Below are 69,087 nucleotides of genomic sequence, written 5' to 3'. Positions count from 1 at the left end.
GTTCCTTCATTATCACAAATACACACACACACACTGTTGACTTGGCCACACACTCGATACCCAAAACACTCACCAGAGGACCAAATTTCTAAAAGTAGTTCCTCACAAATCTATTATAAACTCCCATTATAATAACATTCAGTAAAACGAGCTTGTTTAGGAGGTCACTGAGCCTTTTTCTAATGAAACCTCAGCACTTTGAGAGGCTCCAGATTGGAGGGATTTACATCTTGGAGCTAAAAGCCACAGACCAGACTGCGAAGTCGGAAGCTAGTGAGAGATGAAATTATTTTTAGGAGGCACATTGATGGTGAGATGATTCAGGCACTCACTGTCTTTTAAACAAAGTTTTGTTCTCTGCTCAGCCACACAGTTTGCTCACATAAGCTATTTCTTATTAACTAATACTACAGTAATAATGAAGCACTTCCTCAGTCCTGTGTGTGTGTGTGTGTGTGACATGACAGTGAGGACATGACTTCCTTACAGGTACCAAAAAAGCAAGTCCTCATAACTTAAATTGCTAAGGATTAAGCATGGTTTAAGGTTATGATAAGACTAGGGTAAGGTATGCTGTAGCTTATAGTTATTGTATCGTAAAGAATGTCCTCTGAACCGACGCAAACACCAGTATCTGTGTTTATATGTACGTAAACAGGGGTATGAGGAACCAAATGTCCGCTTGCCAACATAAGTACTCACTGTTACACTTCACATTCATATGTCACAACAATGAACAGTCGCCGTCCTTCTGCTGTGTCTTTATGTAATCGAGCTAATGTTCACTGCCTGTGTTGCACAATTCTGTCCTCGGTGCGCAGACGGCAGAGGTCAATGACTTTGTTTTGATGTCACTCAAGACTCGCTGAGTAATGTATATGGGTGCAAACTGATCATGGGAACCTACCAGAACCAGTTTTTTCTCACACTAAAGTGATATTTCCTGCAGCTTTGAAAGGTGACTAAAGAATTTGCAATTTGCTCCAGGGATTCCAGTAGTGGTGAGTTTTATGGTGGAGAAAGGGTATCAAAATATTTATAGAAACTTTTTAAAAAATCCTGACTCATGAGTCTGTTGAATGACTATGTCAAATGACAGTAATGACATAAACTAGCTACCAAAGAAAATAATAAACTGTGATGTCAAATTTGTAATTTGTGCTGTCAAAATATGAAATAGTGCTTTAATTACACATTGAGGTACAATGATTCAGATTCTTTGCTTATGGGTAAAAATTTCAATAAGACTTAAATCACAAAAAAATACAAGTGAAGGTTTTACTTACTGCAAAGCATTAGAGTGACTAAGTGGGTAATTAAGACTTTACTGCTTAAAGAGTAATATTAGCCTACTGGTATATTATTATTTTCTGCAGTTGTCAATATCTGTTAAAAGTGTTGCAAGGAAGGAACACAGAGACATCTAATTCTATGTGCCATGATCCAACATATGAACTACTGTAGATCAAACTGCTGAAAACGTTAATGGTGGTTCTGATAGAAAGGTGTCAGAATACACAGTTAATCACATTTTGCTGTGTACTTGGCTGCACAGCTGCAGACCAGTCAGGGTCCCCATGCTGACCCTTGTCCACCGCTGAAATGACCAACAGTGGGCATCAGAACTGGACCATGAAGCAATGGAAATAGGTGGCCTGGTCAGATGAATCATGTTTTCTTTTACTTCACATGGATGCCTGGGTGTGTGTGTTTGTGTGTGTGTGTTGCTTACCTGGGGAACACCTGGCACCAGGATGCACTATGGGAAGAAGGCCGGCCGGTGGAGGCAGTGTGATGCTATGGGCAACGTTCTGTTGGGAAACCTTGCATGATCCTGCCATCCATGTGGATGTTACTTCGACATGTACCTAATCACTGTTGCAGACCATGTACACCCTTTCATGGAAATGGGATTCCCTGATGGCTGTGGCCTTTTCAGCAGGATAATGCAACCTGCTATAAAGCAAAAATGCAGGAGGGTTTGAGGAGCATAACAACGAGTGTGAGATGTTAACTTGGCCTCCAAATTCCCCAGATCTCAATCCAGTCGAGCATCTGTGGGATGTGCTGGACAAACAAGTCTCATCCATGGAGGCCCCACCTCACAATTTACAGGACTTAAAGGATCTGTTGCTAACATCTTGGTGCCAGATACCACAGCACAGCTTCAGGTGTCTGTGGAGTCTGTGCCTCGATGGGTCAGGGCTGTGTGGGCAGGCAAACACATTATTAGTCAGGTGGTCATAATATTTATGCCCGATTGGTCCATGTTTGCATATTAATGTGTGATATTTGTGCATTTACATGCATACGCATGTATAGTTTATGTACATGAAGATATTGTTTAGGATATGAATATTCTTCATAAGAATATTCTTATGAATGTTCTTTTTTTTTATGTTAACACCAAGGGTGCAGCAGGGTTTTGTCCATTTTTGTTTTCTTTATTGTATTTTCAGAATTGAAACCACGAGGAAGTTCTCAATATCTGTACTGGTCACAGGACTAATGACCAGTTGTATATGAGTTTATAAGAAAATGAGTCACCTAATTTCTTGATCTGTGACGTCAGTAAACCCTTTTCTGATTGGTTTATGGTCTAAGTTGCTAGTTTCCAGTGCTATTCAGTACAGCATTTATGGTCCCCATTTAGAGTCCGGGTATGTTTCAGAGCAGGACACTTTGCGATTGACTAGATGGTGCCATATGTCATTGATTTCTCAGTCAGATACACCCCTTGCTTGTTACATAAGCTTCCAAAAGTCAAGATGGCAACAATGCTCAGGTCAAGACTTCAAACCAGTAGGTGATGTCACCATGGCTACGCCCATCTTTTATATACAGTGTTTTAAATCTGCAACACCCAGAGAAGTAAACACGCTCTGTCAGCCTGTTTTCAGTATCATCTCCACGTGTTGACCGTTGCCACAGTGACAAGCAATCTGTCAGGGCTCAGCGGTTGATTTGCCCTTTCAAGCTTCATGATGTGAACATGCAGAGAGGAATGTGGGCTAGCTGGGAGCAGCTCATTGACCTCTGAGGCGTAAGAGGTCACGGCTTTACAGTCAGCGACGATCAGTGATAACATGTAAAATATCTTATCAAAAAATGTTAAGCCAGACATAATATTTCTTTTTCCTGGTTTAAAAAGTGGAGGGTTTGAGTTCTTGTATAGATGCAAAAAAAACCCCTTCTGATCAGTTTTATTTTATACAAATCGCACAAAACAACAACAGTCAGATTACAATTAATATATCACCACATTAATAAAATAAACAATAAAACATAATGAAGTGAGTCATTTGTCAGGGGTTACATTTAGTTAAAGAGCCTGTGTTATGGAGAACGTACATAGAATTTATTTGTCCCCAAAACAGGGCAGTTAAGCAACACCTTTGTATTTTTGAAGATTGTTATCAGAGATGTTATAGTGTACCTTACAGTGGTCACAGTGGGAAAAGCGGAATATAGCTGCTTCTGATTTCATATGCCAATACTGATGATGCCCATATAAGCAACAGAAATGTATAAGATTAATTTTCAGAAATGCAACAAAGGTATCTGAACCATCGAGGGTTCATTGAGGCAAACTGTGTGAAAAACACTTTCAGTGCAGACTTTGTGCAACGTATCATAACTGACCACACCAAGTCCTTCTAGAGGGATGCCATCTATACTATACGTGTTGTTTGCATTTGTCTAGGCTGTTATGTTTTTTGTTGGCCCCTGAATTTTAGGGTCAGCTCTGCTTCTGGCCATGTAGAATATACAGTGTTTATCATATAGATAGACGGAGGAGTACACTATGCTGCAGGAGTTGCTTGAGATGCTTCCACTGTGTGTGAAAAGTTTAAATTGACACTAAGTGAAATCATACTCATGCTTGTTATCAACAAGGCAACAAAAAGCCTACAGGAACTGAGAGTGTTGATAGACGGGGTGGAGCATCACTCCAACTTGTTAGAAGCTTTGACATTCAAGCCCACAAACACAAACACGTGTCCACACCCAGAGGAAAAATGCAGTGTTAGAGGTCTGACAAGGGTTTGATGAGCTGTTATCACAAACAGGCAGCAGGCACAGTTGACTTTTTGAAACTAAAGGTTCACTCCTCGGTGTTCATTTGTTTCTTCAGTATAAAAAGATTTAGAAAACTGCTTTAGAATAAAAGTCTGAGGGAAAAGCTGAAAGGTGACATCCTCCTCTTGAATTGCATCAGCTGAGCTGAGCAGTCTGGGAGGCGGGACAAGCTGCTGAGAACCAGCAGGCCATTGGGTCTTAATGCCCTCGCTGTGCTGGCTAGAGCTCCAGTCCTGCTGCTCATAAAGTGAGTTAGTAATAGTGGCAATGTTATAAAAGTTTCCTCTCTGCTTTAGGAAATTGCATGAAGAAGATGAGTCACAGCTTGGGGAAAAAAAAAAGTTTGGCTGCAGGTGAAGAGCTCTGCTGCTGTAAACAATGATACTGTGACTAAATAACTGAAGTGAATGTAAAATAAGTATAATTTTGCATTTTGCAAGGCAGCATTACAGATTATTCACCCCTAAAAAAAATAGTTCAGGAAGAAGCATCCAAATACATCAGGAAACTTATTCACTAAAGTTCACTAAAGTTTAAATTTGCTTAAAGTCTTCCAAGTAATAATGTCTGCACTGCAAGCACTTTTTTGTTTTGCAACTTTTATACTTTTTTGGTAATGACTCATCTTTCATTGGATGTTTCAGGTCTTTCAGACATCAGACACCCCCACTCAGGTGACCCAGCTGTGGTTGATCAAGCCTCAACTTTTAAACATTAATATATTTACATTAATATGTTTACTGACTAATTAGCTCTGAGCTTATTTTAAAATCACTTTAGAGAAGAAGACAAAGAAATGCATTTTTGCACTACTGATGAATGTCTCATTGAATTTCATGTTGAAATTAATACAATTCCCATTATTCCATGTTTCTAAACTTTAGAACTAAGCACAAAAATAAGTACCTCTGTACATAAAATCGATAAATGTAAGTACAGTACTTGGATGAATGTACCTTTCCACCACTGGCTGCTCTGGGATCAGTAGGTAAATTGGTTGCATTCACATGGAGTTTCTAAACAAAAACATTTAATCCCTTTTTAACCATTCGTACACATACAATGAGGACAGGAGACTGTTCACAGCACCAGCCACTGGATGCAGCGTGAACATTCATTGTTTCTTCTCAATAACACTTCAATAAGCTAACAGCAGGAGATTGGGAGTGAACCACCCACCCTGAGATTAGATGACCCACCTACTGTGACACAGCAACCCAAATGGGCAACTCAGAATTTGCATCCAAGTGGCAGTTTCACTATTCTACAGCAGCTTTTAAGAACAGAGTAGGATTTGTCTGTTTTATACCACCACAAACATTTAAATGCGAATAAGAGCCGCAAGCCTTGTTTGTGTCAATAACAGCGGTCAAAGCAACAACAGCACTCCTCCATTTTTTTTCTTACTTCATGTTTAGAAGTAAGAAAAAATTTACATTAAAATGTCATGTAGGATCCTGTTGTACAGACACAGTAATGTGCCAGGTAAGGGTTACCCATCCTGTACTTTGTGCAGCAACAAAGCTGTAATCCTGTTATCGATGTTGACAAAAGTCTCTTGGCTGGAAAGACTGGAATTTAAAAAAATCTAGACAAGCAAGATTTTTCTACCCACATAACCTTTTTTCAGACTGGTTTACTGATGAACCTCTGCAGGGCAGATAAAGGCTGAAGTGAAGCTAAACTGTTGAGTCGCAGAGTCAGTGTTTCTCTCCACAAATGGTCAGTGCAAACAGGGTTACTGAACATGCTGCAGCTCTGCAGAGCAACTGTCAGCAGCTGCTTGGAGAGTGATTAATAACCACTGTAGGTCAACTAGCAATGCTCAAAATAAAAGAAACCAACAGGAGAGCAATGGCAAAGAGACTGACAGGAGGAGGATCTTAATAATAATAATAATAAAATCACACAGATAACTTTTTACACATGAAATGCAAACAGGAGCGCTGCTTGGTTCAACTAGTAATATGGCTCTAGACTAGTAATATGAACACAGATGCTACTTCAATTACTGCTGATCAAACTAGGGCACTGTAAATACTCATAGTGATGTCTTATCAGCTTTATAAAATAACATCTTGACATTTGTGGAAGTATTTTTATTCAAACAAAAGCAGTATATCTCTCATGTCTCTGTTAAACATGAAGCTACAGTCTGCTGTCTTTTACCCTGAGTTTGCATGAGTTCCTTTCTGCAGTCACTGTTTTGTTCTGTTGAATGCTTAAAAGCTTCTCAAGTAAACTTCACAGAATCACAGCTGATGGCTTCAAGTCAAGAAGCTATTTGGATGATTAAGTTTGAAAACATGAATTTATGAACGAGACTAAATATAATCTTATTTTTACATTTCCTGGTTCCCACAGGTATCAGGTTGATAGATAAAATTAAGCATATGTAATGTACACATGCTTATGTAATGGTAAAAAGGAGTTCTAAAGATTTTATTTATTAATAAGCACCTTGTTTCACAAGTAAATAACAAATTCAAGCACATTTTAAACACTTTCAAGGTTCATTTTCAAGATTTTCCAGCTCATTAACACGGAGATACATTTTTATACAAATACATACATACTCAAAATTATTTCACATTTTTTAATCACATTAAAAAAGATATTATGCCACAAGTCACCTGACAGAAAACAATAACTAATGAACTGACTAAGGAACTGATCGTGGACTTCAGCAGGAAGCAGCAGCGGGACTACCATCCACTTGTCATCAGCGGTGCTGAGGTGGAAAGAGTGGACACTTTCAAATACCCGTGAGTGACCATCTCACGGGACCTGTCCTGGACTCATCACATAAACATCACTGTGAAGAAGGCCAGACAGCGTCTCTACCTCCTCAGGCGGCTGAGAGACTTCAAGCTCCCACTCAAGGTGCTCAGGAACTTTTACACCTGCACCATCGAGAGCATCATGCGTGGGAGCATCACCACCTGGATGGGAAACTGCACCAAGCAGGACTTCATGGCCCTAAAAAGGGTGGTTCGTTCAGCTGAACGGACCATCAGAACCACCCTCCCCAACCTGCAGGACATTTACACCAAGCAGTGCAGGCTGAGGGCCATGAAGATCCTAAAACAGCCCAGCCACCCCGGACACTCTCTCTTCTCCCTGCTCCCATCAGGCCGGCGTTACCGCTGCCTGAGGACTAAGACTGAAAGGTTGAAGAAGAGTTTTTACCCACAAGCCATCCGTCTGCTCAACTCTGAGCCCTAACTGGACTATTATAGCACTATGTAAATATTATAATATTCTATGATTCCATGTAAAAGTGTGTATAGTGTATAGTATATAGTGTATGGTGTGAATTACTTATTTTTATTTTTATTCTTCTTATTTATATGTGTGTGTATATATGGTTGCAGGTACAAAATACATTTCACTGTGCATTGTACTGTGTATAACTGCGCATGTGATAAATAAACACACTATCTTATCTTAATTAATTTGGGAAACTTTATTCTCCAGATTGTGAGCAAATCCGGTTTAAAACAGCTCTTATGTTCCTGCTACGGTGTAACTCAGTCTAACTCAGTAACCTTAACGATCCAAGTAACCAATCACATTAGGCTCTATAGGCTCCGCCCAAACGGTGAAAAGTCAGTTTCTTCGGGGTGTAGAATTCAGCTCCGGGCCCTTATCTCAAATACAAAACAAAAAGGCACTTAAGACAATCTCTGTCTATAATACACTCAGTGTGTTTATATGAAAACCCTCTTGTGTTCACCTATTTTTTATTTGATTTATTTCTGTATTTTTTAATTTTTATTCTATTTATTTTTGTTTTGTTCTTTCTACTACACTCTTCTTTCTCTTTATTATCACATCTTGTTGTATAATACATGTGAGTTTATGTTTATGATTGTATTGTCACTATTTTTCTCTAATAAAGACGATAATAAATAACTTGTGTGTGCCATGTTTCTTTGTGTGCGCGAGTTGTTGAATTTCTTTGCCAGGAATGAAAACCAGCTCTGGCAGAATGACATTATTGTTGTTTTTTTTCCTCACACGTGACTTTTGACCTAAATATAATTCCACACTCATCCATAACTGAAATTTGCAGTTTTCCAGTGAACACTCATTAAAACGGTGATTCTCTGTCTTTGGGGGAGGGACGGGGTCACAAACAGACTGACAGGTCACATGCAGACGTTCAGACCAGGCCCAGGCAGAAAGATTTTCATTTTAGACTTTCCGACTCATTTTCTTTCGCCATCTCATAAGCGAACTATTCAATCAGAGAGTTATTTTTTCGTTTTTTAAAAAGCGGTTACAATTTCAAGGAGTTTCAAGTATTATATTCAAAATTCAAACACTTTTCAAACCTTGAAAGGACAATATTAAAATCCAAGCATTTCCAAGGGTTTCCAGCACCCGTACAAACCCTTGGAAATAAACTGAAGATGCTGGTATCCTGACACAAGAGTGGCACTGTGGAGTTAGTCTCAGAAAAACAGTATGCTTTTTTTGATATACAGTGTTGATTTTATTTATATTGATACCTGTGACTGAACAATGTTATTTTGACATATCTCATCCTAGAGAAAACTAATGCCAAACTGAGGTGTAAAGGGTGTTCTTCAGCTTGCAGTTGGATTTTATCTGGTAAAATGTCCTGAAACACTAAAGAAGAAAGCATCCTTAATCCAACTATCATCTTCTATTCAGTATATATTATGTAACAGTGAGTGTCTAATGGCATAATACTGCAGTTTGTACTGTTTAGATCAAACAAGAGCAATGGATGCAGTATTTGTATATGGTGGGGTATTTGTGGCATGTTTTATTGTCCAGATGTCATATCAGTGCTTGACCTAATTCTTCAGCCGATGGAACGACACTCAGATTCCTGCAGCGCCACTGCAACAACATGACTCAAATATTTACACTTTACTGTTAGTCCCACTCTGTCCTTCTACTCCCTCTGTAATCAGTTTAAGTATGATTATGTAAGCTGAGGGGAATTTGCCTGAATTGGCTTCATTAATATATTTTCTTTCCCCTCTCCTCTCCCCGGTGTGCTTGCTGATTGATATTTTGATGATCCTGCTCCCTGATGAAGGTTGCTTGAACAAACTTAGTGGTTGAATAAAACCAGTTAAAGTGCTGAAGGTGTGCAAGAGCAGAATTTTCTTCTTTTGACAGATTGTTTAAATTTGGCAATGTTAAAGTTTTTTGTTGTGCAACAAAGATATAATTTGTTGGATTCTTTATGGTGCTGCAAGTAAAATATTTTCAATCAATATTGGAAAAAAAAAAGACGAGTTTTGAACATAATGAGATGTGCACTTACATACATACATGCAACTGCTTTGGGGAATGATTCATTTGGCAATAAAATGAATCATTCCTAAATAGATAATAATGCAAAGCTTGGAAATGATTAAAGTCCCATGTTATTGTCCCATGTTAGAAGCAAAAAAAATAAAAAATAAAAAAATAAAAAGCCATACAGAGCCACACTGAGTGAAAAATGTTTTATAAACAGAAAATCTCAAGTCCATCATTTAGACTGCCATACAGAACAAAAACACAAATGTCCTTAACTCCTGTCTTTCTTAAATAAATCCAAACAAAAAATCCTCACTTATAAAACATTCAAGTGACAGACACAAGATGGGAAACTCAGAACAAGTTTAAAAAAAAAAAAAAAATCTGTAAAAACTGTGAAAGTGAAACTAAGAGTTAACTGCAAGCCCCAGTTACCTGCAGGTGAAGGTTTGGCCTTATCTCTGCAAATAATAAAAAAAATCTATGTCACTGTGCAGCAACACTAGAGTCTCCTCATGAAAACACAGTGCTGATCCTGAACAACCCTCCCAAAACACCACAAAAAGAATAAGGCCAGTCTGTGAAGTGGGGTTTAAATAAATCACACTGAGTTTTGACAGGAAAAAAAACAAAACAAAACAAAAAAAAACATAAAATCAACCTGTTTGCTTAAACATTAAATGACCCAGTGCCTTCCCTTTGTGCTGACCATCAATACAGCACCAACAGGAAACAAGTTACATAAAGCCAGATCACCACTTAGCAGCAGCAGCAGAAGAAGCAGCTAAGAGTATTTTTCTCTTTGTCCATCATCTTGACAAATGTTGGGTGGATTCCTCTCAGAAGACAATCCCACTGACTTTGGTGATCTCCTTACTTTTACTAATTCTATGTTAACACAATCTTTATTCAATACAGCATTCTGGCACAATGACATTAGCATGCCAACAATATAATCGGACTTTTTGGCTAATGTTAGACACCATCATTGGTATGAGCCAAGCTGCGACCTCCAGTGCTGAAAAATGAAACCCACACAAAGTACCGAAAACTGCAGTTCTTCAATCGGTGACTTTAGGATGGGCTCCAGAAGACTCCCATAAAATACCCAACTTTACAGCACTAATAAACATTATTTTACCATGTTGTACAACAAATGGGTTGAAAACCCAGTAAGGTTTAAGGTTTAGATGCTGACAAATTGAGTTGTAACTGAAGCTTGGAAACACACCTCACTGTGTTCGCAGCCAAATAATCTTAGACCTGAACTCTCCTTTTTCATTTATTTTCCTCTGACAACCATAATAACCAGTAACTAAGCTGGTGTTTCAGTTAGCATTTAATATCAGTATGCTACCATGCTAAATGCAAATATGCTGACCGGATATCTATTGGGCACCAAAGTCCAGCTTACATGGATGACGCTAGACTTCAAACATAAAAATATGACTTTGAAAGCCCGTTTCATTCAAGTAACAAGTCCAGGATACCAACATCATCACATTTCCTTTGGTGCTTCCAGCACCCAAATTAGGACACGTTTGTGCACTCAAACAGCAATTATATTCTGTCACAGATCCAGATGTGGACACTACGTATGAGCAGTAATTCCCATTACGCTTCAGTGCAGTCGGCTTAAAGTCATAGTCAGTGCATTGTAACAAACTATCTGTGGATGCAAACATCAGCAGAGGGCTTCGCACTTTTGCCTGAATTATGCTTCTGCAGTAGCACCTACAACATAACCTCCACAAGTGGCCAACACCATTGAGAGCAATTATACCTGTGTGGGCTGTGTTGACAGTGACATGCTGTTAGATTTCTGGCGAGATGCACATCAGCTTATGGCATAAGATTTCAAATGGTTTTGCAGTTACAACGTACCTATGGCATAGATTTATCACAAACACTGTCAGGGTTTGATGAGGAAATGCTTGGAACCAAGCGGACTCTAAATACTCTGCCTCTTAGTGGCAATGAAATGTGGAAAAGTGTTTTCTGAATCTCAGATTAGATTAGACTGAGATGGGTGGAGGTCACAAGCTGCAGTCTTATGGCTCATATGGACAAAGAGGATTAGGGAGAACTGAATCTTTGCACTTTTTCGTCCCAGAAATTTCTGACCAACAAAGACAATCACTGAGTCTGTGCTGTGACTGAGTGGAATTATGGGCCCATTATACTCGCCGCATTGGTTGTGTTGCGCGCAAACAGTGATGTAACCACAGCTCCATACCATTTATACCGGCACAGAGGGAGTGAGTACTCGAAGCAGTGTTCAACATATCAAAAACATATCATCGTGACTTTATAAAAGAAAAAAAAAAAAGCTTTTTCCACAAAGTCTCATCTTTTAAAACTGTTGCAGCATCTCGTTCTGTATAATCTGTGAATCTGAGCTTCTGTACTCACATATCAGTAAACTGGCACTAAAAACCAATAGATGGTACTTTCGTGATTTAAATCCCGCAGTGTTGGCCGCAGGTCCCACGTGAAGTTACAAAAATTGAGTAGCAAGACCAGCCAAAAACTACACCAAAGCTCAACTTGCGCCAGCAGACGCGACACCACTTTCACTGGACAGCACTGTTCACAAGGGCGAGAATGGTGAGTATAAAGGCCACAGAAACCAGCACCCCAGAAGCTGAACAACTCTGATCACCCACTTTATGACATCTTTATGGAACCAAAAAAAATAAATAAAAAATAAGGCTCCTCTCTCCTTTCATACCCACAGCCAGCAGGGGTTTTAATTATCATACAAATAGCAGATGAACTATGTCAGACATATGAATTTCCCTTCTGGAATCAATAGTTATTCTTATTGCTGTGCTGGGATAGAACTGAATACAGAAACAAATTGGAAATGAGTTCTACTTTTAATAGTCAAAAATGAATCCTGATGTTTACTTTATTTCTGTTTAAAACAGGTATAAATGAGATCATAAATACACACTGGGTGTCTGGATATGCTTATAAATTACATAATAACTGATTTTTAAAAAAATAAGATTTGATATAAAATTGGCACCTTTCTACACCCAAGTTCAAAGAGCTTTATCCTCATAGTTACTTGACATTCAGACATAGAGGTCAGTGCACAGTGTGGACACTCGTCTTGTTTTAAAAAAACATTCTGACAGAAACACAGTTTGCTTGGAAATCCAAAGTTCAACTGATTACACGAGTCAGTATCACAAAGCAAGCTCAACACAGTCTGGGGTGTGCTTTGGCTCTATAGCTTCACTAAGCTTAAAAACTGCTGGCGTGTTCCAGTTAAATTTGATTCTCAACTTTGATGATTTCTGTTTCTAAGTCAAGTATGAAAAAAAAAAAAAATCAATCACATTTTTACTAAGGGTAAAAAAAATTCACTGACATTTAACTGGATAACTCATTAGCATGAGTTTGTGATACAGCCTGATAATAGTTCATCACAGAACCAAAACTTGAGAAGTGTGTTGTACCTGGTGCTGGGATGGAGACATTCAGATTGCTGATCAAGTACCACGCCTGTAAGCAAAAATCTTATGTATGGATGCATGTTCAAGAATACAACAAAGCTGTTGTACTTTGTCCTTTAGTTTCAGTTTAATTTTAGCTGAACTCTTGATAGAAACCTGTCATTGATAAGAAGAGTAAATATTCAGAGGATCACCGAGTCCAGTTTTGTCTCTTTGTGCAATAAAACTGTCCTCACTCACTGCCCTTGGTTCTCCTGACAGCTACGACCAGCCTGAGTGTGAAGGAGATCAGACTTCATCCTGAGAGTCTGAGTCCTCCAGTTGAAAACCCCTTTCCCCAGATCTACCAGTGTCATCTGTGGCTTGTGAATTGGCTCCTTTGATACTGGTCAGTGGGACGTAGGAGTAATCCTGGCGCTCAGGAAAGTAAGATGCCTCTGTGACGACACGACACGCCTGTACGAGGTGGACCAGCAGGCTGGCTGAGAGGAGACTGACCAGGGTGATGGTGATGATCAGCCATGTTCGCCTGAGGAGAGAAGGTTAGATCAATTTGATGACATCATGATGAATGTAGATGTCAGACGTATCAGTGCAAAGCTTTCACAGTAATGAGAACAAGCAAATGTGCCTTACTTTATAACTGCATTTAACCTTTATGTAACCAGCTAGGGTCATTTATATCCCCAGCTGTGTGTGTATTATATGTAAGCTCTGCACTCATCGTTGGCACTCTCACCTTGATGTTTAGTTACTTTAGACTGCATTTTTTCTTGCTGCTCTAACAATAATTTCCCTTGCGGGATCAATAAAGTATCTATTTATCTATGCAATTTCCTACAACTTTTCATAGCTTTTTAATGAAACTGGCACACTGGTGTGGCAGAGATAATGGAAAGTTGTGGGAAGTATCTGTTTGTTAAAAAACAATACAGTCTTTGATTTTATTGTTATTTTCCACTTTGAATCGCTACATGTTTTATAGTGAACTGTGGCTAACAGACCTACAGCAGCAAGATGAAAACAGTTTAACTGATGGAGATAAGGGGTTAAGTTCTTTGCATAAAAATGCTTGAAAAATGTATTTAAATTACAAAATTTTAGAATTTCTGTCATAATTAAAAGGAGTACAGGCATGATAAATAGTAACAGTGCCATTACAAATGATTAATAGGGTCATTAGTGACCCTAGTCGGCCATATGAGTCTCTAAAATAGCTGTTTGAGGGTTAAATTGGGTTTTTAATGTAATTAATTCCTTTACTAACTTGTTAGCTTTTCTATTAATAAAAAGGATAAACAAAAGAAGACGGATGGATAAAAAAAATATAAGAGTATAGTGAAATATATTTATAATTTTCTGCAGCCCCTGGTTATATCTTTATTACTTGTTTTATCTAGCCAACAGTCCAAAACCAAAAGATATTTTAATTCACATATTACAAAATTACTGCCCATTAAATTAACAAATCAATAAAATAATTTAACCATTTCAGCTTCATGAATTTTACAAAAGATCTATTTGTGCCAGCTTTATTTTTTATAAGGATGCATCTCTATGTTTAAAGATTTGTACTTTAATCCCAAAACAGCAATATTTTCTTTGCCTGAAGTCTCAGTTGTCACTTGTACAGACACATAATTTATTGTTACAAACTTAGAAATCACTGCAAAAATAACAGCAAAATGTAACTGGTGTCTTTTTTTTTATTTATTGAACAGACCTCAAAGATGGACAGCAGGGTGAAAGGTGACAGACGAAGGTGGATTCATGTTGCTTGATACTTACTCTGTCAAAGAAGGCTGCTCTCTGTGAGCGTCTTCGTCTTGTCTCCAAGATGTAAACATCTTTCTGGCCAGACAGTGTCCAGCTATGGCAAGATGAAGAAAAGGAAGAAGAGATGAGTAAATTACAGAGGACATTGACCATGGCTGGTCAGTGTTTTTAATCCTATCCCATCTTGAGTGAAAAGGTACTTTTCTAACTTAGACTTCAGCCACAATTATGTTGGCTGCTCCTCCTGTAATTGAAATCCCATCCAGAGCAAAACCTTGTATTTCAAAGTTGAGCAGCCTGGCCTACTTTTACATCAGCTCTGTGTGAAACTTGACCAACAGAATGTCACCATTAAAGCAATGCTAGAGTAATTATTAGCAGTTGCTATTTGCAGCGTAGTCACAGATATTTAGACCACTATCACTGATACAGTGTTTGAGGCTGCAGCTTCTCCCATGTAGAACTCTGCTTTATAGGTGTTCTCACAAGGCTGAAATCTGGTGAGGGATACACAGAGCACGCAGGTGGCAGAGTACAGGAAGGCCACTTGCTAGATGTGAATTAACCACGGTTTGTGATTGGACCTGATACAGCAATATCTCTGACACTTATTTAGTTTTTTGTTGTTTATATTAGAGATGAACAACAATCGCAACCTTATGAGGATATAAGTTGCACTAGTTTTAGCTACGTGTACCTAATATACTGGAAACAGACTGCAGAACAGACATAACTGTATGAGTTGGTTACAGAGTAGAGTTTTGGGAGCTGATGTGCAGCTGAGTAACATTTCCAGTCCTCCCAGAGGAGCTGACATAGTGCTCCTCTGTTGGGACAGAAAGACAAAGAGAGCTGTTCCACATCTGCTCTATGCAAATACTGAAACATTTACTCATGTGAGAACATGCACACATAAACACAATGATAAACATCATTTCTGCCTTTTCTCCTCAGGCGCACACATCCTGAAGCTGATATACATACGGTCTCACACTAATACAGCATCTCATCTCATACATTCAGTGTTTTTCTCGCTGTTACAGTTTGGTGTAGATGTGTTTAGTGGGAGAGTATCTTCACCTACTTTTAGAAAAAAAGATGACAGGATAGAGGATGAATGACTACACAATAAAAGCACTAGAGATAGGTGTGTTGCTAAACTTCCTAAGCTCAGAGCCATTATTTAATCAGTGTCGGTCTATCTTATTCCAGAGAGTTCTGTAAATGAATGATCCCCCCCATTCCCAGTCTCCAGAGTGTGTACCCTGGAAAGTGCAGATTAGTGTCAGCAACACTGATGAGTAATAATAAAAAAAGTAGAGTTTTATTGTGTACAAGGTAACCAAAACTTTTTAAAAATTCTCACTATGAGAGTGGGCCATTAAAATTAGCAAGACAACATTTAATCACCTGTAACCTTCGGGCTGATTGTTCATTTTAAAGTTAGGAAAATACACAGGAGCGTTGAAAAATAAGGATTTTACAAGTAGCAGCTGCTTGAGATTGACTACTGGTTAATGTGCAGTTTATGGGCAGCAGGCAAGTCAGTATTTAATATTTGCTCAGTTGTCTAACACACAAAAACAGGAAAATGTAAATGAGAAGAACCACACGGGGACTTCTGTTGCAATAAAATTCGGTACAGATGAGCACATTTGACACAGTGACACAGCAAAGTCTGTCAGAAAAGATAACTTTGTTTGGTCTCCAACTCTCTGTGGAACACACGCACTTTAAATGGTGCTACTTATGGTGATTTTGTCAGAAGACATTTACTAAATAATACTTTAGTCCAGCTTCCTTTCTCCTCTTATGCTGGCTGTGAATTTTGTTGTTTGCTCACAAGAAAGAGGGCAAAGGAGATGAAACTGAATTATTTGCATCTTGTTTCACTTTGGATCTTTCTCTACAAAAACACCCAGAAATGCCCCCACTTCCTCAACTTAGAACATAATTAATATCTCGTATGCAGTATCTTGACATAATGCACAGGTAGGGACGAGAAGAAGGAAGCAGAGATGCTGTGTGTAGATAGTCATTTAAAACATTTCATTCATATGAAAACCCTGCAGCTGATCACCAGCTGGATGAGAGAGTAAGGACAGTATTTCATTCATCTCTTTAACAGCATTATCAACCACCACATGACCCTGAGTATACGAACAATGTGTGTGACTGTATATGTTAAAAATGGCTCTGTACTAGAGTTATTACAGTTTTGTATGTATTTTTATTTCATTTTAAGTTGTTTTCAATTGAGGTCACTTTCAGTTAACTTTAAAAGTCATGGTCTGTACCTCTGTGTAAGGTGTAGTTGGCGTCTCCTGGCAGTGTGCTGTTGCAGCTTCCTGTCTGGGGGTCACATGGACACAGGTCCTCACACTGACACTCTTGTGCACAGGACAGACCATAGAAACCCAGAGGACATACTGACAAAGAGAGAGAAAAATAAAGTGAAATTACATTATTTTAATATTTAAATAAAGAATAAACAAAATAGCAAACAAAAAGGTAAATTAATGTTGTGGCTGATGAAATGTCCTAGTTGTATTCTTCTTGTTGTTTAATCATTTAAATATAACATGGAATGCAGTTTTAATTTCATTTTTAACATCTAAAATAAATGTATGAATGAAAACAAGAAGGGCTGTGATTGAGTGAATACACTCACCAAAAACTTTATTAGGAACAGCTGCTCATTAACAAAGATATCTAATCAGCCAATCACATGGCAGCAACTCAGTGCATTTAGGCATGCAGACACAGATGAGACGACCTGCTGAAGTTCAAACTGAGCATCAGAATGGGGAAAAAAGATGATTTAAGTGACTTTGAATGTGGCACGGTGGTTGTAACAAGAGGTTATTTGAGCTACTGTCTGGCACCAACCAAGTTATGGAGAAGAGCATCTCTGAATGCATAACATGTTGAATTTTGATGCAGGTGGACTACAGCAGCAGAGCACACTGGGTGCCATGCCTGTCAGCTGAGAACAGGAACCTGAAGCTACAATTCGCACCTTCTCACCAAAATTGAACAGAAGATTGGAAAAATGCTGCCTGGTCTAATGATTTTCATTCAGATGGAAGGGTCTGAATTTGGAGTAAATAAGATGAAAACATGAATACATCTTACATTATATCAATGGTTCAGGCTGCTGGTGGTGTGATGGTATGAGCGATATTTTCTTGGCACATTTTGGGCCCCTTAGTACCAACTGAGCATCGTTTATATATTAGTACTGTTGCTGATCATCCTTATATGACCACAGTGTGATCCACACATGATACATAATACTAACTTGTGTCAAACGGTGTGGATTTTAGCAAACAATAAATAATGTATCTGTACAAAGAAAGATGTAACTAAGGATTCCTTTCTACAGCATTAGAAAAGAGTGATGCAAACCAGTTAAACAGCTTTAGCTTTTGTAATATTCAGTTCAAACCTCGCCGTCATGACACTAATACTCGTGTATACAATATCCACGCTGGTCTGCACGTTGTAGTACAACATACATGATATAACGTACATACAGTAGTGCAACATATTAATGAAGAAAAGTCTTTTATTTCTACTGAACTTGCAAAGACCCTGAGCGACTTCCATCAGGTCTGGGTGCAGCGACATTTAGCCTGCACAGATCTACCTTGCTCACAGGAGTTGCCATGGAAACCTGGAGGGCAGGTGCAGCGTCCGTGGACGGGGTCGCAGGAACCGCCATTAACACAGGAGCAGGTCTGATTGCAGCCGTCACCATAGAAACCAGCGAGGCACTCTGCAAAGAAACAAAACCCAATTCATGTAGAGTGAGAGTGTGGTTTATTTTTGTGTCACACGATAGCAAACAAATATGTGTGAGCATTGAACATATATACAGACTTAATATAATAAAATAAAATAAAAAATCCATGTACAGGTGCTATAACATGAGCAGCAGAGCCACATGAATGGGAAATATTCCAGATTTAATCAAACTATAATTCTCTTTTAAAGGCTGGTGTTGGGGAATGTTAATTAGGTCGCTCATGTGTGCAGAAGAACAAAAACATGTGTTTGCATTCTTGTGAATGTGTGTCTAGATGAGGCTTTTCATTACCTTGGCTGCAGCTCTTTCCTCTCCATCCAGCATCACAGACACAGCCATCTGCAACACAGATGCAACAAAGATGTGAAACACTGAAGACATATACTGCTTTGCTCTATGCTCCCACCAACTAAGTCAAGTTGCAGTTTGCATTCATGTCAGTTCAGACTTGGCATGTTGTCTTTTAGGAAAAAAGATGATCACTTTATCCTCCTGAGACCCTGCGTCCACACATGGAGACATTACATTTTGGCTTTGCTAAACCTTAGACTTTATTCTGCTAAATAGTGTTTTATACTTTGTTATGTCATTTTGTTTTTGTTGTGTTGCGCTATAAAATAATCCCATTGTCCACATCTGAGGACATTTTTTCTTTCATAAAACTATGTAACAACCATGCAACAAAATACAACTTCCTGCTCAAAGACGAAGCTTAATTTATATACATATCAGGTCCATCTAATCAAAAATATCTAGGAGAAATTAAAAATCCATCGCAAAATGCCACCAAAAACCCCCAAACTCAAATTTTAGAGTAACTTAGAGTCAAATAATGTCAAATTCAGTACATAGCTGACCACATTTTTGCACGGTTTAGATACAGAATTAGTTTGCTATAAGTAATTCTGCAATTTTGCTTCATCTTTACCGGCACCGTCACACTTACTGGCAGTGCAGACGCCGTGGTGTCCACAGGCTGATGGCTGACACACCAAAGAGTCACAGGCAGCCCCCTTCCACCCATCATGACACCGACAGGCTCCATCCACACAGTCTCCGTGCCCGCTGCAGTCTGCTGCCTGGCATCGTCTTTTATGGATACACAGGATGGTGGAGACCTTTCGCGCACAGCGCCACTTGCCATTTGATTCACTGGGATGGGAGGAGAGGGTTTGAGAGAATGGAGGGACCAAAGAAAAACATCTATAATATTAATCATTTATTTATTACTTACAATTATATAGACATTTTAAGATTTCATGGTGGAGAATAAAAATCTAAGTATAAAGTTTCAAGCATGGAGGAATAAATATTGCTCACCAATGATCAGATGGGTAGCTGGCCAAAAAGCCATTATTCACATAGGTGGAAGACCCACCGCCATCCAGATTAATGGCATTGATCACTCCATGCTTCTTCAGGATTTCAACCACCTCTGGGAGATTCAAACTGTGGAGACAGACCGTGTCCAGAAAAATGTTTAGGACTTCAGCCGTACAGGCAGTGTGTCAGAAGCACTGACTGCCACACAGTCTGGTGCATCTGTTACTGTCCTGTTTGTCTACATTTTTTCTTTGGCTCTGTGTTTGTTATGTATACATCTACCATGTATCCCTTACAAACTCTTGTGTATGCGTTCAGTCTTATGTATTTTAAAGGCCCAAACAGAGATGAATGTTGCAAATTGGCTTAGGCTATAAATCCTTTTGGTATATGGTATGGTTTATGTTGCACACTTATCCCCATATAAATCTATATTATACGAGAGAACAGTCATTTTTTGTCTAAATACTTTATGGAGATCAGCCACGCGTATGATCCTGAAATCTATGCAAATAGTGATATATATATATATATATATATATATATATATATATATATATATATATATATATATATATATATATATATATATATATATATATGTGTGTGTGTGTGTGTGTGTGTGTGTGTGTGTGTGTATAGATGTATATGTGTGTGTGTGTGTGTGTGTGTGTGTGTGTATAGATGTATATATGTGTGTGTGTGTGTGTGTGTGTGTGTGTGTGTGTGTGTGTGTGTGTGTGTGTGTGTGTGTGTGTGTGTGTGTGTGTGTAAATGTTTATGGTGGAGAAGAACAAATGAAAGTGCACGGGGAAGGTGTTTTTAAAAGACATTTCTGACCCACGAATTCCCCACTCTAAATATCGATTAGTTTAGGATTTTGTTGATGTCACAGGGACTGCACACACCATTAGTAACAGATCAGAGCCAGCCAAAGATGGCTGAAACCTATAAAAATAAGTTATAATGAACATAAATGGAGGGACCCAAGTCAGTTCCTTCAGTAATGTTTAGCTCCTTACTATTATCAAGCCTATATTTTTTATGGGGTCCATGTACTGTCAAATTTCCCGGCCACAGTGACTCTACAATGATGTATCACTAACTGTTAAACATAAGTTTCCTGTTACAAACACACTGGGTACTTCACTAGTAAACAATAAAAGGAAACCTACATCCATTTACAATAATATCTTAAATAACTGTGTGCAGATGTTCATAATTCTCAGAAGGTGAATCCTACTGACAAATAGGTAAACATTTCACTTGAGAAGATAAGTGTTGCGGCAGATTTGAGGTAGTGCAAACATTTTGCAGGAATGTCCTACTAATCACCTCTTATGCCCCGATGACACAAAAGCCTTAGACATTTAGATTGCTGACAGACTGGAAAGCGGGGAGCTCTAGACAAAGGTCATGGAGTGTATTCAGACTTTGGATAGTAGAAATTACTTGAGCCAAAAGCTCCAGACTGCTCTAATTGCTCTGTTGCAAACACTGATTTCTGGTCTTGGCTCTGTATGATGTCAGTAAGGGGGGTGGGATGGGGGGGGGGGGGGGGTATATCCTTAATATGGTCACCTTGGGCACAAAGAAGCTCTGGATGTGCGCACAGAAGCCCCCCCTGGCATTTAAATCTTTTTGTGAGAGGCAGCCAAGCAAAAGGCTGGTCTAAATAGAGGGTGTCCTTAAAGTGGGAGGAGCTAAGAAGGCTTACCTTAGACAGAAGATGAACTGAAGGGCTGCACCAAAAACCATTATTTTCAACTGTGAATCATGCAAAGCTACTCTAGTGTAGTCCAAGAATACAAATGTGGAGTTTGAAATGAACATAATAATTTAAATCACAACTGAGTCACAGCCACAGGTTTTCATGTGTCACCGACTGCCTGCTAAACTTAAAAAGGGCGGGTCTTTTCTCAAGGATTCATCAGATATACGTCAATGAGTGAGAATAGAGAAGAAAACAAAGGTGTGGCATGCTGCAGATTACTTAACTTTAAGTTGAACTGTGATAGACAATGGATAACAAACATCTCGGGTTTAGATCTCCAATCTCATTGTACATTCTGTATAATGACAATAAAGGGATTCTATTCTACTCTAGATTTTGGTTTGTTAATCTAAATGAAATGAAGACAACCACTAACCTCCGCACATAATTAAGATTACCAGGATTAAGATTAGACTGATAAATTAATCTCTTTAGTCCCTGAAGGGAAATCTGTTTTCGACCAGACCAAAAGCAGAAGAACAAAGATCAAAATAAATCATAAAAGATGAAAAGAAAGTAATAAAATAAACTTCAGTAAATACATAGGGATGCTTTCCATGTACTCTGCATACTTTGTCAACATTATGATGACAACATCACTATACAGTATATACACGAAACACAAAATCTTCAAAAAGGCAATGAGTCAAAAATACTGCAGTCAAATCTTTTCTTGTTGGAAATGAAGGATTTTACCAAATAACTGATTCTTTTACCAATCAGGTGTATAGATTAGCCTGAAATCTCCTAAAACAGCTACTGTACTGTGGATACGTGGTACTTGTCAATCAAAATGCCTCACAATTCAACTTTTCACATAATGAACTCAGGATTATTGAGCAGTTGTGACAATAATAATAACTTTAAATGTCTGTATATCGACTGATAATCTATGGCAGCCTCCACTAGAGCTATTTGACAGTTTCAAAGAACAGGCTGAAGTCACAGCTTCCTTCAAGTTGACATGTTTTATTGAGCAGGAGGTGGCCGGATATTGAGGGCAGCAGACATGTTCAGACATGTCCGCATGCTGTGCTTTTCAAAGCCAGATCATAAACACAACAACACAATATCTGGAGTCAGTGGAGGTCTGCAGGGTCATAGTATTGAAGGTGAAAGGAAAACTGGATCAATATAATTGATTAGTAATTCTCAGAGGGTTGAGAACACATAAGTCTGATAGTGTTATCTGATCCCTCTTTAGCAGCACCCCTGTTTACTATGTCCACTGTTGGGTTGTTTTTATTTTTCAGCCTCCAAATAAACTCTACCTGCTTTAGTCCACTATCTCTCGTGGTTCACAGCTGTCCTGCACTGTGGATTAAACTAATCTATAATTAATAGTGACATCTTGAAAATATTTTACCATTTTTTTCTCTATATCTTGCTAAAATGTGTTATTTCTGCAGCAACTACAAGAGTTTGTGGAGACATTTTTTACTGCTTCTGCTTTTGGAAAAGCTGCTGACAAAGCAAACCTACAAGAGAGCAAACAAGCAGTTTAAATAAGCTAATTTGTGTGTTCATGTGCGTTTTTTGGGTGTTTACGCTTCAGCTTCTGTTTGTTTGTGATGTGTCTTCTTAAGCCTTTTTCCACAAAAATACCTCTGGGGGTTTTTGTGCGTGCTACGAGTGCAGGGAGCGATCCCCGAGGGCCTTCTTTCTTTGTGTTTTTCTGGGGGAGGAAAAAGCAGATCTAATCCTTTGTAGGCTCTGGAAACTCCTGCTCAGCGCTAACTTGGCTGTTTCTGCTCGAAGCTGATTGGCCCCTTTTCACCTCTCCAACCTCACCATCAACAATGTAAAGTGCGTCATGTTGACTGAGACCAAAACAGCAAGGCAGCAACCAGCACTTCAGAGGGATTTGCCTACACCCATAGAACCTGGTGCTGCACACCATGTAACCAATATTATCTCCATTGTTCTCACTGTTTTTGTGTCTTAAAAAATGTAATAAGAATTTAAGAACTGATTAGTAGGATGTTCCTTGAAAAATGTTTGCATTAACTTGTTACCTGTTATAAAAAGTTTGAGAGGATTTTGGGCTGCTCACTGAACCTCGTGTCAACCAAAATGTGTCTGTTAGATGTTGGTTAGGTAATTTATCTTGTTTATTCTCTGATTTTTCCTGATCTCAACCAGGAAACTGCCAGTGTTGGGCTGTATTTCATCTGGGCAAAGTCCTTGTGCAGATGCATGTGTCATAAGATCAACATAAGATAAACAGTGATGGATTTAGTTTGGTCTTAGTATCAAACAACTTTCAAAGAATCACAGCTTTTAAAGTTTTAAACATCTTTAGAAAACCAGCGAGTGAAGAATATGCAAAATGTCAAATCTGTCAGTGATCTGAAGTAAATCGGACAAAATCCAAAGTACATGGAGCTTGTTTTTCTCTTCAGTGTGTGAAATCAATTCTTGGATATTTAATTCCCACTCGGCACACCCGGTGTTGACTCAAAGACCTCTTAATCACTTTAAGCTAACAGGATACATTTTTACATTTTCTTACATTTACATCTGTGCTTTCTTTCTTTTCTAACAGATGGAGAATAGATTGTGTCCCACTCACTGTATTATAAATAATTAAAAAAAAAACAACTCAATTTCAGAACAGGACAGTAAAAATTGTTTGGCTCCTTTCCTTGTCTTACCCTCTTACACCTGTCTGTCCGTCAAAATGAAACAGCATTAACCTTCCCTCTGCATCATGGCCCACGGCCGTCCGGGCTGACACTACATTCACAAAAGCGTTGAAATGCCCTGTGAAAACATGAGAAACAATTTTGTTTTTGTTTGTATTATGGTATATCATTAACACTTCAATAAAACCTGCTAAATCAAGCTGTTCACTTATCTCACCATAGAAAACAGGATCTATAGAAATCTGCATCTAGTATAAATCAATTATTCAAGATTAGCAGTTTAGTGTATTTTAACTCAATATTTGTCTTTTTTTTTTGTGTTCACCTCACACCTTGTCTGTAGATCCAACAACCCAAGTCACAATGATCCCTCAGGGCTGCTATTTCAGTTTAAGAAGACTAAACACCTAACTGAATAACTGCAGTGAAAGTAATGAATTTTATTTCACTGGTCACCTGGACATAAATACACACATAGGTATGCCAATAAACAGCTAATAAAGTCTGATCAAACCTATTAAAAAGGTTGGTGTCTTTGCCCCAAAAGAAGGTTTAAAAACCTCCTTTTGTTTCATTAATGGTTCCATTTAAAATGTCTGTGATGCAATCATTTCAGTTTGAAATTTCGTGATCAGCTGTTTGCTATTAATCAGCTACGGAACAAGGCAGCAGCTATCAAGACAATAAGGTCCTGACCTCTGAATTTTTCTGGGAGCCTTTTAGGGACCTCGGGTCAGGTGCTACGACAGTTTACAAACTTAAAATCTGGTGGAAGTGTTTCCTGAATAATTTATACATGACTAAATTAAAACAAACTTCATCACACAAATGAATTCATGTGGTTTTGGGTCATTACACTCAGTCCTTACTAATATCTCACAGGCACTATTTAGACCTAGTGGCTACACAGAGAGTGTATTGGCTGTTAATGGGCAACACAACTCTTATTCCCTCTTCTTTATAATGATGCATATATTTTTCCATGTGATAAATTCAGCCCTGAACAAATTCATGGATTGCAAAATAAGGCTTGTGATTGGATGCTGCCTTTGTTTTAATACAGTTTGTTCTTTTTTTGGCCTCTAGACCCATAATGTTTGTTATCTGGTACAACGCCACCGAACCCACGTCAGCTCACAGCTAGATTTAGAAAACCTGGATCTATCAACGTGATCACGGTTGTTAACGTTAGTGAAGCCAGATAATGTGAGCACAGACAGTATAAAAGAAATAGCTGCTGATAAAAGTAAAGATATCCTGGGCATCTTGAACAGGTTTCTGGGCCATGTCAGTACTGGCGAGTGGCATCTAGCATATGCCTACACTTAGTTACTGCTGAACTGAAGCTGATCTAGGTGCTAAGCCCCAGACTGGGCTAAGGTCGAGTGAAATGATACTGGACAACAGGAGGGTAATCTAGAAAGTATCAGTTCAAAAACTTTAATTTACATGCAAATCTTTCTGAGAATTTTTTTTCCTGATTGTTTACTAACATGTTGTATCCTTTTATGCAGCAGTTTAACTTGACCTAAAAATCTGGTTTAGAGCTGCGATAATGATCAGATTTTCACTGCTCAACTATGATGGCCCAAAGAATTCACAGTACAGATAATATTGTGATATCTATATAAAACACGAAAAAACAATTAAAACAAAAAAATCACTTTTACTCATTTTATGTACTTCAATTAGTTCTCTAACTACAATTTTTGTGGGAAGTGTGTTTGGTATTGTCAACACTGGTGTAGCACGACAATATTTATGAATATCTCTTGGTAAATATGTTTCTCAAATCCTGAAATCTTGGAACCAAAAATCTGGTTTTGTTGTCAAATAAATCAATCCAGCTGGATGTGGATGTGCAGTACGTACCCGTTTCCTGTGTTTTGCTACACTCAGCCTCCATGCTCTCCTTGATGTAATCCTTGCCGTTCCTCAGTAACCACACCACCCCGCTGACTAACTGGACAAACGGGTTGGACTGATCCAAAATGTCTTCCTGAGACAGATACCTGGACGGTCAGAAGGGAGACAGAAAATCAACTCCCTAGAAATAATACTGTTGTAGTACATCATAATTTTATGTTTCTATATTTGACATTTTTGGGGTTAAATTATACTAGCAGGTAAGTCCTCCACTTTGGTCCAGGCTGAAATGTCACAAGAACTAGCAGATTGATTTCAGTGACATTTACTTGCACAGTTTTTTATGCATCCTAGAGAAGAAAAAAAATCTGACATTTATGTTACGACCACCAACAAATCAAAATGTCCTATTATTCACCCCTTTAGTTTACACGAGGCTGCTATATTCATACTGACAATATTCCTGTTAACCTGAGCAGTATTTTGAGGGACAATGTTAAAATAACATAGCACTGTGGTTCTCAGATTACCCTGTGAACATCTTGTACTAGCTGTAGCTGTTTGAGAAATCTCTTAAAAACACACAGATATCAACACTTCAGTTATCTAACAGCCTATTAGTCATATCAAACCACAAACATCTGCTAGGACTCTGGACTTGATTTAGCCCAGCAGACCACGGCTACTGAACTTTTGGACACTGTGTCAACAAAGACAAACTGCTGCTGAGCTCAGTTCAGCTCCTGCTCCATCTGGAGGTGTAAACACCCCAAGAGTTGCAACAAACTAGGACCCAAAGCTGCCATTTTGCAGGCGAAGCAGTGCTTCCTGTTTTAAATCAGAGGCAGGTTTATTATGATCTTGACTGACAGTTCATGGACAGCACAGAGGGCCCCAGCAGGACAGTGAGCAGTTTATTTTTTTGACTGAGGTCCACTTGTTCTCTGGGTGTGTAACTTACAACACAAACCACATCATGTTGCATCATGTGCATTTCTGACCTCAGTTATCAAACGAAAACAAGTTACACAGACTATATCATGGTTTAAAGATAGACTGTGAGCAGATGTGTGTTTGTTTTTGTAGGTTAGGGAAAATGTGTTGACTTCACATTTGAGTATTATTTAACTACTCGCTCAACTTTAATGTAAATGTAAAAACATTCATCTAAACATATGGATTTTGTTTTTTTTAATCACAATAGTTTGATGCCTTTCCACTGTGATTTAACATGTTACCATGATAAACATTTGTCCTTCAGTGAGTGATTCAGGCATGAACTCGTCTTGTATGTACTGGCTTTCACATTAAAGGAGAGCAGAGGCTATACACTTATAAGCTTATGCAAACACAGGAAGTCATTGAATGGCAAATGTGGTTTACTTTGGACAAAACCCGAAAAGAGGCCAGTATCAGAGGCAGAGGTGAGAAGATATTTTAGCAGCATGATGTCAGGTACAGACAAGAACAGAGAGGCAATGGAAAGAGGTTTGTTTTTATTCAGTGTGGTTTCTGACTGACTGAAGACACCAGTGACACAATTCATGAAGGTGGACCATCCATTACAAAAATAAATGCTGGTTTGTATGTTGAATATTGTAATCTGGTAGCTTGATGGAGCCTGACAGCATTAATTCTAGGACTACTGGTGAGTGACATATAAAGTACCTTTGGGTAAATGTTTGTTATAACTTATTTAACTTTTGTGGCAATGCTAACAGTAAATGTCTGGATCTCAGAGCAAGCTTCAGTGACACAGAGTTGGTGTGATCTGACTTAGAAACTGAGGGATGCTGCACACACACCCATAAAGCACATCCTGCTTTATCTTTCTTTTACACTCTAATGGGGACCATAATTTGCAAAATGAACAAAATTTTCTATTTGACTTAAAACTGGAAACTGAGACCATAAATCCATCAGGAAAGTATTTACCAAGACCAAGATCGCATCGCAAGGACCTGAAAGTTTTTGTTTTTTCCATTGATGTCTATTCAACAGGACTTCTTTTTGCTGCCATAGGAATTTCCCCCTGCTGGTGATTCTAAAGAATGCAGGGAGCACCAGCTTCACTTTTCAGATAAACTGAATCTTCAGATACGCAAAGTGAAGCGTTGCAACTGTCTTCTGAGCAAACTACTTATTGCTTAACTATTAAAAATATATAAATATATAAAAATATTTAGTACTTTATTAATATAGTCTATGTCAAAACAGCAATTTGGCTAATCCTTGTGGGTCTTTGAATTGCCATGGAAATGCAGACAACCACTTGCTAAAGGAATTTGTAATTCCTTAAAATGAGCTCCAGGCTTTTGTTTTTCACATTACATTTCATGGCTTTTTGTGGGAGTAGAGCTGCTACACTGAAAAATAGAACTGCTGAACAGGTGAGCCTATGATGTAATTCAATTAAGCAGTAGTAATAGGTTGTTAATGTTTTTTATTTTTTCTTTTGTTTTGGGATTTTTATCTTTTCAGGAAAATGTCCAACAGCCAACCATATTATGAACAGATGCTCGAGAGAAACAGTACATGAGTCATAAAGATAACAGAGCACTCAGAACTGGACAGAGATGACTCAGAAAATGTGCTCCCTGGAAAATAAAAATATACTGATGTACGGTCACAATTTTTAAAAGGCTGAACTTTTTTGCCTCAAACCAAGAATGTCAGACCTGCTTGCTAACTTTGTGTAATATACTGAATAAAGGGTCTTAAAAATTACATATAAACATGGTCTGATTTCACCTTGAGTCATGTCCGGTCATTCAGATAGCTTTGATTATTTGAATAAACTCACCCGTTATCTTTGGGACTATGATCTAATTGTGACTTTCATAGTTTTCTTCTGTTTTACAGTTTCAAGCTGGATTTCTTACCCAAACACTAGGCTGCCGTCTCTTCGAATTCCAAACTGGGCATTTTGTATTCCGCCGCTGTCCCGCACCACCCTGCCATTGCTCACCACGTTTCCCAGACATTCCCCTGTTGATGTATTGAAAAAACCCGCATTTTGCGCATACAGACACGCAGCAGGTTCAGCCGTCTCTGGCACTGATGCCCTCTGTCTCATCTCGCAGCCGCCTGGCCCCCCTGGCTCCAACACTGACACCGTCCTCAGTGGGTCGTAGACCACAGTCATGTGACCTGGTAACAAAGATGCAACAAGCTGAGGTGAAACTGAATCTTCAGTGACATTTAATAATAGAGGATGCTGGCAGCATTCTTGTCAACACTTTTTAGATGAAGGTGGGAGAGTAAATAAATAAACAAAGAGGGATCAATAAATCAAGCCTCAGAGACAGATACATTTAGTTTTTTGTTCCTTTAACTTATGATGTCATCACTAACCATAAACAATCCTGGAGCTCCCCTGGACATCAGACACAAACACCTTGGACTCAGCGATCGGCTGCCCACTGTGGTTACTGGAGGGCCAGCTCTCATAGGTGGTGTTGCCATGAATGATGGGCTGACAATCCCTGACGTAGCGATGAGAGTGGGAGGGGCCATGGCCATGCGCGTAGGGCAACAGGACGTCATCGTCCATAGATGCTCTACAAAGACAGAAAAGTTTGTGTTTTAATTCAAAGAGACAAAAGCCAACTGGAAAGTAACACCTGTGGCCGGTGTTGTCTGTGAGAACACTGCATGTATGTGTGGGTGAGCCTTTGGTCCAAGTTGCATCCAAGTGCTCGTATATTAGGATACAAACACCTGCCCGTATCAACTGGATTCCTCATTGCCTCTACCTGTAGACAGACTGTGTGAAACAAACCCTTTCTGTGCAAAAAGGCCAACATTTCTTCACACTGTTCGAGCTATTTCCAGTACTAAGAACACATCTGAAGTGAAATTAGTAGAAAAGGACAACTTCAAACAATGTTCAACCAGATTCTGTTGAGGTTGTCTGGAGACTGAAAAGGGCTTTACTGAAAACAACTGAAATGATCTGTTAATCAGTTAACTGATCCAAAGACATTAATCTGAACCATTTTGATAACTGAACTGTTTTTCAAGCAGAAATACCAAATATTTTCTAATTCCAGCTTCTCAAATACAAGGCTTTGCTGCTTTTCTTTATCATACATCACCTATCTATCGCATATCCTGTGATTCTGGACAGTTGTTTGGTCACAGCCAGCAATTTGGGCACCACTATTATTGATCTGATTTTACAAGGGGCTTCATTTTAGAACTCTTAAAATCTAAACAATAAACAGATTGTTAGTGAACTCATTAGAAGTAGCCAACATTGCATTAAAAAGAGACATCCTGACTAATTTTACCAGAAAAATAAAAAAACAAAAAGAATTCTGACATCCAGTTCAGTAATGTCAACAAACCATTTATTCCTGTTGGCTCTCCATGTGCAAGGAAAACATTCCCACATCTCTAAAAATAAGAGCTAAAAAAAAGAAAAGAAAAAAAAAAAGTGGTCCTTCCCTAAGTAAAACTGCAGAAATAAAAATGTATTTGCGTGTTAATTTTTAAACAAATAAATCATGTGTGGGCACATGTTGATGGGCTAGATTTCATCACAGCCTTTGCTGGTCAAATCACAGTTTCATCACATGAAGGAATGTTTTCGAAAGCGCTGAGTTGCGGTTTCTCTTCAGGGTCATGTAAAAACAGCCCAGCCTAGTTTTTTTTTTTTTTTTTCTTTCAAAATGTTAAAAACTCTCATCATTATTTGAATGTTTACCTCTCAGTCCTGAATTTACTTTGTGCCATGCTTGGAAGAAGGACGTCTGATTTTTATTTACATGAAAATGGATTTTAAAAGTGATATTTTTTATTTTTTGAATTTTTATATTCTAAAGTTCTATAAAATAAATGACTCATGTGTATGGCCACCGCCCAGGGAGGATATTGTTGTTCTTTAAATTATGCTCTTTATTCAGGGTTCAGTGAGACCAACAGCCTGATGGTCCACACCCAGCACCATGTCAGGTAAGTTCACTGGCCAGCTGACAGTTTTTCCACCATTTGAGTTTACTGGCTGACTTCTTTTCAGGCAGTATTTTTTCATTTATTTTTTTTTACATCAAAATACCAATAAAAGTAATTTATCAAACCACCTGTTTGAACCTGCTCATTCAGGTTTATTTATATAGTGGCAATTCAAAACAACAATGACCACAAGGTGCTTTCTACTGTAAGGTAAAGACCCTACAGTATTCAGGAGAAAACACCAACAATCAAGCAACCCCCCTATAAGCAAGCACTTTGCTACATGAAGAAACCTCCGGCAGAACCAGGCTCAGGGAGGGGCAGCCATCTGCTGTGACCAGTTGGGGGAAAGAGAAAGAAAAGAAAGAGTCCAGCTTTTAGAAGCAATGCATGCATTAACTGGTTTTTCAGCATCACTCTGACACATTTACTTATTAAGCTAACAGCATGCAATTAATCCCATTTGCTTTTTTCGTGTATGCAGAACATTCCTATTGGACATGAATTAAAAAAAAAACTGCAATAAGATTGTGAAAATTATTAATATAAATCCTTACTATAATTTCTAACAGCCCACAGACATGGGGTTGTTCAACAGCTTGAAAGCCAATAATCTTAGTCAACTTTTTCTTGCAGCTCTCTTTAATCACAGTTGAGTTGGTTTGTCTTCTTTAACCCTTCCAAACTGTTCTGTGCATTTAAAGCAATGGTAGGAAACCTTGTGTGTGGGGGACTTGTGTCTGGTTGCTTATACTTTGCACCTGCAAGCAAAGGTAGGCATGTAATGTACTTCCATTTATACAGTGCTTTTCTAGTCTTACAGACTAAAGAGCTTCTAAGTACAAGTCACACTTTTAACTACACATTTATACAGCACTTTATCAAATACCTCACATCCATTACCAGTTTAGAATCACCATGTAATCTGACATGCATGTCTTTAGACTGTGAGAGGAAGCTAGAGTAGCCAGAGGATGCGCACTCCACACAAAAGGTCCCAGCCTGGATTTGAACCAGGAACCTTCTTTCTGTGAGATGACAGTGCTAATCACTGCAGCACCATGCTGCCCTATTTTAGATCGTGTATCTCTGTCAAGGCACCTGACCACTGTATGACCTCTGTTCCTTATGTGCACCTTATGTGTGTCTCAATGCCCCCTGGACTTCTGTCATCATTGTCTCATGGCATGTACAGTTTCACAGTTTCAAGATTCCCTAAAAAACATTTTCTTTTACTTGACCACAACTAGTGGATCTAAACTCTATTTATATTTATAATTTGACCTGGGAGACCTCAGTGTCCAAAAATTTGTAGCACCTGTATACAATTTTAAAATATTTTCATTTTGTGTATTTTCAGTCATTTTAGGAAAATTCATAGTTTCTGGCTAAAAGAGTGACATTTAGGGTACTACTTACTATTGTCAAATGTCAAAACGGGTCAAATTTGGCCTCAACAGTATGTCAGGGTTAAGCTTCGAATTATCCATCAGCGCCATCCTGTGGCTAATTAATTCAACTGCAGTAATATTTTCTTTAACTTCCGTGTTAAATGAAACCAAAACGTCACGGCTCATCTTGTGACTAAAAGTTTGGCCTAAACAAATATTATTTGTTTTAATGATTGCAGCAATCATTATTTTAATGATTGCTGCAATCATTAAAATACAGGGGAAATTAAGTATACTGAGCACTGTGTGTGTGACAGATTCAATCAAGCCGACCACAAATTTGTTAGAGAATTGTTAGAAAAATTTTTTTTTTTAGTTTATTTAAATAAGTGGACCAAAGATCTTATTGCATTTAGGATTACGCGTCATACTGGTGAACTCTGGACTCTTCTAACAAGACTTTAAACAGTGCTGTTGCCCAACAGCTGGCAAGTCACATGGCTTAAGTTTGTGTGCTTAACTGTGGACAGTTAGACGCTGCATCGTTACACATTACGTCAACTTTACCCCGAAATATCCTTAGCTAGCTACTGCGAGTGATAGTTACGAGAAAAACAAAAAAACAAAAAACAAAACAAAACAAATAAGACATGCTTCTCTCAGTCTTTACTCTCGGCTAACAGCAGTTAGTCGGTTAGCAGCTGGCTATGTTTAACGGTCATCTCAACCAGGAAGCAGAATTCTTACCGAGTGTTTGTGGTCTGGGACAGCCGGACATAGAGCCAGAACAGCAGCCATACACATGAACATTTCACCGACTCGGCTGCCATATGAAGAGGAAAACTAGCCTGTCAAACTCCCGTGTCCTCCTGTTGGATCCCACATCCTTATTCAGCTAGTACAAAATACACGAAGAAGAAAAAAAATCGATGTAAAAGAGGAAAAAACACACTTCCTGTTAAATTAAGAAATAATGGTTGCTATTGGGTGCGTCTGATTGGAAATAATAGGCTACAGTGTAATCAGCGGTATAGATATGTAAGTTATGTCAGGTGTATTTTGCAGTATGTGCCTAAATAATTCAAAAACAAATGGTAGTTACGCTTATTTTTGCATAAATTATCCGTTGAAAATATTGGTATACATTACTGGCTCTTATTTTGGCGACACGGTGGTCTAATTTCCGTCATTGTTATAGCTAACTATGATGAACTTGACCTAAGGTTTTGCGTGATTTAATCCTAATTTTAAAAAAATCGAATCTATTTCTTACTATTTCATATTTTAAGTGTATCATGGCAATATGAGTGACAACGCATTCAACAGCTATTGTATTAAAAAATAAGTCCGCTGGTGTAAGCTAGTCGGGGGAATGTTTTGACGTAACACAAGGTCGGGGTGCACGCTGAAGGGGAACATGGCAGTTGGCGTCAGTGCTAAACGTGGATTATTAAGCAGCAAAACCCGGCTGGTTTATGGTCTTCAGAGGAAAATATCACCATGCAGCGTTTGTATCCAACGAGCAGCTGAAATACAGAGTGTGAGAGCATCAACCAGTGCGACAGGAGACTCTCAGCACAGTGAAAAGTACTGTCTAAATCTGGTCAGGTGGGTCTGAATGCTAACAACACAAACTAGGTGGGCGGTTAGTTAGTTTCTGTGTTTATGTAAAGCATATGTAATCAGGGCACTGGCAAGACACTTCATCCTGTCATTTGAACAGATTTAGTAGCAGTCCTATAAAAAGAGCCTAAAAACTTTAAAGGGTTGTAGGAAGACGCTGCCATGCAAGACTCCATTCAAATGTAGATACAAATTGCTAGTTTTTAACACAGTGAAAATGTTTTTTGAATTCTAGTATGCTTTCTAAATATATTTTGTTCATTGTTTATATCGGCGCATTACAACTTGACATTGACAGTTATTTCAATCTGAATTGAGCTTTTAAATTTGCTTCTTTCATTTGAATCACAAATTCAGACAGTGGACAATTTGACTCTCAGATCAGTAGGAAAATCTGACTGAAAGCTCATTCCGCTGCCAAGTAATTGAAAATCCTCATAATGTCAGCTCGTGAGATGTGCAAAGTTTACATGTTTATGTGAAACTCGACATCTTAAGAAAATTGGCTAGGAGGAGAGCAGCGGTGTACAAGGGCAACATGGTTCAAAGAAATTTCATTTCTCTCCCCTTGTTGGAGGTACACTATAGTGCCAAAAGTATTCATTCGTCTGACTTCACACCTATATGAACTTGAGTGACATCCCATTCTTAATCCATAGTGTTTAATATGATGTCTGCCCACCCTTTGCAGCTAGAACAGCTTCAACTCTTCTGAGGAGGCTTTCCACAAGTTTTAGGAGTGTGTTTGTGGGAAGTTTGTTCATTCTTCCAGAAGCGCATTTGTCAGGTCAGACACTGTTGTGAGACGAGAAGGCCTGGCTCACAGTCTGCTCTAATTCACCCCAAAGGTGTTCTGTCAGGTTGAGATCAGGATTCTGTGCAGGCCAGTCAAGTTCTTCCACATCAAACTTGCTCATCCCTGTCTTTATGGACCTGCTTTGTGCTCTGTGTGCAGTCATTTTGGAACAGAAAGGGGCCATCCCCAAACTCTTTCCACAAAGTTGGGAGCGTGAAATTGTCCAAAATGTCTTGGTATGCTGAAGCATTAAGGGTTCCTTTCACTGGAACTAAGGGGTCGACCTGAACTCCTGAAAAACACCCCCACACCATAATCCTCCCCTCCACCAAACTTTACACTTGGCACAGTGCAGTCAGATACCGTTCTCCTAGGAACTGCCAAACCCAAATTCATCCCATCAAATTGCCAGATGGAGAAGTGTGATGTTCACTCCAGAGAACACATCACCACTGCCCTAGAGTCCACTGCATCCAATGCTTTGCATTGCACTTCGTGATGTAAGGCTTGGAAGCAGCTGCTCAGCCATGGAAACCCATTCCATGATGCTCCCTACACACTGTAGAGCTAATCTGAGGCTAATCTACAGACCTAATCTTTGGAGGTCTGTAGCAACTGACTGCAAAAAGCTGGCGCACTATGCTCTGTCATTTTATGTGGCCTGCCACTCTGTGGCTGAGTTGGTATCTTTCCCAGTTGCCAGTTCACTTTGTTATAATACCACTAACAGATGACTGTGGAATATTTAGTAGTAAGGAAATTTCACAACTGAATGTATTGCACAGGTGGCATCCTATCATGGAACCATGTTGGAATTCATTGAGCTCCTAAGAGAGAACCATTCTTTAACAAATGGTTGTAGATGAGGTCTGAATGCCTAGGTGCTTGGTTTTATACCCCTGTGGCCACAGAAGTGATTGAAACACCTGAATTCAATGAATAGTGTGAGTGAATACCTTTGGAAATATAGTGTATATGATCATCGCTATTCTCTGTCACTAAGATTAGGCAAAACTTGCAGAGCAGAATTTCATGAAACTTGGTGAAAAAGTGGAGCATGTATAAAGGAAAATCCTCCAGATTACTTTTTCTTTAACTTGTTGGCCTTGGTAGAGGGTGTCCTTTCAGTGCACTTCTAGAGGACACTTCTAGTGACTTTTAAAATGGGATTTGGGGACCCCCAGGAGTCATAGGCGAGGGGTCCCCCAAAAAATTTACTGTATAGAACTGTTTTCAAATATTAAAACAGCCTTTTCTACAGAGGGGGATAATCTGCACCAAGAAAACAAGTATATGGGGCCCTTTTCTCCCACCCACATGAACATTGGACGAGTGGAGCTCTGACATGAGTGATGTTAGATGTTAGATTCAACTCATTGTCATTGTGCTTACAAGGCACACAACGAAATGATCGTTCCAGATCTCTCATCCAGAGACGAGCATCTGCGGTCATGCAGCCAGAGACCGGCGCTGTGATGACCTCACAAATCAAATGTTTTAGGATAGAAGTAGGAATATGAGGGGTTTACTGGAAAGTTTTCTTTCCTGTATGGGGTCACTGGCCCTGCAGAAAAGTGTGACACTTCCTGATGTTGGGGGATCTCAAGCAGTTCCCTGGCATCCCTATTTGCATGCTGCTTGTCTAATTCAGTTATAAAAACTTTGCTTCAGTTTTGCAAAACTAAACTGACAGAAACTCAGTGGTAATAAGTACTTTGGGTGGTGTTTGATGTGGCCTCGTTTTTTGTTTGAACACATTTAAGATAATTGGTTTGTTTAATCCCTTGTTTTTTTTTGAAAAAAGTTTTTGTTTCAGAATGTGTCTTTTGAAGTTACTTTGTGGAGCTCATGCTACATTAAAATGCGTCAAAAACACCATACAGAAGTAGCGAGTTAGTGGGACATTTTTGTTATGGAGTTATGAAAATGTTTTTGAAAGAACCTGAAACTGTATCTCCTGCTTACCTCATTCCTCTCCATCCTCCTCAGGTCCAGAGATTATGAAGGATTCCTGTCCTCTCTCCTTCTCCCAGAGAAGGCATGGCGCTCTTCCCTGGCTCTGAGGGCCTTTAATGTGGAGCTGGCACAGGCAGGTATTCCTACAATCAAACTGAATGAGAAATAATAACTGATACATGCTGTTTTTCTCCATTACACTACTTGTGTCGGTGCTGCTATTTTTTTCTATTACACCACCATTATTCCTGATTCTATTGCTGCTCCATAATAATAATAATTATTATAATAATGTCCTTGTCAAAGAAGTTCATCAACCATTTGTTTTGCTTGTTTGTTCTCCACAAGGTGAAGGACACGGTTTCCCAGAAGACCATCGGTTTGATGCGAATGCAGTTTTGGAAGACCGCCATAGAAGAAATCTACAGAGATGAGCCTCCAAACCAACCAGTCAGCACTGAGCTGTGGAGGGTAAAAATTAGCCAGCAGAGTATTTTAACAAGTGTTTTTTTCTTCATGTCAGCAATACGTAGGAAACACTGTCAGAATGTTGGATGTCTTATTTGAGTTTAGAGCAGTCGGTGGATTTCTGTGTTTCTGTCCCTCAGCTTTAGTTGGCTGAGGGGCATCATTAATGTTGCACATCACCTAATTAACAGCCTGTGTGATGTTTTTCAGGCAGTGAAGACACATAACCTGACAAAGAGGTGGCTGCTGAGGATCATAACAGAGAGAGTAAGACAAAATGCCTTCATTTAAGATGATCAGTATCTTCATTAAATTCAAATTGCCGCAAGTTTAAGTTGCAGCTTAATTTATTACATCAAATAGTAAATTAAGGGGCTGATAAATGATTTGAAAATGATTATGACTAAAAGCTTAAATGTGACAATATAAACTTGTCTTTGCATACATATATTTGCTGTTTTTTAAATTTTGTGAGTTACCTACAAGAACTGTCAGATGAATGCGTCCTGTGATGATCACAATTTAACAGTTTTAAGGTTATAAATGCCTTATTTTAATGGATTAAGAAACTGAACTCGGCAGTTACTATTTAATGTAATTAAAAAGGTTAAAAAAAATAACATGATTATTAAAACTTTCTGTTTTACCAGGAAAAGGATCTAGATGACAGAGCCTACAGGAACCTTCAGGAACTGGAGACGTATTCAGAGAACACACAGTCGTCCTTAATGTACCTCCTGCTGGAGTGTTTAGGTAAGAAAAGGTGCTGATAGTTAGTATTGGCTAAAACAAATCAAATCAAGATCCAGTTGTTTCTGTTATGAGCTCTGTTGTGTGTTACTTCAGCCTGCCAGCGTGGTTGTAGCTTTCCTTAAACACAGCAGCATTTCCCTGGATATGAGAGTGAAAGTTAACACGGTGTGAATGGGAAAAATCATGTGGTCACACTCGTGATGACAGCTGCATTGACCTGAGCCAACGCTTAGTATGCTGAAGCATTAAGAATTCCTTTCAGTGGAACTAAAGGGCCGAGCCCAACTCCTGAAAAGCACACCCACACCATAATCCTCCCTCCACCAAACTTGACACTTGGCACAGTGCAGTCAGATAAGTACAGTTTTCCTGGCAACCGCCAAACCGAGACTTAGCCATCAGATTGCCAGATGATTCATCACTCCAGATTTACTTTACACCACTGCATCTGACACTTTGCATTGCGCTTGGTGGTGTAAGGCTTGGATGCAGCTGCTCGGCCATGGAAACCCATTCCATGAAGCTCTCCGTGTACTGTTCTTGAGCTAATCTGAAAACCACAAGAAATTTGGAGGTGTGTAGCAATTGACTGCAGAGAGTTGGCAACCCTGTGCACTATGCATCTCAGCATCTGCTGACCCCGCTCTGTGATTTTTAGGTGGCCCACCACTTCATGGCTGAGTTGCTGTCATTCCCAATCACTTCCACTTTGTTATAATACCACTAACAGCTGCCTGTGGAATATTTAGTAGCAATGAAATTTCACAACTGGACTTGTTGCATAGGTGGCATGGTACCACGCTGGTTTTCACTGAGCTTTTGAGAGCGACCAGTTCTTTCACAAATACTTGTAGAAGCAATCTGCATGCCTAGGTGCTTGATTTATTTATTTATTTTTATACACTTATGACCATGGAAGTGATTGGAACATCTGAATTCAGTGATTTGTATGAGTGAGCTAATACTTTTGCAATATAGTGCCTTTCCAAAACAAAAACATGATTTTCCCTTAAGTGATGACTATGCTTCTCCTGTGAAAATGAGTTAAAGTAGGTCATGCCAAACTGCGTAGTTCTTTTTCTTTGCAGGTGTGAAAAATGTCCATGCAGACCACGCAGCGAGTCACATTGGTAAAGCTCAGGGAATCGTAACGTGTCTGAGAGCAACTCCTTATCACAGCAGCCGACGAAAAGTCTACCTGCCCATGGACATCTGCATGTTGGTGAGTTGAGCTTTCTCCATGGAGCAATTTGTTGAAACTCGGGAAGGTGTTTTTATGGGTTTTATTGATGCAAATTAAACCAAGGAAATTATCTTATTTATAAGCTTGAGCCAGATCATTTCTTGGCTTCATCTCATCATGCAAGTGAATTTAGATGAGCTCAGTTTCAGCAGATTCATTTTAAACTGTGTTAATTCTGCATATTTGCAAGCAAGATTTGTTACACCACAGCTAGTTTAGAAGCTAACAGTGGTCCAGTTTATGCTGGAGTGGCATGAAAAGTTGAAGCTTGAATTGCATAATAAAAAATTGCATAGTCACTGAATCTGGATTTGCAGTGTGAGAGGAGGCACAGATGCAGTGGTGTAGTCTACGTGATACGCTGGTATATGCCGTATATCCACTAGAAAAGCTTGTGAATTTCTGTATAACCACTTAAAAGTGCCCAATGATATGTGATACACTTATAAGGACCAGTGCAAACTCTTTACTACTCCTCTCCGATGCTGTTAAATAGGCTAACCAAAATTAAGTCGCAGGCCGAACAGAATTAAAAAATAATTGGTATTACCGTACTGAAAATTAAAATAATTTGAATCGCCAGAGTACAGCAACGTCTTCCTCAACGCATTAACTAAAATATAAAATTATATTTTTCTTTAAAAATCACAAAAGGGGGGCGCCTGGGTGGCTTGGTGGTGAAGCCGGCGACCACATACATATGCTGTGCGGCGCGGGTTCGCGTCCCGGCCCGTCGCCAATTTGCCCGCGTGTCTTCCCCTGTATCTTTCCCCCATTTCCTGTCTCTCTCCACTGCTAACAAAAGCTGCTGTGGCCAAAAAAAAAAATCACAAAAGGGAAAATGAAAATATTTCAAACTGATGAAAATTTGCAAAATTTTCCAGGTTTTTTTATATTAAAAAAAAAAATCATAGCAGGTCTCCACCGCTGTGTTTGCAGCTGCGCTTTTTGCTGAGAGGCTGGACACACTGCACAGTTTATACAGAGTTTTTCCGACTGTGAAGCTCAAAAATTCACATCAAAGTCGGAAAAATGCTGTATAAACTGCGCAGTGTGTCCAGCCTCTCAGCAAAAGTGGTGGAGACCTGCTATGATTTTTTTTTTTTTTTTTTGGACAATCACACGCGTAATCACGCGGTCCCGTCGCCAAAGCTGCACAGACGTATTACGATGCTTCACTGTGTCGCAGAGAAAAGCCGACTCATGCAGCCACCTTTCACCCCGAAGCCCTGTTCTGTCTTTTACTTTACTTTTCATGAACTGACAAATTTTTTTCAGGCAGCTCAGCACACCTGTGTGATAAGGCACGTCACCACATTCAGAAGCTATTGAGTCTTGACACATTTGAGCTAGAAGATTTCTGAAAATGACGCTTTTTTGAATGTTTTTATAAACCTGCAGCCCCTGAAGGCACAGAGGCAGCTTTAGAAGAACCTGCCAGTATGATAGACATATTGAGTTGGTTCATCCCGTTTTTTCTATAGTACTTCTGCACTTACTACTTAATACTTAAACATCCATCCATCCATTCGCTTCCGCTTATCCTGGTCAGGGTTGCGGGGGGGCTGGAGCCTATCCCAGCTGTCATAGGGCGAGGATGGATGGATGGATGGATGGATGGATGGACTTTTTTTATAAATTCTACATGTTTTTTTTATACAAAGCCAACTGTTGTACAGTTTGTCGTACATTTATTCAAATCTAAGCACGTTAAGTAATGTTAAATATGCTTAAAAATCAAAATAAATTGTCTATTACATTGTACTAACCCGTGTATTTTTGTTTCTAAACACAGTATACCCACTACAAAAATGTAGACTACACCACTGCACAGATGTGATTTAAGCATTTCAAGCTTGTAACAGAATGCTTCACAGGAAAACTAAGATGATTATACATGTGCAGTATTTTCTGTGAGGGATCTTTTAAGCGCTACTTCACACTCAGTTGAATATTCTTCACAAAAATAACATTTGACCGACTCACGGCACGGCTCTGAGGTTTTGTCAGGTTCTTGTTGCATCAGTATTAAAATCTTTGTCCAGCACAAACTGACAACTAAGCAGTGAGAGATTGTTACACAGCAACCATATGGCAAAACCCTCCTGGTTTGCATGCATGCAGTGCAGAAAACAAATGATGCCTCAGGAAATTTGCATCCATGCTCTGCGCCATCTGTCACACACATAGAGCAACAGCCTGGTGATGCAGAGGGAGCCACTTTGTGATGGGAGTGTACTTACTGTGCAGATGTATTTGAACTGAGCGAATCATGCAAGTCCTGCCCTTAAAATCTTCAGCTGGAGAGGTGACTCTTCTGACTGAAGGCCTTATGAGAAAACTCACCTCATATTATCTCTTCTTATCTGCTGCCTGAAGGGGGCGCTGGTGAAGTGCTGAAATACCCTGCACTCATACACATGCACACTTAAGCACACGCACATCACTAATGAATTAACAAAATATTATAATGTAATGCTTCCCTAATTAACAAACGAGTAGAATTTCTAGGGCACAGCAGGCAAGCAAGATGGACTAAATTGTCCTGATACTCAGCTGATCACTCATGTTAGAAAAGCACAAGGGGACCAAGTTGAGGAGGGAAATGGAGCTGAGAAGTAGACTGAAGAGCCGCTCTTGCTAAAACAGTCAGTCGAATCACTGCAAAAAAATTTGCATAGTGTGTCTAATTATTATAATTTTTTGATGCAACATTCATCTCTTGAATTATCCCCAAATCTTTTTTTCCCTTTTAGGAAAAGTTGCCCAATTGAATTTAATTAAATTTCAGTTTATATGTCAATTTTATGATTTCATTATCTGTACTTAAACTTAATTACTAACCTCCACTTTTGTTTTTGCTAAAGAAGAAAAGCGCTTTTATGTTTCAGCAAAGCTGCATTTATAGTACTGTTACAATAATGCATCACAGCCTGATGTGCACCTTCCTAAAAGTCTCACATTGCAGTTACAGACTTCAGCAACTCTGACTGGTCTTCATGGTTGCAATATGGCACGTAAATGTAGCATATTGATTAACACTGGGATAATCAAGCTCTAGTCTCTGTTCAACAAAATGTAATGGCTGTAACTGTATTTAATTTGTTCACACTGCTATTGAGATATCTAGTATTCTTCCAGTGATGATGTGTTATTTTCTTGTTTTTAAAGCTCTGAGAATGCACATATGGGCTCCAGTGGATCTAAAAGGTCTCTTTTCTGTTGCTGTGTTTTAGTGAAATTAAATATTTTACAATATTTATTCAGTATTTATTTGCTTGTTAAATTATTAGGTTAAACAATGAGTGAAACCTGGTTCCAGGTCCATTCACCTCCTGCACTGGATGAGTTTGAAACTGACAGTGAGCTGATGGGCTCATTTTGTCATGGAGTGACTCTTGGGCCAAATAAGATTTCAGGGTAGAGACAAACCTTAGGATCACAACTTTTTCACCGTGAGTAATCAAATCATGCAGCAGCATGTTAATAACTTACTTTGTATTATGGATGGGCTTATCTCAGGTGTTCTGTTTTCTTCCTGCCATATGATTTCATTTGTCTCTGCCCACTGGTGGTCCTTAACATATATATTTATGGAGGAAAATTTTAGCCCTCATCCTAGAGCTTCACTGTGCTAACGTACTAAAAAAAACAAAGCACTGTAGCTATACATGAGATGGCACATTGTTATGTCAGCCCGACTTCAGAGACTCTTGAAATGTCATTGGTAATTAGTTTTAAGTCTTTATTATATCTGAAGTTATAAGAGTTTTTCCCAGGACTCTGCAGTTCTGTGAAAAACTAAATATACCCCATGACTCAGTAGCTTGCAAAGTCACCTTTAGTAACAATAACTTGAAGTAATAATTTTCTCTTTGATTTTTATGAGTCTCTCATATCATTGTTGAGGAATTTGTGTCTTCTTTACAACATTGTTTCAGTTCATTGAGGTTTGTGCAGTTTCATCTGTATGCAGCTCTCTTGAGGTCCTGTCACAGCATTTCAGTTGGGTTGAGGTCTGGACTTTGACTGGGCCATTTCAAGAGTTAACTTTTTATTTTTATTTTTCAGCCATTCTGTTGTAGATTTGCTGCTGTGCTTGGGGTCATTGTCCTGTTGTATGACCCAGTTTAGCCCAAACGTCAGCTATCGGACAGATGGCCACACATTTGACTCTAGAATGCTTTGGTATTTGGAGGACTTTGTTGTCAACTCAGTGACTGCAAGGTGCACAGGTCCTGTGGCTGCAAAACGGGCAAAAATCAAAGCCCCTCCATCACTGTATTGGAAGGTTGGTGGTTTCCTCCCGTCTGCATGTCACAACGCCTTTAGCGAGATTCGTAATCTCCCCAAAAATTAAAATCTGATGGGTGTTATCTATATGTCATAGTGAAAGCACTTTAGTACATAAGGAAAATACTATATGTGTAGGGGAATGCGCATTGAACTGTAAAAGGCTGAATTGTTTGTCTATAAAAGAATAATATAAAAGAACAATTTAAATGCAGGGTTATTAGACTAAATATCCAGTGTGAACAGTGAATGTCTTCTCTGACGTCCTGCACTTTATTTCATTGTAAGCTCCATTCAGTTCTGTCACACACTGACAGGAAGTGCTGCACATCAAAATCTTTCATTTTTCTTGTAAACCCACTCACTTGTTGCATGATGTTCCAGGGTATTTAGTTTCATTCAAATAAACTAAATATATTCTCTTTGTTGCTGTATGCACCAACATCAGTTGTATTTTATACACCTGTTAAAGTAGATTTTGGTGCAGGAGGCAGTTCAGCCCCGTTTTATGGAATTTCAATCAGCACATCACTCATTGCAGTAAACACTGTCACTAACTGCTGGTACAGTGCACAGAAAGCCTGTTGTTCATAAAGGCCAGCAAAAACTTAAGTAAATGGATCATTAATGTTTGGTTAATTAAACATTAATTTGGTTAATTAAAAAATAAATTTTAATGTGACTTATGTGTAGATGTGTTACTAAATTAAACACAGGATTTTCAGAAAGGCAGCAGCTTTAACACAATCGATTGTCCCATCCTATTGTTATTGTTATTGATTCCAATTATGGTGGCAGTAGCGATACTATCACCTTTGTGTTCTTATTCCATTTGACACCATAAACAACACTTGAACTACGAGCTGCAGCTCAGCTTTTGTTGGTTGCTTACAGCCATTCATCACTCTGTTCAGTATTTCTCTGTCTCTGTTGAAGTTGTAACATTGCATTCATAAATATTATGTTGTTAGTGCAAAATAACAAATCCAAACATGGTAACAAATTGCTTTTGTCTGGATTTTATCAGCTAACTGACTTTTCTCATTCACACAGTGTAACAGCTGGGCAGTTTGGGTACACAATTTGTGTAACCTTTGTGTTTCATCAATGTTTTAACTTTGAGAATGGCTGAGACAAAAGTAGAAATTAATTCTTGATAATAGGCAGATACTGCAGGTAGTCTGGTTAGAGGTAATTGGATGGTCAGGAAACCCTCATCTTCTTTCCTGGAAAAAGTGGCTCATATTCAACGTCACTTTCATTATTGCCTTGCTCTTTTTTTTTTGCCCATTTATTTTCCAGCAAGAGCTGAACCTCCACCATCACCGCCCCACCCCCCCTCAACTGGCCTGTTATTTTTGTCCCTTATTAAAGAAAGATAAGGTCAGACCTTTACCCGAAAGTCTCCATTTTCTGAGAATATATGAGATGTATCTATGCTGAGATGCATTTGCTGAAATTTCTTTAATTTCCCTGACGGAACCTTCCTAAATGGATTAATAAAGTTTTATCTAATCTAGTCTAATCTAATTATGATTCCGGCTACTCAAATATTTTAAAGTAATCCTGGAAAAATCATATATATGGCTAAAAGTACTTACTAAAAATATCCTTCCTTCCTTCATTTATCTGGGGCCAGGTCATGGTGGCAAGCAGATCTCCCTCTCCCCAGCCACCTCCTCCAGCTTTTCCAGGGGAACACCGAGGTGTCCTGAGGCCATCGCTTGTATTCATAATTTTGTTTGTTCAGACACAACCAAAGCTCATGACCACAGGTGAGGGTAGGGAGGTAGATCGACCGCTTTACTTTTATGCTCAGCTCTCTCTTCACCATGATGGACCAGTGCAGTGTTTGCATCACTGCAGCTGCAGTCCCAATCAGTCTGTCAGTCTCCTGCTCTCCTCTCTCGCCACTCATGAACAAGACCCTGAGATACTTAAAACTCTCCACTTGGGGCAACAACTTGTCCCTGGCCTGGAGTGGGCACTCCAACCTTTCCTGGCTGAGGACCATGGCCTCGGACTTAGAGGTGTAATTCTCATACCTTTGCTTCACACTTGGCTGCGAACTGCTCTAATGCGAGCTGGAGGCCACCACCTGATGAAGCCAACAGGACCGCATCATCCGCAAAAAGCAGAGATGAAATTCTGAGACTATCAAGATGGAAGCCTTCTGCCACTTGGCTACGCCTTGTAGTCGGTGACAAAGGGCAGGCCTGGCGGAGTCCAGCACCCACGGAAACAAGTCTGACTTATTGTTGGCAATGCGGACTGAGCTCTCGCTGCGGCTGTACAGAGACTGAATAGCTCATAATGGGCCAGACATCCCATACTTTCACAGCGCCCCCCACAGAATACCCCAAGGAACACAGTCAGATATCTTCTCCAAGTCCACAAAACACATGTAGACTGGATGGACAAACTCCCATGCACACTTGAATATCCTTGAGAGAAAAAAGATCTGGTGCAGCATTCCCCAAACAGGACTAAAACTGCATTGTTCCTCTTGAATCTGAGGTTCGACTAACGGACGGACCCTCCTTTCCAGCACCCTGGTCTGCCAATCCAGTGGCACTGCCCCAGATCTCCACGCAATGTTGCAGAGGCGTGTCAACCAAGACAGCCCTACAATGTCCAGAGCCTTCAGGAACTCAGGGTGAATCTCATCCACCCCAGGGGCCCTGCCACCACTACTTCAGTAACCTCACTTTCAGTGATGGGTGAGTCGTCCCCCTCATCCCCAGACTTTGTTTCCTTGACAGAAGGTGTGTCAGTGGGATTAAGGCGGTCCTCGAAGTATTCCTTCAACTGCCCTACATCCTCAGTTGAAGTCAGCAGTCCCCCACCTGCATTATACATCATGTGATTATATACTCCTGAGTTACCTGTTACCTGTTTGCCATAATCACTTCAAGGCAGTCAGTCTTAATCATTTTAATCAAAGTACTATTTAATCTGACAGTCATTTATTATATATAGTTGAAATATGCTAATAACAGCTATAAATCTGAGCAAAATTAATATCCATTCATCCATTCAGTCCAGGGTCGGTGGGGTGGGGGGTGGAGCTTATCCCAGCTGTCATAGGGCTAGAGGCAGACAACCATTCACACTCATATTCACACCTATGGGCAATTTAGAATCACCAAATAACCTAACCCCCAGTAACTGCATGTCTTTGTACTGGAGCACCCGGCGAAAACCGAAGCAAACATGGGGAGAGCATGCAAACTCCACACAGAAAGGCTCGGGTCAAGGTGGATTCAAACGCAGGCCTTCTAGCTGTGAGGCAGCAGTGCTAATCACTACGCCACCGTGCAATCAAGATGGGAATGAAGAGATGACTGAATTTTAATTTAACAGGTTTCTCATGTACTCACCAGCCACATTATTAGGATCTGTTCAGCAGCTTGATAATGCAAATTTCTGTTCAGCTAATGGCATGGCAGCAACCCAATGCATTTAGGCATGTAGACATGTCCAATACAACCTGCCAGAGTTCAAACTGAGCATCGGAATAGAGAGGAAATATGATTTAATTTACTTTGAGCACTGTATGGTTGTTAGTGCCAGGTGGACTGGTCTGAGTATTTCAGAAAGTACTGATTTACTGGGATTTTTCCGTACAACCATCTTTAGGGTTTGCAGAGAATGCCCTAAAAAAATATAAAAGTGAGTGTCAGTTTTGGCAGATTGTAAAGACATTGCCTGGTGTTATGAGTCTTGATTTCTGCTGTGACATTCAGATTGTAGTGTCAGAATTTGGCGTAAACAACATGAAAGTATAGATCCATCCTGCCTTCTATCAACGGTTCAGGCTACTGCTGGTGGTGTAATGGCGTGGCAGATATTTTCTTGGCATATTTTGTGCCAATTTGAGCATTGTTTACCCACAATCTTAGTATTGTTGATTACCATGTCCACCCTTTTATAACCACAGTGTACCCATCTTCCGAAAGCTGCTTCCAGCAGAATAATCATGTGCTATGTGACAAAACTCAAATCATCTCAAACTGTTTCTTGAATATGACATTGAGTTAATTGTAGTCAAATGGCCACTATACTCACCAGTTCTCAATACTATAAAAGCACCTTTAGGAACAGGAGATTCACATCATGGACATCATGTCAATATGGACCAAAATCTCTGGGGAATGTTTCCAGCATCTTGGTGATCCGTGTCATGAAGAATTAAAGCAGTTCGGAAAGCAAAAGGAGCCCCAACCTGGTACAAACAAGGTGTACCTAATGAAGTGGTCAGTGAATGTAAATACTGCAGAAAATGAATATATAACTTTTTTTTTTCATGTTTTTATTTTGATAGGTTCGAAGGTAAAACTACTGACTGTCAAGTACTCTTAGTCAGATGGAAGTTTCAGATATGATTTCAGGCCTTGAATTTTCACATGTTCATAGAGAACATATGCAGTACGCTACACTTAAGTTACATCTTAATTGGATAATTTGAGGTGGTGTGTACAAAAGGTCAACAATTTGGACCTGACTCAGCAAAATGGTATATTATGTGAGAAGCTGAAAACTTCACATGCAATACTAAAGGTGACATGTGGTCTGAAGGCAGTCGATTGGTAAATCTGAAAAATCTTCCAGTTTTGAAGCTTTTCATACACTGAATAAATTTTTACCCAGGCCTTTCTTCTTATTATTTTGAATTATTTTGTCATATTTTGATGTAATTTTGGAACACAGCAGAACTTTCAGTTTGTTTTGTTCTCTACAAAGTCCCAGTAGGTATCAGACTTCACGAACAGTTGCCTATTATGTTTACAGAGACATTGACTGTTACTTTCTGTTTCTACCAAAAGCTGCTTCAGCACTATCTCAAATTTAGTTTAGTTTTTGAATTCAAAAACCCTTGAACCCTGAGGAAATATTGTCCAGAGTACAAAAGGAATTATTATTGTTATCAACCAAATATTAGTCATGAGATATTCTATAAATAGTCACAGAGCAACAATATAAAGATGTTACAGATAAAGAGGATTAATCTTTGTTAATGTAACCCTGTGTGGAGGTAACTATTTCTCTAATTTTTCTAAATTATACTTTACAGTTTATCAGTTTTGTTCCTTTTAACTATAACATACCTGTAAATAGGCTTGCAGCCTGCTCATGTAAGTTTTTATATATTTTTTTTGTTCTGCTGGAGGAAAACTGCTCATGGCGCAGAAGAATCAATGCTTCTGAAATAAATAGAAAAGCCTTTGCTGCTTTAATGATCCGTGTAAACTGCAGGATGTCAATAATAAGACCCCAGCCATTGATTTCTTTCTTCTTGTTAGTGGCCTGGATTTGTGATCACACCATTATGTGGCCACATATTCAGACACACAAGTGGGAGTTGTATTAATATGTCGCCTCATCCGCCCAGTTGAAATAACTTATTAAAAGGTGATGTGTTTGCAGGTCTGGAAAAGCACAAAATTTGGTCACTTAAATAGGTGTTAAGTTCAGTCTTAGTTCATGAATGGTTTATTCACCTTGGAATAAAATACCTTTCACCTATTTTCTTTTTGTTAGTTTGTGTTTATCTGGATCCAGGTTGTGTTAATTGATCATATCAGGAAAAAAAAAAGGCAATTAAGCTAGGGGATTGAATTGAATAGATTTTGTGATATACATATACACTTTAGTTATTTTTTTCACTAGCTGCCTGTTGCAGAATGAGGTCTTAAATTGCATTAAATTAAGTTGTGTTTGGCATTAAAAAAAATCTTTAAATCTAATTTAATGCAGTCAAGACCACAAAACACTGGAATGGAAGCCTTTACCACATTCAAATACATTGCAAAGGATTTGCTGCTTACATTTTGATATGGTAAATTTTTTTTTTGGTTAATGAACTGTAGGTAATTCAATTCAGTTCAATTCAGTTTAGTTTAAGTGTTTAATCTTGCAAGGTAAAGACTCTACAATATTTGAAAGAATACCCTTTTGGGGTCCTTATGAACAAAAACTATTGTTTTGTGCTTGTTCCACAAAAATAAAAGAATAAAAACAAAATACTGCCTCATACCCTGTAAAGGACTTTTGTTTGCCAGTTTAAAACATTGGTGAGAAAAATTATCAAATGTCATAAGTTGCATTACTTTGATTAATAACTGTTATTAAAAAGTGGTACTACTTTGGCTTTTGACAGGGTAATGACTTATTTGTAATCTGTATCGCATATATCGTGTATTTGTATCACTGTATTGCAGATTTTTTTTTAAAAATTACTAATTCTGTTTTGCGGCATTTTCATTATATTGTGGGATTTTGCAGTATATAGGTATTTCTGTAACACCCTGTAACTATGTTCATCACTTGGATGAAGAGAGAAGTTACGCCTACACTTTAGCGGAAATAGAAGTAATGGCCGAGGGCGAAGATACTGCACCACCTTCATCGTCATCAGTACTGCACAGCTACATAATTCTTCATCTTCATCATTCATGTTGTAGTAAGAGTGTGGGAAGGGGTTATAAAGCCTTAAAATATATATAAATAATAAAATTAATCTATAATAAGTATAGCGCTGCTACTTTGCAGATTTTCACCTATCACGGGGGTCTCTGGAACGTAACCCCCGTGATAGGTGAGGGATCACTGTACTTTGAGTTTAACATCAAGTTTCTGAGTCTTCTATGTAATTTCATTTTATTATAAAATATTTTAGCCTTCTTTGTAAATCACATACTATGTGTATGGCATTACATATTTCAGTTCTTTTGTTCTTGTTAGCTAAAAACTTTGAAGGATTTAACAAACTATAACCCAGGATGACTCCATGAGCATGAATATGGATCCTTACTAACCAAATTAAATTGAGGATTGTTGGTTTGTTAAAGATGACCAGAGTCAAAAACTGAAGCTCACCCCGAGTTCTGCTACAGTGTGGGGGTGGCATCCCCTCATAGCACAATGTCACACTTCATTGCCGGTGCTCCAGGAGCCAACTTGGTGCTTTTAAACTTTTTTCAACAGATTAGAAAGACTTGGCTCATGTGGGAAGTGGACCTAAAATGGATACAGCTGAACTGCAGATATAGTTTTTGTTGTCAAATTAAAGCAACAGCTGTGAACTCAATGCAAAAACATTGCTATTGTGTGTCTCTCCAGCATGGAGCTTCTCAGGAGGATTTCATCCGTGGGAGCCAGGAGCAGAATATTCGGGATGTGGTGTATGACATCGCCAGTCAGGCTCATGTACACCTGCAACACGTATGTACTGCACTTACACAGTAAAATCCACAGTGAATGCACATGCAAATGGGTCATTCCTGTGTGGTAGTTGGACATTGCAAGAACAGGTTCTTTAAAGTGCTGCTTTTATAAATGATTCACCAGTTTATGAAACTTAGAATTGTAAATCCCAGAAAGCCAGCAGCATGTACTCAGTTGGCACAGACTTTTGTCCAAAGTAAGGCACAATACATCAAAGAAAAGCTTTGAGAATAATTAGCTCAACACTCAGCACCATATCCCATGTGAAACAAGTGCCACAAGGCTGAAGGTGTATGAAACAACAAAGTGTATAGCAAATGACCTTTTTTCATTTTCTCTTGAGAGGCGAGGCATGAGAGCAAGAGAGCACATTAGATGAGTAAGCACCCTTGTGTGGTTTTTGAAGTTTGAGGGCTAGTTGTGGCTCATTTGAGAATATCGTGCCACAGAGGAAGACTTCTAAACCTGAACCAGAGAATTTGAATATTTCTCATCATCCAGCCATTTTGTGACTTCCTTGTTTTTGCTGTAGTTCTCATCTTAAAGTTCATTGGCCTTTATTGTAAATGTCAAAAACTGCTTATAACTACCCATTGTTTCATTTTCTAACCAAAACAAAAGGCCAAATTAGCCTTAGTTACATAGACCTAGAAAGTGGTCTGTGATCCTCTGGCAACCTCTGGTCACTGGAGAAAAATGTGTATTTCATGACTGTGACTGATTTCAAATGGCAACTTCTGGCAACTACTCACCAACCGAAGAGGCCTCTGCACCAATAACTTCCTTGTGATTGCTTTGCCAGGTTGCCCATACATGTAGTTTGCATGGAAGACTCTGACTTGTCTGCAAACACTCACCAACTACTGACCAAGCAGTAGTGAAACTTGAAAAAGTGCAATGCAAGCTGGAACTGGAGAACAGCCAACTTCAAAGTGAACTTTATAATGCAGTATACTGTTTAATATAAAGACAGTATAGACAGTATACTGTCAGTATAGGGGATGGAAGTCAGCCAGGATAGCTTGTGAAATATTGGGTTGCATTTTGTTGCAAAAGCAGTAAACCTCAGAGCCGCAGCAGCGTGGGTCAGCTGATCACAGCCTGTACACAAAGAAAAGCTACTGGAGTTCACAATAGAAAGTGATTCTTTTCCCCATGTTGAGCCACTACAACTGATCTTAGGTTTTGTCACCTTCTGAATCCCCTGATTTTTTTTTTAACCCAAGTATCTGTACTTCTACTTAAGTAAAGAATGTTTGTACTCTTGCCACCTTTGGTTATTATAAACTGTTTGTGTTCACCCAGTGCAAATGATGGACAGTAGTGGTGCTTCTTTGGCAGAGTGAAATAATCAGGCTTTGGAAACCTGTAGGTATGAGATATTTATCTTTCAGTGAGATATTTACAATAGAACATAAACAGGTTGATCTTTTAACACTCAGACTGCTTGAAAGAATGCAGCAGCAGCATCACAATGAGGCTCTCCAAGCTCACAACATATATTTTTGCCTAATGCCTCTGCAGCACCTGTTGACTGAAATTATGACTCGTTTCAGAGACGAGATGAAGTAAAATTCTCCTCCGCATTAGTGTGTTTTGTAACACCCTTGAACACCTCTTAGTCCACTCAAAACAGCATGAGCAAAAAGCTGTGCCATTTTGAAAATGTAAATGAACACCAGTGACGGGATAATGCTTTGACTTGCTGTGATCTACGTCTTGCACATGTTTGCACCCAGAGTATGGTGGGTAATTGAAAATGTCTTTAATTTTTGTATTGTCTTCCTAATGTAGCTTTAATGAGTTGGGAGCTAATTGGTTTGGAGATTTATTAGCCTCCACTTACATGCCTCATTGATTTTTGTACTTTAGGAGGCTTTTTTCATTAAGCTGCTTCCCAAACATTCATCAGTATTTACTTTGATTTGAGCCACATTTCTACCAATTAGTTTTGTGGTCAATGGTTGAAACATGTGTGATAATACAGTGTAAAAAATAATATAAATGATTTCATTGCCATGAATAGATTTAATGCATTTACTTTCCTCCCCCTGATTACACTAATTAACCAAAGAGCAGTTTTACACAACTTTTACCACTGAGTGCATCATGTTTTTAAAAAAAAATGCATATTTAAAATGATAAAAAAAACAACTGAGAAATTTAATTGCCCCAAGAGACAAAAAACAATAAATGTTAATTGGGTGAAAGACTGAATTATAACAAACTGTGCTTAAAAAATGTGGTGAACGCATCAAAGTGTAAGATACAAGTGCAATGCAGTGGAGTGGAGATATATATATCACACACACACAGGTTACAAACTTGAGTAAAGAATAATGGGCCCCATTCACAAACATGTGCATGGAAAAAGCTCTTACGCTGAAAAAAATTGAATTCATCAAATCTGCGTCAGTGAAATGCGTCTCTCGGGTCTGTTTTTCTTCTTTCTTAAGGACGTGACTTTCAAATACAGGCTCACTGCTTCTTTTGTCCTCCACTTGTTTCCTAAGCTTGAATGATTCATGGGTCAGTGGCTTAAACAAGAACATTCCTCTGAAAATGTTCAGGACTGGACTCAAAATGAGTGAAAAAGCAGCCAATGGCCAAAGAAAAACTTGGAAGTCTGGAGAACTATTGCTTAAGACCACTTTAGCAAATTACAATAAAATCTGGGTAAAAGTGAGAACCTGGATTATAAAATAGTGATTTGATTGATGTCGCAGTTTATATGAATATATATCAATATGCTACATTTGTCCCTTTTTATGACAATAAAAACACAAATATATGTTAGTTATGTCCACGACAACACAAAAAAGACAAAACAGAAAATACACCTGCAGAAACTCTTCACTTTAAGCAGCCTGTCTCTCCCAGAGCTCAGTTTAAGGTATTTGCTGTGTGGTGACAGGCAAACATGAGATGTAACTGTTTCCTGTTGTTTCTGTGTGGGTGAAAGATCTCTATAAAAGCAACCCTAAAAGGCCAGTGTGGGTGCGTGTGTGGGTAAGTGTGGATTTTTTTTTCTCTCTGTTTAATTTCTGCTTATTGTTCTCTCTCCTTCAGGCACGATCCTTTAGCCATAACGTTCCAGCAGCTGCTGCTCCAGCATTCCTTCCCACTGTAAGTCAAATAATGCAGTCATGGCTTGCTCTTTGACAATTTGATGGTGACATTTCTTTGTGTGCCTTCTGAAATGCTTGATATAAAATCACTATTTATTTTGGGAAAATTGATTTGAATGTCAAATATGCCAACAAAATGTCTTAAAGTGACTCAGCTTTAATTAACCTCCCATGAAAAGCTTTTAAGAACTGAGAACATCAATTTATTCTGGTGGATTCCTCTTTTTGTTTAGAAAGATTAGCAAAAAAAACAAAAAACAGACTTCTTTTGAGACCAAGGCTAAGCAATTTTTCAGACTCCTCTTGCACCCAAACACGTTTATCCTCATCACTTCTTATCAAGAGTTAAATTGACTTTTAAAACATTCCTTTAGGCTCGAAAATTTCTCCCCTCTCTCTCTCTTAGAGTTATTTTTGGGGCTAAATAAGATAATGAAGTTAGAAATCCACATCGTCTCTCTTGGATATTAATAAGGTAGACAGAAAATTACCAACACTGTTCAGTTCACCTCCAGCACTATGGCCTCAATTATAAACAAAGTTTCTTTTTCTCACTCTTACACCGCAGAGCATTGTCACATGCTCTGCGGTACTCTTGTCCTCTTTTGGACAGATAATATATGGAGTATTATCTAATAACTAAAAATTAATGCAAGTCATGTTTTTTAAGAATCGAGGAATTTAAGACTTCTGACAAACAAGGATCCGCTGAGAGGAGACTGCTCACAGAACTGATTATTCTGTGCAGCAATGATGTAAGTTGAGGGAAATAATTAAAAAAAATAAAAAATAAATCACTGATGGTGTTCTGCTTAAAGGAGAAATCATTTAAAATTAGGGCACGTAGGTGCATATCTGTCATGGATGAAAGCTCAGAAAGCACAACGTTTTATTTTGGCAGAAGTCTGGATCTTTTCCCTTTGGTTTGGGATACTTTTTTTCTTTATATTAAGAATCGTGGAGATTAAGAAAGCAGGAGAAACCACACAAGAATAGAGACTGTGCAGCTTCCATACAGAAAGGCCTGGCCTGGGTTCGAACCACTGAGCTGATGTTTGAGAAAACTTGATTTTATGTGTAGCACCTCCTCTAGAGCAGCTGTGCAGAAACCTCACCTGATTTAAATTCTGGCAGGGTTAAATCATAGGGTTGCATGACCACTTGCACATGTTTATTTGCAGCTCAGTCTCCCACAGTTTGTTAAAACAGCAAACCTTCAAATTGGTTTTCTTTTTAGGGAAAGTAAGAAATGGTCAAATCTGGCCACTAGGGCTGGTAGTGAGCAACGATTGCTTGTGGGCAAAACACTAATTTCAGGCCATTTCAGCTGAATGTCCTTCCTCAGATGCCTCAGGATGTTACTCATCATTGGCAGCTCAACCCCGGGAGCAAAAATTGATGGCACAAAATGCTGGGCAAAAAAAAAAAAAAAATAGATGTGCATGCTCGTAGTTGCACTGCTGACCTGAGTTGCTGCCTTCAGGGTTGGACACTGTGGACTCTTCATCCAAAAACTACTGTTTGGTCAGTGACTTGTAGCTGCACAGGCAGCTCTTATCACCAGCTATCATCCTCAGCATGAATGTTGGGTCAGTTTGACATTGAAATTTTGAGGTCCATGTTTGAATCGCAAATGTGCATCACATGATTTTCTTCCTTTCTTTCTTTTTAAACGATCCAAGCCCCAGAACTTTTTATGATGGATGGCTGTTATAGAAATGCATTTTTACAACAAAATAATACGCAAGATGTCATAGTATGTGCGTGGCTCATGATGCAGGCAGAGGTTGTAATCTCAGTTTGGTATCCACAGGAGAAATGTGATAAAGCTGCTTTTTTTTGTTTTTTTTTCTCCTGGAGCATTGTTAAATGCCTTTGTAGGTTTGCAGAGAGGAAAATGTTTTTGATCCATGTAACTAGTAGTACATCTCAAAATTTTTGAAAATCTTTAAATTATTTAATTCAAAAACTGAACTTTCTCATTTATATTCGTTACACATAAAGTGAAATATTTTAAGCCTTTTTTAAAAATGATTTTTGATGCTTATGAGTCATAGCATAAATAACCAGTATCTCAAATTATCAAAATATTTCATGATTGAATAAATTACTATTTAAACAGTATAAATACTGTGTATCTCTTGGTCCAATTCAGTACAGACAACCTCAGTCATGGGAAAAACTGCTTACTTGACAGTTTTCTAGATGATTGACACCCTCCACAAAGAGGATAAGTCACAGAAGCTGCTTTCTGAAACAGCTGGCTGGTCAGAGCGCAATATCAAAGCATATTAATGGAAAATTGGCTGGAAGGTAAAGCTGTGGCAGGAAAAGCTGCACAAGCAACAGGGATCACTGTCTCCTTGGGAGGATTGTAAAGAAACGTCGATTCAAGCTTTATAAGAAATGGATTGAGGCTGGCGTCAGTGCATCAGGAGCTCCACCGACGCCAGCCTGGAGAACGTGAGACGACAGAAACGTCTTACATGGGCTGAGGAGAAAAAGAACTGGACTGTCCAGTGGTCCAAAGTCCTCTTTTCAGATGAAAGTAAATGTTTGGAAATCAAGGTCCTAGATTCTGGAGAAAGATGTGGAGATAATCCAGGGTGTTTGAAGTTCAGTGTGACGTTTCTGCAGTCTGTGATGATTTGGTCCTGTCACCTGTTGGTGTTGGCTGGTACATTGTGTTTTATCAAGTCTGAAGTCAGTGCAGCCATCTACCAGGAGATTCTAGAGCACTTCATGCTTCCATCTATTAATAACCTTTATGGAGATGCGTTAGCGATGGAGAGCCATTTTCTAGCAGGACATATTGTAGCACCAATGGTGTAAAAACTACTACTAAATGGTTTGCTAAGCATGTGATTGCTGCGCTTCATTGTTCCAGCAAACTGTCCTGACATTAATCCTATAGTGACTCTAAGGGGCATGGTCCCGAGGAAGATGAGAAACAGACACTATCAAAGCAGCCTGATCGCCTCCATGCCACACTGCACTGCTGCAGTAATTTCTGGTAAAGGAGCCTAAACCAAACCAAAGAAAAGGCTTGAAATATTTAATCTTGTGTGTAATGAATGTAGAATATATCAAAGTTAACCTTTTTGAATTAAATTACTAAAAACTTTCACAATCCAATTTTTGGGATGGACTAGTATTTAGTTGACTGAATCAGTCTGAGGCACCTTGAGAATGAGGCATAGTACAATCAATCAAAACAATTTGCTTTATTATCAACAACATGTTCAAGTGTTGACTATGAAAATCAAGACATGTTTTTACTTGCTGTTATCATTAAGTTGCAGCTACATGCGCGTTATCTCACTGCATAAACAAATATCTACCAACTCAGATATCTCGTGTTTCCCGAGTAGAAGACAAAAATATTGACATCAAAATATAAAGAGGTTGTTAAAAACCAGTCAACAGGCACTAAGTGCTGTGGAACCAAATTTCAGCAGCAGTAAATAGGTAGTACTGAGACTACTGTGACTTTGATAAATACATTTACAGTATTATCCAAAAAGTAATTTGTTTTCAGTTAAACAAGACAGTAAAAGAAAGTTATTTTTAGTATACATGAAATTAAATCATTATCTGTCTGAAGCTGAATAAATAAATGGATGCTTCTAAAATTTTATTAATAGCATTAATAAAGTGTGGATGTCCAGAAGATTTTACTCTACAGCGCTTAAGTGATAAACTTTGTAATTGTCAAAGGAAGTAGTGGTCAATACTTCCCAGCAACTAAAAATAAAACACCGCTTTTATCTCTAATAACACAACAAGTGGAAAACATTGTTTTAAGATGACTTTGCCTTATGGTTTATACCTGCACACAGAAGCTGTTTTCTGATGCTGAAGAAACTGATTTCAGCTGATAATCATGACGCTGCACTGACCTGTTACAGCAGCACAGAGAAGCTCTGTAACTCCCTTCCAGTCTGCACACAGTAAAAAGCGCTCTGCTCTCCAGAGTGTAGATTATGATGTTCACACTGCGGTGGACTTATTTGTGTGTATGCGTGTGCTTGGTGCTTTTCCAGCTTGGTCTTCTTGCCCGGACAAGAAAGCCAACATGGACACTCATGTTCTCTAACCGTGCTGGCAGTTTGATTCAGATGAATCTCAGGCTTGGATGAGAGTCATGTGAAACATCAGGGGGAAAGCAGAGTGGTGCCAGTGACGCCTGAGGAACATGAAACGTGCAGACTTGCCTCTGAGGCAAACACCTTTTATTTTAACACGGAAATAGTTTATTCAAACCTTACTGATGAGATGGCACCTCTAGAGCTGAGGACAAATGTCACAGCTTCAAGGAAATCACTGTATGAATTCAAAGTTCTTCATGACCTTGATCACACAGATTTCTAAGACAAAATAAAATACTGGTATTGAATATAGTCATGCAGATTCCTTTGGTGACACTTTCTGTCTTCCTGCTGCAGTCAAACTGAGAGTTTGTCCCCTGTACCCAAATATAAAAACCATTTAAAAATAACATTTGTAAAACTCAGCAGTGTACATTTGTGGCCCCCGTCAAGCGTTGCCTGGTTTCAAGCTTCTGACTCACCTCTATTTTGCTCAGTGAGTCACAGTAGCTGGAGAAAAAAGATTGCCAGTGTTGTATGGATTCAAAGCTTATTTTTAAATTTTTTTTTTTATTCAAAGCTTATTTCTACTGCCCCGAAGTGCTAGTAAAGCAAATACCGTTTTAAATGTCTTCAATTGCCTTAAACTGTTACCAACAACTACCCCATGTTGTGAAGTCTGAATCATATCTGTATGGAAGATGCCTGTAGGAGGATAAGTCAGTGGTTATTCTGGAGCTTGTTAGGTCAAACTTGTTGCAGCCTAAACCAAACTCTCCTGTGGTGCTTTGTGCTTCAGGTGGTGTTGGAGGACTATCTTCACCGAGTGAGGAGGGCAGATTTTAATGTTTTCCATAAGAGTCTGCAGAATAGAAACCCTCTTCTCCCAATCCAGCTGTACATCCGCTCCTGGAAGAAGACTTACTGACTTCAGTTCTCCTCCTCCAGCCTCTTTAAGGACTGCTACAGAAATGAAGCCCAGAGAATTTCTCACCACTGCCACCAAAAAAATCCACACCCGACCAAGTCTGTGGCTCCCACAACAGCTTTTGTCTTTCAAACATTTGTTTCATCCACAAGTTCACTGGAGGTGTCCTGCCATGCTTATCACAGTGTTTAATGTTATACTCATAATGTGTGAAAAAATCTGACCAGATGTCTTCTCATAGCTTAAAGGATAATCCTGATTAATTGCAACTTGGGTCATTTTTTTGTTGTCATTTTAATCTGTAATAAACTTGTTGAGCTGCATTTATAATCTAGGCTTGGAGTTAACATGAGACCTGTGGGATGTCAGAAGTCACCTCTGCCAAGCTCTCCTACAGTAAATTTTGTTTCTATTTTTTCACTTTCAGAATGATGTTGAGCTGCACACAAATATTTTTTTTTAAATCTATGTGGCTTTTAGCATTATTTCAGGGTGTCTAATAGATACAGTACAAAGCTGCTAATGTGAAGTGCTGAAGTATGACTCAAGCTTTAGCTAAGATCTGTGAAAATGGTGGATGCCCTCACTGAAAGGCTGGAGGGTGAAGAAACAGAAGCGTCTAAGAAGGAGAATTATAGAGTTACACAAGTTAAAAAAGGTCTTTTGGAGCCATTTCTAAGTAACTGTAGATTCCACAATCATCAGACTGATCAAATATCCAGAAGCCAGAAGCTTGTTGATGGCTACTAAAAGCATCCAGTTGAGGTGCAACTTGCTAAGAGGCATTTAACCAAATATAGGGGGTGTATGTATACAGTGCCTTGCGAAAGTATTCGGCCCCTTGTGAAGAATCAACAAGTGGGACACAATCGTGAAGTGGAATGAAATTTATTGGATGTGTCAAACTTTAATAAACTGAAAAGTGGGGCGTGCAATATTATTCAGCCCCCTTGCGTTAATACTTTGTAGCGCCACCTTTTGCTGCAATTACAGCTGCAAGTCGCTTGGGGTATGTCTATCAGTTTTGCACATCGAGAGACTGAAATTCTTGCCCATTCTTCCTTGCAAAACAGCTCGAGCTCAGTGAGGATGGAGTGCGTTTGTGAACAGCAGTCTTCAGCTCTTTCCACAGATTCAGGTCTGGACTTTGACTTGGCCATTCCAACACCTGGATACGTTTATTTGTGAACCATTCCATTGTAGATTTGGCTTTATGTTTTGGATCATTGTCTTGTTGGAAGATAAATCTCCGTCCCAGTCTCACGTCTCTTGCAGACTCCAACAGGTTTTCTTCCAGAATGGTCCTGTATTTGGCCCCCATCCATCTACCCATCAATTTTGACCATCTTCCCTGTCCCTGCTGACGAAAAGCAGGCCCAAACCACGATGCTGCCACCACCATGTTTGACAGTGGGGATGGTGTGTTCAGGGTGATGAGCTGTGTTGCTTTTACGCCAAACATATCGTTTTGCATTGTGGCCAAACAGTTGGATTTTGGTTTCATCTGACCAGAGCACCTTCTTCCACATGTTTGGTGTGTCTCCCAGGTGGCTTGTGGCAAACTTTAAAGAGACTTTTTATGGATATCTTTGAGAAATGGCTTTCTTCTTGCCACTCTTCCATAAAGGCCAGATTTGTGCAGTGTACGACTGATTGTTGTCCTATGGACAGACTCTCCTACCTCAGCTGTAGACCTCTGCAGTTCATCCAGAGTGATCATGGGCCTCTTGGCTGCATCTCTGATCAGTCTTCTCCTTGTTTGAGATGAAAGTTTAGAGGGACGGCCGGGTCTTGGTAGATTTGCAGTGGTCTGATACTCCTTCCATTTCAATATGATTGCTTGCACAGTGCTCCTTGAGATGTTTAAAGCTTGGGAAATCTTTTTGTATCCACATCCAGCTTTGAACTTCTCCACAACAGTATCTCGGGCCCTGCCTGGTGTGTTCCTTGGTCTTCACGATGCTCTCTGCGCTTTGAACAGAACCCTGAGACTATCACAGAGCAGGTGCATTTATACGGAGACTTGATTACACACAGGTGGATTCTATTTGTCATCATCAGTCATTTGGGACAACATTGGATCATTCAGAGATCCTCACTGAACTTCTGGAGTGAGTTTGCTGCACTGAAAGTAAAGGGGCCGAATAATATTGCACGCCCCACTTTTCAGTTTTTTATTTTTTAAAAAAGTTTGACACATCCAATAAATTTCATTCCACTTCACGATTGTGTCCCACTTGTTGTTGATTCTTCACAAAAAATTAAAATTTTATATCTTTATGTTTGAAGCCTGAAATGTGGCAAAAGGTTGAAAAGTTCAAGGGGGCCGAATACTTTCGCAAGGCACTGTATATTTGAACCTGTATGTATAATTTTTAGCATGTGTGGATAAGAGAAAATCCAAAATAAATTCAAACTTGTGCACCCAATTCTTGTTTTTCAAAATCATTAAAGACGTATGCCATACATTCAATTCCCCCCCCTCCCCTCCCCCGGAAAAGAGCAGTTCAAAGAAAACATTAAAAGCCCATGCCCATGATGAGTGTGTGTAAATTTATGACCTCAGTACGTTATCTAAAAATATATTTAGTCTCCTGCACTGTCTGTATCATATCAGCATCCTGCAAAGGGACCCTTGATACACACTAAACTCTTATATATCAGCCTGTGGTACATTAGCCTGTTTTAGCTCTAAGATCTATGTTTGAATGCTGTTGTTTGTCAGCTTTAATACCAAAGCATCAGAGTTTCACATGGGCAGAGTGATTATACTGGTTATACATAGTTCAGTTATAAAACCCCAAACAAACTGGACTGCAGCAGATGAGGTTGTACCAGGAAAACTGTATTAAGCCAACTTCACACAACAGTAGTCACCCTTTCACTCTTCTATCATTTTTTTTTTCATTTGGCCATTTTGAAGACGGACAAATGTTTACTGCCTACAAGTCCTCGTGCTATTCCTGACAAACTGCAAATAGAGTCTTTTTATATCATGCTTCGTGTCACTGACTTTTAGGTGTTTGTATCCATAATTTGGAACTTATGTTTTCTCACTGTCTTGAGTGGAAAAACTAGAAAAATAAAACTGTAAGGTGGGGAAGACTTGAAATTGTGAGAATCCTGGTAGAAATGTTGTGTAGTTTTCTTGAGATAATCTGAATCTTAATACCTATGAAATCATGAAAATAAAGCTTTTTTATTTTGAGCTTGTCATTACCAGTAATTTTGATGAGTTTCCCATGTGTTAGATATAAGAGTTTTTAGGTTTTTTCCCTCCTTTTGAATGCAGAATTATTGAGGCAGCAGAGGAAACTATGACTCAAAGCTTTGATTTAGTTCTGTTCCCAGCTTCAGGAGGCCCATGGAGCCTCTCAAAGAATGATGCCACAATGAACTGAAAGTACAGAATCTCAAAAGATAATGAGACTGAAGATGTATACGAAGGAAGCAGGCAGTTCAAATAAGAAACATTTTATCTCTGCACAGGCTTGATGCAGCCCTGTGGGGAGCAGTCTGAAGTTTCCTACTGCACAATACATCAGCGTACTCAGACTGGCTCCTCTGTCTGTGTGTGTTACAGTCCCTGTATCAGCAGGTGTCTCACCTAAAATAAATCTAATGTTCTGCAGCTGTTACCAAACCAAACAGCCCTGAAGAGAAAAGAAAGACCTGCTGCACGTCAGCTCAGTTTCACACTGAGGCTGGAAAACATCTAGGAAACTGCAACCAATCAAGTTTCTTTAGACTGAAACAACCCCCACATCGTGCCTGTTGTGTCTGTAAGATAGGATACCACTAGCAGCTTTAAATATAATGAGTTTCAGCTATTTCTTACTGAGCTGACCTGTCTGTAACTCATGCAGCAGTTCTGAGATCTGTGGAACAGGTATAGTGGAAAAAAAGCATTATTTCACTCAAAAATAAATGAGTTCAGATGACAAAGCCTTTAAGTCAATCTGACGTGTTTTGTGCTCTCACACTTCCAACAACCCCTATGGAAAATAACCAAGGGAACAGTTTACCCCGCCTGGGATAGGGTTAGCGGGGATCTACCCTGGAGCCAGGCCTGGGGAGCGAGCTGGAGGGAGAGCGTCTGGTGGCCAGTCTTTAGCCTGTGATGCATCGGCGGGCACAACCTGAAGAGAAGACATCGGCCTGCCCTCCTGCAGGCCCACCACCCGCAGAAGGCATTGTAGGGGTCGGGTGCAATGTGTGTAGGGTGGCAGAGGCCCTGGTGGATTAATCCCTGGCTTTTGAGGCTGGCTGAACATGGAAGTGACCTCTCTGGTGGGGAAGGAGCCTGAGCTAGTGCATGAGGTTGAGAGATACTGGCTAGATATAGTTGGGCTCACCTCACCGCACTTGTGTACCAAATGACAGTTCAGAGTACCCACCCTTCTTGGAGTTGCTAGGCAGGGTGCTAGAGGTTGCTCCAGCCAGTGACTCCATCGTCCTACTGGGAGACTTCAGTGCTCACGTGGGCAATGACAGTGAGACCTGGAGTGTCAAATACTACTCACTGAGAACTTTCACTTGATTTTGTTCTCTCATTCTTGATATTTGGATTTAGAGGCTTTTATATCTGAACACTTCAAATATTGGTTAAAATAATGCAGCACATTGCAGGATTTGTGAGCTAATTGTTAATTAGCTCCAAACTTGACTGGCCTGTACAGAGTCCTGATCTCAGCCCAATAGAACACCTATGGGATGGATTTGAGTGGAGACTGTGCACCAGGCCTTCTTGTCCAACATCAGTGTCTGACCTCACAAATGTGACTCTGGAAGAATGGTCAAAAATTCCCATAAACACATTCCTAAAGATTGTAGAAAGCCTTCCCAGAAGAGCTGAAGCAGCTACAGGTGCAAAGGGTGGGCTGACATCTCACACAACAGTATGGATTAAGAATGGGTTGTCACTTAAGTTCAAATGTGTGTGAAGGCAGACAAGCGAATACTTTTGGCAATATATGTAAAGATTTTAGTAGGTTTTTGATATTTCGAATCCAAAGGAATCCCAAACTTCTAAATCATCAAAATGACTTGAAGGAACAGCAACAAAGCACCCCAAAATGTAAGCATTTGAATTTTGGTGTTTTTTTTGTTTTGTTTTTTTTTACAAATGTTTCAGTTATATTTTTACATACAGCTCATTCGGGAAAAAAAGCTACAGCTTTGGTTGGTGCATTAAACAAAAACCAAAATCCCATAAGTCTGTTGTGATGAGTGACAGTCACGCGGAGCAAAAGAGTCCAAACTGTCTACACATTGATGTATACATTGTGCACGTAGAGTGAAAGCTTATTTCAAGCTCACTTTGAAGGCTGCTCAACCAGTCTGCCAGTGTCTGTGTTAGATTTATCTAAAACAAGCAATTCACTCCAGCTGAGTCTGACAGTAAGAACTAGCAATTCCTTTGCAGTCTCTTGTATCTCACATTTTTTCATTTATTGCACTTGATGGAACCTCTTCTGTTTAATCTTGCCTGAAAAAAAAATCCAATTTGGACTATAATGATACCTGCATTCTAGGGACATGTGACACTTAAAAATATGCATATTGCATACTTTTTCAATGTTATAGTTTTACTTAATTAAAGATTTTGAACCACTACACAAAAAGCAGCATCATTTTTTGAAGGAACTTCACCAATTTCCAGACCATCTGGATCAATTTGGTTTCTTCCTTCACATCCACAAATATCAGCGAGCCTTTAGGTCCCTCTGACTCCAGAGCAGTCGTTCTGAGCACGTGCTTAAATGTTTGAAGCAAGTTGATTATAAAAATCAGTTTGTGTGGTCAGGATTTCCTGCTTAAATAAAGGAGGAAAACTGCACACTGGATAGTGCAGTAAGTGGCAGCACATGGGACTAAAAATGCAAACATTTAAATGCTAAAATCTTCTTGCACAAACCCCCCAGTGCTGCTGTCTTTGTGGCTCTGTGTGTCATTTTGCATATTTCATGAGATGTGTGTTTCTGAAAAAGAAATCACATGTGAAATGCACCTCTGGGCATCAAGCAACCCCACCCCAAAAAAAGGAATAAAAATGAAATTGCAGTCATCTGATTGGAATACTATTAGCATGTTAATTGGGGCCACCTCTGACTGAGTGTCCTTTCAGACACTTGGCTTTTTGTGCCAAACATGACACAAAATCTACAGACATGCTACCACTGGGAAAATGCAGCTAAGGTTGATTTAAATCTTTTTTTTTTTTTTTTTTTTTTTTAGATTAATACTTAAAAATCTGATCTGATAAAGATGTGGCTATAAATGGTAAAAATTGATCTCACTTTAAAATAAGGATTCCTTCAATTTCCATGTATGAATATGTAAGCATCAAGAGACTATTTTTACGACCTGGCTCAAAAGCCGCAACACAAGGTCGAGACTGACACCAGAGTCTTAAGAAAATGGATTTATTTTAAATTACTTGATAAAACAGTTACAAGCAGAAGAGCAAGAAGTGGTCAGTCTGCAAAGCTGACCTCAGGCATGCCTGAATCCACACCTCATCAGGTGCAGTCAATCAGCAATTAGCAAAGGCAGTGCCTGAAACTCGCTCACTGCCACTACAAAGAGAGTAGGGGTTGCAGAGGGGTGTAACACTATGCAATGTAGATTTTCCGATTTTCCAGTAATGCGTTATTAAATACTTTTTTGTTCTTGTATCTGAGGTTACTGACAGCCCAACAAAGTGCAGGCTGTGGTGTAGATTTAGTTTAGGCAACAAAAGGAGGTCGAGGAAGTAAATGATTGTGATTTAAGGTTCTGGATTTAACAATATTATGAAGGCTGATGAGAATAGGGAGCAAATAAGTGGAGCTGTGCTCTGAAGAAAAGAGGAATGACAGTCAATAGAAGCAAGACAGAATACATGTGTAGGAATCAGGAGGGGGTAGATAGAAAGGTGAAGATGCAAGGTTGTGCATTGGTCCTTTGCAGAGCATGTACAGCATCACCAAGTGCTTGCTTGTAGAGGATCATCTGATTGTTGGGGTTCTCTAATATTGTAATGTCTTTATCGCAATACATTAAGTGCCTTGTCGTGAACTGGTGCTACATAAACAAAAAATTAATTTAAAGAACACACAATAGTGCACTATACCAGTGCAGAATAATAAAATTTGCCTCATCACATCTCAGCTAAATTCCCATCAAAATATTGGCACGTAATCCATCAAAGTGCAACATTTTCATGAGTTTTGATCAGTAAACATTTAGCACAAACTGCACCACAATCTGGAGATTTCTTTTAAATGTAAATTAGCCTGTTCATGCCTGAGGAGATGGGTGTAGAGAAGATGGAACTTGTGTGTAGTATGTGAATGAATGCTTGATTACTGCCAGCTGTCCTATAAGCAGGGGCAGGCAGGTCATGTGCATAAAGAGGCTATTCAGATGCCATTAAAATACATTTCATGCAAAATTTGCTTGTACGCTAATCATGAGAATGATACATTTTTATGGCATGTAAGCAGACCCTTTGTGCGCTTAATGAACACGATGCATTTCACGATTCCTAACTATTGTCTATGTTCCTGAAGGCAATTCAAAAGATCTTGAAATGAGACATTTCTGCATGGACATTCATGTCAAATATAAACACTTACATCCACTGGATTTTATTTCAAGTGTGAAAGTATACAAGTAGATTCCAAAGAAACCTGTCTGGGTCTAGATCTTTGAATGAGTCAATGAAAACCTGAAATGCAACTTGACAGTTCTCTCACATTAGGCAACAAAACCTAATTAGAGCTCAAAGTGTCTGAAGGAAATAAGGAAGAATGGAGGAAAGTGTTCTTATTATTGTAAAAAAGTTTGTTAATCACCATGTGTCGTTTTTGCGTACATATATAATCTCTCTATACACTGACATTGTGCTACAAGTGATGAGCTCTAACAATATTCTACTGAGAAAGATTACAGTATTTGAGACTGGCAAATACCGTTTGTGGTTGAAGAAGATATAATTGACCAAAGTGTTGTATAGACCCTGCCTTTTTATTGCCCTTGAGATTTTGTTTTCCTTTTTTCATATTCTGATTTTTATTTACTGATGAAAAATATAAAAAGTAAATCAATGAAGGACTGCAGTGAAAAAGAGCTTTCTGGAACATGAACAGAAATTTGAGTGTGGAACAAAAACAAAGGGACAGAGGAAGGCATTGTACCAAATATTAAGTCAGTCAAGAGTCTGCATTGTCTATGTTTTTAAATAAGATTTCTGTAATTTCTGAAGTCCTTCTGAAGTGAATGCCCAACCTTTTATGACATAAAATCAAACTAGAGCTGCACGATTAACTGAAATTTAATCTTGATCATAATTTTGGCTTCTCACAATAGAACACAAAGCAAAAGCAAATCAAGCACTTCCTAAATCACTACCTGACTGTGTGCCATCACAGCTGTTCCCTGCACCGCAGCTTAAGGTTTCCTGGACTAGTCTGGACAAGTAACACAATGTTAAAAGACAGATATACAACAAAATCTAAATGTCTGGCACAGCACAAGGTGAAGTGCTCAAAGTGAATCATCCGATGTCATTTCCGGGTCCAAATGCTCTTAAATAAATAGCAATGGCAGAACCTGTGACTGTTCACTATTACAGATGATTGTAACATACCTTATCAACTGCAGCCATTTCCTCTTCTCTTTCTCATCGGTAAAATGTAAGCTGAATGTGTTTTTTTTTTTAAATTCGGATAGGTTAAAACAACGAGGGACACAGCATTGCGGCATATTGAACACAGGACAGTTTGGACCCGGAAATGGAATTCACCGTCATCAGTTAACAACCAGATTGTTTGGAAATAATTTGGATTTAGCTCAAGAGATGTTAACCAAGAAGAAATCATGTGCAAAGAGTGCTGTAGAGTTGTGTGTGCGCTTTTTTAACCACCTGAAAACACTCCACTTACTGCAGTATAATTGATGCAAGAAGGCCAACAAGAACAATGCAGTGGTTGCTAACGTGAATCATCCAACACCAACTTAGATGTTCACAAAAGTGCGTCTGTGTATCCATATAACTCACAAAATACTCCAACGCAACCCCAGGCTTCAATAAAGGCTCCACGAAAATGGAGGCTTCAAGAAAATGATCAACATACTGGACAAAAGTGTTGTTATCCCCCTCACACAGTTATTTTTCCAAAGTGGCAAAACCTGTGCTGAATGCAAAACATTGCAGAGGAAATGTAGAAGGATCTCACAGTACACTTACTTCAGATTTTATTCATGTCCATCAGACAACTCCAATCTCATTGTACATCCTGTATAATGACAATAAAGGCATTCTATTCTATTCTATTTATATTTCTTATTCTAAGAGACTTGCTGAGTTTATTCGAATTTCATTTTGATGCAAAGGTCTGTACATTAGCAGGAATGAAGCACAACACGTATGTGAAAGCAGTGTTATGTTTACGTGAGTGCAATAAAACATTATTGCCAAAATCAATGAATAGTCCTGACAAATTATGATGATCTCAGCTAGACATAATTGTGCAGCCCTATCATAGATAGCATAAAAGATAGGCGTGGCCACCTTGAGGTCAGACATGTTGTGGACTCTGCATTTTGAAGTTTCAGTATTCAACTTTTGGCTACCTCCACGTTGATTTTTTTAGCTCATCCAGCCAAAGGTGAGACATCCATTGTCTGTCAGTTCTTGAGATCTGCTACTTCTCATTCAGTATTGGTCAGAATTTAATCAAATTTACACACAAAGATCACCTGTGGTGGAGTGGTTAACACATCTGACTGTTCTTGTGAAAGATTCCTGGTTTGAGACTGGGAGAAGACACAAACCTAACTTCAATGGTCACAAGCTAGTGCACTCACAGTGCCAGTCCCAAGCCCAGATAAATAGGAGGGCTGTGTAAGGAAGGGTATCTGACATAAAATGTGCATGTCAAATCAACATGTAGATCCGTTTGCTGTGATGGGTGGTACATAAGGGAGTGGTTCACAAGGTCACATTTGTAATTTTATGGGCAGTGATCTGAAAATTGACTAATTTTTCTTTGGAGCCAGAAGTTACCTCATTTGGGTGAAAGGGTGCAGTGCTAAGTTGCTGCTAATTCTATTGAAGCTTACGTGTGAGTTGAGTAAGGAAGATCTGTTTTCACTCCTCTCACAGGGTGAGAGGAGGGGTACACCATGGACAGGTTGCCAGCCTGTCGCACAGAGGCAATCGTTCATACTCAC

At 39.1% G+C, this 69,087-nt stretch overlaps 2 protein-coding genes across 6 annotated transcripts; one reads left to right on the top strand and one right to left on the bottom strand.

Annotated features, from left to right (window-relative positions):
• Positions 1 to 9,598: 9,598 nt before the first annotated feature.
• nagpa (N-acetylglucosamine-1-phosphodiester alpha-N-acetylglucosaminidase) lies at positions 9,599 to 33,691 on the bottom strand. 4 transcript variants are annotated; one of them, XM_030749577.1, is made up of 13 exons: positions 33,640 to 33,691; positions 33,114 to 33,261; positions 29,374 to 29,579; positions 28,902 to 29,169; positions 26,026 to 26,165; positions 24,163 to 24,271; positions 19,732 to 19,860; positions 19,358 to 19,563; positions 18,703 to 18,750; positions 18,253 to 18,381; positions 16,901 to 17,032; positions 14,616 to 14,697; positions 9,599 to 13,356 (listed from the first exon to the last, which is right to left on the bottom strand). In XM_030749577.1, the coding sequence occupies exons 2-13, from the start codon at positions 33,194 to 33,196 to the stop codon at positions 13,116 to 13,118; spliced, it is 1,773 nt and encodes a 590-aa protein (XP_030605437.1). In that variant the 5' UTR covers positions 33,197 to 33,261; positions 33,640 to 33,691; the 3' UTR covers positions 9,599 to 13,115. The 4 variants fall into 4 exon arrangements, with proteins under 4 accessions (XP_030605437.1, XP_030605434.1, XP_030605436.1 ...); XM_030749574.1 differs by having other exon boundaries at positions 33,516 to 33,654; XM_030749576.1 differs by lacking the exon at positions 33,640 to 33,691 and adding an exon at positions 33,511 to 33,585.
• Positions 33,123 to 59,709, top strand: ndufaf6 (NADH:ubiquinone oxidoreductase complex assembly factor 6). 2 transcript variants are annotated; one of them, XM_030749578.1, is made up of 9 exons: positions 33,123 to 33,974; positions 36,775 to 36,874; positions 37,090 to 37,212; positions 37,420 to 37,476; positions 37,860 to 37,962; positions 39,051 to 39,184; positions 50,621 to 50,722; positions 53,795 to 53,851; positions 58,741 to 59,709. In XM_030749578.1, exons 1-9 carry the CDS (start codon positions 33,784 to 33,786, stop codon positions 58,867 to 58,869), a joined length of 996 nt encoding a protein of 331 aa, XP_030605438.1. In that variant the 5' UTR covers positions 33,123 to 33,783; the 3' UTR covers positions 58,870 to 59,709. The 2 variants fall into 2 exon arrangements, with proteins under 2 accessions (XP_030605438.1, XP_030605439.1); XM_030749579.1 differs by having other exon boundaries at positions 33,837 to 33,974; positions 36,775 to 36,878.
• Positions 59,710 to 69,087: the final 9,378 nt, after the last annotated feature.

The sequence above is a fragment of the Archocentrus centrarchus genome, chromosome 16 (genome assembly GCF_007364275.1).
Source record: "Archocentrus centrarchus isolate MPI-CPG fArcCen1 chromosome 16, fArcCen1, whole genome shotgun sequence".
Classification (NCBI taxonomy): domain Eukaryota; kingdom Metazoa; phylum Chordata; class Actinopteri; order Cichliformes; family Cichlidae; genus Archocentrus; species Archocentrus centrarchus.
This window is presented reverse-complemented; position numbering and strand designations above follow the sequence as displayed.

Coding starts and splice junctions, on each gene's coding strand:
- nagpa (XM_030749577.1), bottom strand. CDS start 33,196: ATGGCAGCCGAGTCGGTGAAATGTTCATGTGTATGGCTGCTGTTCTGG. Junction 19,861..24,162: donor GGACAGACAGGTGTAAGAGG/GTAAGACAAGGA, acceptor CTGTCTCCACAG/TTTGAATCTCCCAGAGGTGG. Junction 19,564..19,731: donor AGCTACCCATCTGATCATTG/GTGAGCAATATT, acceptor CTCCCATCCCAG/TGAATCAAATGGCAAGTGGC.
- ndufaf6 (XM_030749578.1), top strand. CDS start 33,784: ATGGCAGTTGGCGTCAGTGCTAAACGTGGATTATTAAGCAGCAAAACC. Junction 37,213..37,419: donor TCAGCACTGAGCTGTGGAGG/GTAAAAATTAGC, acceptor GATGTTTTTCAG/GCAGTGAAGACACATAACCT. Junction 37,477..37,859: donor TGAGGATCATAACAGAGAGA/GTAAGACAAAAT, acceptor CTGTTTTACCAG/GAAAAGGATCTAGATGACAG.